This window comes from Triticum aestivum, chromosome 1D (genome assembly GCF_018294505.1).
Source record: "Triticum aestivum cultivar Chinese Spring chromosome 1D, IWGSC CS RefSeq v2.1, whole genome shotgun sequence".
In the NCBI taxonomy this organism is placed as follows: Eukaryota; Viridiplantae; Streptophyta; class Magnoliopsida; order Poales; family Poaceae; genus Triticum; species Triticum aestivum.
In genome coordinates, this window is record NC_057796.1 from 492554479 (window position 1) to 492625934 (window position 71456).

Sequence of the window (71456 nt, forward strand, 5' to 3'; positions counted from 1 at the left end):
CCCCGTGTATGTTGTGACAGACCAACTAGTTGTTTCGCGTAAACCTTTTTCTGACTACCTTACTTGCTATTCTATTTTTCTGATGTATTCTAGTTTGAACATTGCCCCCGTGCTTCTAGTTTCATCACATACTCCAGCATATGGTGCGCAAGCTTCACATTATTCTTTTCTAGTTTACCTCATTTCTTCGTTGCTGTTGTGCAATTCCCATATTATTATCTTTGCCATTGTCTAAAATTTACAAATGTCAGTGCACGAGTGATAACGGAAGAAATTCATCCATGTTTTTAGTTAGTGTTGTCCCGACGGGTGTGCTTCCATGGTCTTGCTAGCTTGGCATGTAGGGTATGTTTGGTCTGTGCTCAAGATTGCCCCATCAAAGCATTGGTTAGCCAAAATTTTGGTTGAGGCTTTGGTTGCCCATGATTTGGCCAACATTGGCAAGAAAAATGAACTAGAGTTGGCTAGAGTTCATTGGCATGCCAAAAAATTGGCAACCATCCAACCAAAGACCAATCTTTGGGCCATGACCAAAATTTTGATAAGGTGCACTTTAGCCACAATCCAAACACACCCGTACATTCTCAGCTTCGCCGAGGTGTGTTTCGATGGTTCCGCTCTTCCTTGTGCCGTGATCGCCAAGGTGGGCCATCGGTTAGGAAGATCATCAAGGTGGAAGGATGCGCGACCACTGATGGTGGGGGTTCGAAGCAAATTTGAAAATCTTTTGATGAAAATTTTATTTTCTTCGGAAGCAAGTTCTACTTTCTTATGCATTGTTTGATGTAAATAGTTTTTTTATTTTTTTTGGAGTGACGATTGTTGATACATTCAAAACAATTCTCTGGTTGCATGTAACATATTGTTTTCTGCTAAAAAAATACACTGGATACAACTTCTAACTAGCAGACTAAAAAAATCTCAAACAATTGTAACAAGACCGAAGAAATCTCCAGATTTGATGCAAACTCTAACTGTATGGAACCAATTTAATCGAGAGAACACGGAAACAATTTGATCGAAACAAAACAGTCCATTACAATAAAGGTTAAGCTTCGGAAGCAAACCAAATTGAATCTTCGGAAGGAAGGATCGTCACAATTGAAAACAACTTAGGAAGCAAACAAAAATAATCCTTACGATTGAACACTTCGTACGACCCATAATTTTTAGGAAGCAAGATCCTGCTTGGAAGCAATTTTTAGGAAGCAAGGTCCTCATAATTGGAAACAAATAAAATATCTTTAGATTACTGCCAAAAATATCTTTAAATAACTATGCCTTGATTTCAGGGAGAATAGTTAGGAAATTAATTAATTACAATTACTGCCAAATCTGCATGAAACTGACTCACAAGGGGGAGTTTGCCGGTGGATCGGATGATGTGCATGCTTCTATCGAATGGCCACAGACTAGTCTGATATGTACTAAAAATCAGTAGTCTGATGCCTAGTAGTTCCCCTCCCGCGGTAGGTTTTGAGGCGGAGTCTAAAGAGATCCTCCTATTTACCTGACTAGTGGGCTGCATCATAATGTTTGGGCCGGTTTATATAAAAAGTTGTTGCATCCGAAGATCCTTCAAACAACCTTGGGGACTGCATTAAGGTAAACTGGCCTCCGTTGCAACACGGCCAAAGGCCTGAGCTCAGACAAAACCGGCTTCCCTCTCTAGTACATGGCTTCCATCAACTCACTCATCGGATGCAAAACAAAAGGTAGGTCATGTCTGCTCGAAGTCCTTGGCTTCCTTTTCCTGTGTGCTTGGATGTCGGAGGCGAAGTGCTCATCGACCCAAGTGGTCTCATCCCTGATGTTGTCACGGGTGTTGTCATGGTGGCTAGAGCAGTGGCCACCAAAGAAGAAGGGTTAGGCGGATCTGAGGCCTTCTCCATGGGCTATCCTCTATGTTGGGCTATGGGATTCTATCATTCTCACCTATTTACAGGAGAATCCTATGCTCATCTTCTGCTCTGGAGGACACCGTGAGGCTGGACAGGGAGATGAGGGGAGTGAGAAGTTGCATACTACAAATAGGTTTGGAGCTCATCCTCGATGATGCTCGTGGTAGGGCAATGATGCCTACAACAGAGGTTGTCGACCAACATCCACCACCACATCATCGATTTCTCTAGCCAAAGAGCAACCTTGTTCATCCCTCCCTCGTTGGATGCCAAACGGAAGGCACATCGGGTTTTGGTCGGAATCCATGGCTTCCTTTACGTGTGAGCTTGGTGTTGGAGGCGAAGTGCTGGAGATCACGACAACCTGAGTGGTTTCGTCCTCGATGTTGTTGTGGTTGAATTCGATCATAATGTGTGCTAAACCCAACTATTTTTTATGTATAGGGTCATCTTTGTAGAAGTTGGTAATATTATGTAATTTCTTTTGTTGGGTTCTTGATGTGAAATGTATTGCAGGGTATATATAATCTGTTCTGAGTGCTCCAGGGCCCTTCTTTGCTCAAAAGGGAAGGGGATGAAATGAGAGATGATCATTTCATTTTGTTACCTAGCTAGTTGAGCGATCCATTCTCGGATATAAGAAACACGCAAGAGGGGCTTTTCTTTCTTTTCGAGTCAAAGTGCTTATTCAAATTTTAGATGATTTAATAAATAATAAGTTTAGAATTAGGTGTCGAATTATGGAAATATATATTTATTAAATGCTTTATCAATTTAACTTTCAAAATAAAATACTTTTCATAATTAATTTGATGTGGAAAATTATTTTGCCAAATCCAGAATTATATTTAAAATTATTGTTTTTTAGTAAGAATATTGAATTCATTTTATGTGGAGATTACTAAGAATCTCAAAGGGTTTTTGCCTGGTCCAATAATACCCATACCGCCATACGGGATCATAGTATGACCCTTGAGTGAAAAATAGTTTGGAATGTGTTAATGCATGATCGGGCAAGCCAAACTATATATCATTTACATATTCGAATGTGTCAAGTAAAAGCACTACACTTACAATAGTAAATAAACTCCACATGGGCCAAAAAATCCTTAAGTGACGTGTTTGGATGCTAACAGCAGGGTAGTTCGGTCAGTGTTGTACATAGAACTAGAAGCAAACGTGCATCTTGCCGTGCCCTTTTCTTTGTAGCGTCTTCCTTTGTTCCTTGTTATTTTGTTTGAGTTTTCATGGACCGAATGATGCCGTTGTACCACACAAGAGGTTAGCGTACTTTGTTGATGTTACAGTGACATGTTTGTCTCACATGCTAATGGTCCTGTCTGGAAGATTGAACAAGGCGGTCTGCAAAAGGCCAAATACCCGTTGACACCCGGGTCTCACAAAAGCTCGATTCAACCAGGGGGCTCCCTTTTCTAGAGTAGTTCTAGAGATGCTAGGATGTGATAGATAATCACATTTTCTCCCCATAAATATGAGCCCTAGCTTGGCCAAATATGGCCTCAGTCTAATCCGAGAGAAGTCGTCGACACAAACCCAGGAAAGTATAGTGGCCGCAACTCTAGAAGTCGTTGACAATATCGTCATGTCGACCCTTGTGCCAGTGGCCGGTGAGAGAGGAAGGAGACACACTAGGTTGGAAGATGGTTGCACTACGCGTGAAGGTGGATCCGGCAACAAGGTTAAGGAGGCGGAAGCGAGCGATGACAATGTTCCAGTAAAGATAAGGATACGAAGTGAATCTGTGAATGTAGGTTGTTGCCAAATATGATACGGGTACCAAACTCGAGAATATTTGGTCGATGCATAATATTACCGCAACTAATCTTATTGTTGCCGCAAAAGTAGATATAAATATTAAAAATGGCTAGGCATAACTGCTGCAAACTTGAAAAAAAAAACTAACAAAGTATATTTTACAATAACAAACTGATCATATGTATAGAAAACTGTAGTGCGATTGTCACAGAGTTAAAAACTTTTAGGCTTCTCTTCACCTTGCCACCTTGGCAAAAGGAAGAATAATATTTGAGTGACAGTCATAAACATTCTTTTTCACTTTCACTTCCGTTTTCATTTTCATTTCTTTCATGTCTGTTTTCTCTTTTCTTTTTCTTTTTTCTTTCATTTTTGCGAACATCTTTTAATTTCGTGAACATTTTTTTAAATCATGCCATTTTCTGAAATCATGAAGATTTTATGAAAATGTAAACACTTTTTTGAAAGCATGATTTATTTGAAACCAAAAAAACATTTTGCAAATCCGCATTTTTCGAATCAATGTTTTTTTTAAATTCGGTATCAATTTTTGAAATTTGCAACATTTTTTTTGAAAATTCATGAACACTTTATGAAATCCCGAGCATCTTTCAAATTCGTGAAATGAATTAAGAACTATGTTTTAACCTGGTAGTTTGTTTTGGGATTTTAGATTTGTGATCAGTTCTCAAAGTAAAAAGAAAAAAGAAAAGAGAAAGAAGAAAAAAGGAAAACAAAAAGGGCGGGGGTGCGCGATTGTTTGTTTGATCCCAATCTCACTGCTCCCGATCTGCTAAAAAAACTCACTGCTCCCGGTCGGAGTTGACGCCGCCGCCGCCTCCTCCCGTCTCGTGTCGTGGGCCCCTCCAAAGGCCTAGCAGCATCGCCATGGAAGGTCGCCGGCTCCGGCCACCGCAGCCGCGGACGGTACCCATCCTTCCTCCCTTCCCGCGAACCCCCGATTCCGAGTAATCGACTAATTTGTTTGCTCGTTGCCGCCGCAGCGGCGAGGTGGAGGGACGTGACCTGAGTGGCGCCGCTGCCGCAGCCCCCGTCGACAAGTTGGCGCTCCTCCCCGCCTTCCTCGAGGTACACGTGTGTCATTTGTCCCGGAATGGCAGAACCAAGCTCAGTTTCCTCCTACTCCGTTCCAGCGACCCCCTGGGCCGCCGATCGGACCGAGGGGTGCAGACTTCAGGCAGAATGTTAGATAGATCACAGGGGGCACATCAGGATTCGAGTGTGGGAGGGAGGAGCAATAGTTCTGGTCACAAGTCTGCACATACTCCAGTTAAGTTGGAGGTTCAGTCAAAACAAACCAGTGGTACAGTTGCTTCTTCAGTGGGAGGAATTGGGCGTACACAGGATGTTGCTGCAGAGGGGAATGGAGCAAAGTCTGGCACAGGATGTACTAGATGCTTAAAAGCTGGTCATATGATTAAGGATTGCACTGAGTATTTGTTCTGCATTTATTAGGGTCTCTAAAATCACGGATGATCTTGGAGCTATTTTCAAATTAAGTACTGTATGGGTACAAGTCTTTGGTGTACCTGAGTCTTTTCATCACAGGGATTGGTTTGCTGAGGTTGCTACTCTCATAGGAACTTTCATAGATGCTGACATGAAAGGTTTCTGGGAGAATGCTATTATCAGAATCAAATGTGGAGTTAAAGATCCCAGCAAAATACCCGGTATTGCAGAATTTACTGATAAAAATACTTTGCTAGTGTACCATGTGGGCTTTGAACTAGAGAAGATTGAGGAAGAAGGGGGACATTTGATTGATGGAAAACTACTTCTTATCTCTGATTTTAACAAAGAATTGCAAAGAAATGAAGAGGGCAAAAACTGCTCAACAAGAAGGATTGTTGTCACCTAGTGCGGGGTTTGAGAAAAAGAGGGCAAGTAAGCAAAAAGTAAAACTTACAGATGAAGCTGGATGTGTGATATCCAGTCAGGCTAGTTTAGACAGAAAAATGGAAGAGCTTAGGGAAAATATGTTCATTAAGAAAAAGCTAGAAGAGGAAAGAAAAGAAAATACTGGAGAGTTGGATAAGCTAGATTTTGAGCAGAAATATGACGATTTGGAACTCAAGAGATGTTATACAAAGACAGAGGAGGCTTGTTCAGAAAATCCTGAGAAGGAAAAGGCTACTGGTCCTACAACTGAAGTGGAAGTTGTGCATTGGAAAGATGAACTGATTGAACCAAAGAAAAACAGGAAAGGGGACAAAAATAAGGGTAACACTGTAGAGGAGAGGAGGCCAAGCGACAGGACAGATACTGATCATAACATGATGGACAAGACCATGGAGAGAGCGAGACTCAAGAACTTGGGAGGATTGCAAGGTGAGTTAGAAGAAAAACTTTCTATTAGTTATGCTCACAAAACTTTACTTAATATAGCTGGTAAAGTAGGAGTTAAATTAGGAAGATCCAGTAAGGAAATTAATAGCTCTGTTGATGTTGTTCAGAAATTAGAACAAGCTAGGGTTGATATGTTTGTACTACCTCCTTTCCGGTTTATTAGGCCTACGCGTATCCCTAGATCTATATTTTGACCAACATAAGATGAGTTGTATAGTCTAAAAATTACACCATTAGAAAGTATGTGATTTGAAGTTTCTAAAGATATATTTTTTGTGATATATAACTTGTATTACGTTGATCTATTTGTCAACCTGGAGATACTCACATGCCTTATAAACCGAAAAGGAGGTAGTAGCTAGTAAAGATAAGCCTGATTTACTTTCTTCTAGTGGGAATCCAGGGCTGGAGGGCTCTGGGTCTAAGGCTATGTTAGAGACAGATTCAGAAATAGAACAAACTGATACTGATAACTCTGATAGTGACATTGAGGCTCTTGTTCAGTGTATGTCTGGGTTGAGTGGTAGTAACATTCATAAATTTTGGGAAGATGAATGGATAGGACATAAGCCTTTATGTGAAAGATTTCCTAGACTTTATAATGTGAATACTAGCTTTAACATTCTAGTAGCTACTGTCTTTAATTCTGGATGGGATAGTATTAAATTAAAAAGGAGCCTTCGAGGGGTTCTGCTTGATAGTTGGAACAGATTGCAAGTTTTCTGTAAAGATGTACGATTAAGTGATGATAGAGATAGATGTAGATGGAAGCTAACTAGTTCAGGGGAGTTTTCTGTTAAATCCATGTATAACATGCTGAAAATAGTTCAAGTAGACTGCCCCTTTAGTAATTATGGTTTGTTAGAATTCTTTTGAAAATTAAAGTTTTTCTATGGTTAATGTTTAAGAACAGCATTCTTACTAAGGATAATCTTTTAAAAAGAGGTTGGTCTGGATCTGCTAAGTGTAGATTTTGTTGTGCTGAAGAAACAGTAGATCATATGTTTATCCATTGTTCTTTGGCAAGGTATGTTTGGGGAGTAGTAGAATGTGCTCTGGGAATTAGGATGAGATCTAGTTCAGTACATGATTTATGTAACTGGGTTTTTAGTTTCCCTTGTAGAGCTAGAAGTGTGGTGGCAGACTGGCAGTAGGCATAGCTGCTGTTTTCTGGGCTATTTGGAAAACGCGTAATAGAGCATGTTTTGACAATATATATCCTTATGATCCATGGAGTATAGTTACACAGTCAGCTCACTGGTTAGAGTTTTGGAAGTTGCTACAGAAACGAGAACTACGAGGGGCGCAAGTCAAAGGGGCAAGACTGTTGCTCCGAGTGGCAGCGGACATATTCAGTAGGAGAAGAGGATGGGCTCCGATGGTGTCGAGGATCACCGGATGACATAGCAAGGCTAAGAAAATGAAGTTGTTTAAGAGACAAAAAGATTTTGATCTTTTATCCTTCATGTGCCCAGATTTCTTTTGTTGTTCGATATGCTTGCTGGCTGTGATGATTAGTTTTGCGAAGCCGCTGATGGTAGTCATGTTTGGCTGTAATTTGTGTGAGTTGGTGTAGTTGGCTGATGAGAGATGTGGTCACTGAGTTGAATGTATGTCACTGTGTATTATCAATTTTCAGCAATGAAAATTGGGGGGGGGGGGGGGACCCCTTAATTAAAAAAAAAGACCCATGCATTTATCTTAGGCATGAAGCTGCTTTCCAGTTATATTATATATGCAGACACTGTTTCCTTTATGTGTTTCTAGTGTTCTCTCTTATACGCACTCTATTGTTTGCTTTGATGCAGGTACACTGGAATACGTGTCGGCGTGCCCTCGATACGTTCAGAGTTTAGCGCTGAGACTCTCACACTGCAAGTTTGCCGCTTATCGATCGCATGTAAGTTTGAGCATCTTGGCGGCATTGAGGTACTATTGTTTTAATTCCTGTCTTTTGGCTATTAGTACAAGTTCTCCATTACCTATGTTCAACCGTCGTGCTTCCCTAAGATTTTCTACATGCCTATTATGCTTAGAAGTCGTGCCTTTTTTTTGCTTGGAAAGGATGAAGATGAACTAGCAAGATATGGTTAGCCTATTTGAGTAAAACTGTCCCCAAACTGTAATGCTTGACTGAAATTTGAGTAAAACTGAAAATTTGAGTACTGTACATCTAACACTTACAAATGGAGTATTCTGCAAGTCTACATGGTGTCATGTGTGCTCACGGGCCTGGAGATTTGGTGTCTGTCTTGCTGTCCGGTGATGCAGCAGAACAGTTGCAGTTGATTGGGTGGCCTGGCTTTTTCAGTTGCAACTTGCAAAGTTCTGTATGTATCCCGTGGGTTGTTGCTTCTGAACTTTTTCTGCAACTTGTGGGTTCTTAATCATCATTAACCAATCGCATTATGCAGTCAGTCACATGATGGGCGGCTCATCCGAGTACCTAACTGAAAGCACTTTTACTTCCGAAAATGAAGAACCGAAAACACTCTACTACCTAACTGAAAACACTGTTACTTCCGATTTTTTTTTGAGTTGCTTTAACTTCGGAAACTGAAAGGCTGAAAACGCTGCATCATCATGCACGCATGTATCCCCTACTTCATCACCATTCGTTTCACCACACCACTTGCTTGCTGATCTTCACAGGCATATGACGTTCACCCTTGGCCTTCAGTTCCCATGAACTGCTAACGAAACAACGCCTGACGTCGTGAGTGTGGTCACGTTCTGCACCCAAGCAACCGCCCTCCTCCATTCTCCTCCAGCAGCAGCAAAAGGTTTTTACTCTCCCTTGTTACTGAATTTAAGTTGGAGACAACATTTAAGTTCCGAACCTTGTTACTAAATCATGTTCTGAATCATTGGAATTTCTGAATCATTAACCTTGTTAAGTTTTAAACAAGATGATTACCAGTACATCCAGGACACATAGGCAACCCAAATCCAACATTTCAGTAAGATTTGCACTGTCTCAAAATTCATTCATGAACTCTGAACTCTGAAATTAGCACTGTCTCAAAATTCAATAAGATTTGCTCATTGTTGTGCTCATTGTTGTGCAGTACTGAAGTACCCAACCAAAATTTGCTCATTGTTGTGAAATTTATTTTTCTTCCTAGGTTTTGCTAGCAGATGCCTCTTTTACTGTTTTCATACTCCTGTGTGGGTATTATGTTGTGTAACTAAAATGCTAGGATGCACAAGCTGAAATTTGGCAATTGGCCAAGCAAACTGTTAAATTTATTAGCCCACCTCTTTTTCTGATGTTGTCAACTTCTCATGAACTCTTATGTTGTCAACCAAACTTCATTTAGTTTCAGTTCAGTTAACCAGGTTACTGAATCATGGAGTACATTGTGGCTCTGCAGGTCTGGCCCATCGACGATGACGGCTCCTCCTTGTGCTCATCGGCCTCGTGCCCAAGTGCTCTGCAAGTCTGCATCGGGTAAAGTCTGAAGTTTTTGATCTTTACTACTGTCAAAATTCACTAAACTTGTGGGTACAGTAAGTTAGTGTTCTAAGTTTGTCTCTGAAATTCACTAAGTCAGTCGGTGTCAAATTTGTCTCTGAAAAGCAGTAACTACTGAAATCAAAATTCACTAAGCTTGTGGGTACAGTAAGTTAGTGTTCTAAGTATGCACTGAATAGTCCTGCTGCACTAGTGGTTAACTGAACTGCTAAGTATGCACTGTGAAGTTCAGCAAAATGACTACTCTTTTCTGTCGTTGTGAATGAATTTGCTTGATTGCATTCTTGTTTGACTGTATTTGACTGTAACTCTAGCAATTCTCAAGGACAAGTTAGTGTCATGATCATGATCATGTCCAGTCATGGCTATTTGGTTTATGCAAAGGATTGCATCTAGGTTTAATAATCTTCTTGTGCATTCATCCCCTGCTTTTGGACTGGTTTTTTACTTTTACTGCTGTGTAAGTGCACATTTCTCTCAGAGATGGAAATGAACAGGAGAGAGACAAGCAAATTGGAGAAGGGGAAGAGCAAGAACAAGAGTATATCTACACCTGAAATAAATTGGAGTAAGCAATATGTTTACTGTCAAAAATGTATCCACTGTCAAATGTATCCACTATCAGAACTGAAATAAACTGAATAACAACATTATCTGTAGATTAATGGTCCTAAATTGCAAAGTACAAGAATTTCGTGACGGAGGGAGTATGAAGTTGCACTGAAGGAGAAAGACTTTGTTGAGGGTGCTTGGTCACGGAACAACTTAGACAATGGAGCTGGTTTTTTAATACCTGTACCAGCTCCACTCGGTGGTGTCATAATTATTGGTGAGGAGACAATGGTTTACTGAATGAATCAATTGCCCTATTGTTAATCAAATAGTTACACGTCTCCCCCACTCCCCACTCATCAAAACTTTGTCTACCACTACTTGGCTTTTTATTTTACTCCGAGGTTCCACACTTCTTCCTTTTTACTGAGTGAATCAATTGCCCTATTATGTCCATGTTCAGTTCTTCAGTTCATTATACTTGCAGAAATTAAGTAGCTCGATTCATTCTAAGTGCCAGAAAGTGTTTGTCATTCTGGTAGGATTAAATAATTAAGTTGACTTCTTGCATGCTGTAAAAGTAAACAGGGAGACATGGGGCAGGCGTTCTTGATATCAGAGTATGACCTGGGAGGAGAAGGGAACCTGTTCAAGGCTCCAGAACCCATAACTGAAGAATCGCTGCTCACCCTCGATGATGTCCGGCAGTGGCAACACAATGGATGACACCATCAAGGGCTCCGACATGGGCCTGAGCGAGATGCTGTATGAGTGCGAGAAGGAGCTCATGGAGAAGTCGGCGATCGAGGAGACGATATCCGAGCTGCTGGACGTCAAGATCCCCATGCTGCAGGTCGAGGACGTCCTGGAGAGGTCAGGGCAAGGATCATCGACCAAGGGGTCGCAGCCATGGATGATAATGCTGTCAAAGGTAACCAGGTGCTGCTGCTGCTAAGTGCCATCGATGCCATTGTTGTTGACAATCAAGACAAGGGAGTGGAGCAGTGTGTCACTCGTGACTTACTTGGGAACCATGGAGAATGGTGCATGATGACCTTCTGGATGATCAGCAGGTGGTGGAGCAAGGTGTCATTGACCATGGATGATAATGCTGTCAATGGTCAACAGGTGGTGCTGCTGCCTAAGTGTCGTTGAAATATTGCACACCACGGCAGATGACATTGTTGTCGAGGATCAGGAAAAGGAAGTGGAGCAATGCGCCACTTATTACTTGGGAACCATCAAGAATGGTGATGCTGTGGGTGGGTGATCAGCAGATGCTGGAGCAAGGTGTTGTCGATTTAACCATGGATGATGGATGATTCTGTCGTGGAACACAAAGTGGCGGAGGAAGGTGTTGTCGATTTAACCATGGGTGATTAGGAACGTGGCTATGTAATGGAGCAAGTTCTCAAATGGGGTACATCCAGTGATGCTGCTGCTACTGCTTTGGAAGATCAGAAGAATGAGGCTGAGCAATGCATCAGCGATGAACAGATAGCAGGTAAGGACATGGATGGTGTTCATGTTGAGAGGAATATGCTGGAGCAAAGGACCCGTGACAAACAGGGAGCAACAGAGTCTGATTTCACTGCTGAAAAGCACAAGGATGTAGGTCTGCCATGAATTGGGTGCACCTGAGGGCTCATGTCAGATGTTATTATCAAGGAGATCCCACATAATAGTTGCTCATGTTGGCTCCAGCTTTATCATTTCCTTTGAATCTTGTCACACAAGGCCAGCCAGGTCACAGGTCACAGGGGCTGTAGTCAGGCGTGAGGGAAGAGCTGGTTTAGGTGGAGGTAATGATGTGAATTTCTGTGGTGCAACAACTACTAGACTGCGATCAGCAAGGGACTCTTCAGCATAGCAGTAGTAATGGCCTTGAGAATGACCGTCCAACCTATATTTTGCGACATGTTTGATACTGCTTCTTTTAATATTCGAGCTCAGATGAACCCAACATATTATGATTCATTTGATATGCACATGCACGGGATTTGCAAGGAGCATGAAACAACACATTGAAGAAAATTTCCTTTGAAGCATAGTAGATTAATATAAATATGTGTTTTTTTTCACTGTTTGATCCATTGATCAAGGGATGAATGGGAACTTGATAGCAGAAGTAATGGCCTTGAAATGACCGTCCAACCATCGCAAAAAGAAGAAGAGAATGACTATCCAACCTATATTTTGTGACATGTTTGATACTGCTTCTTTTAACATTCGAGCTCAGATGAACCCAACATATTATGATTCATTTGAGTGGCTATGCAGGGAGGAGCATGAATCTCCAGAAGTATGGTCCCATATTTGTGTTCAGAAGCTTGCAGAACTGGCCAAACAGAGTACAACTATGCGATGCATCCTTATTCCAATGTTTTCTTACTTTGATATGATGAAGGAACAATGGGCTCCTCAGCATGGACTAGCTTTGCTTGTCTTGTCTGATATGTCTTATCTACAGAAGAGTTCAGGTAAATTTTCGTTCCCAAGAAGATTTTGAATTCTGAATTATCAAAATAGTAAAAAGACGTTGGCCATGTTATGCTATATATGAGCTTTCTATTTATTCTTCTAATTACATGGCATGGTATGAAGATCTTTTCCTTTCTAGTAATAGAGAAAGTCTTCCAATCTTCCAATCTATTTAGTTATCTTTGAGCAAACACTATGTTTGGCGTTTTCAATTGTTGAATGCATTATAAGTCTTCTTATATTGCTGTGATTGCTCGTTTCTCGGTAGGTCGTGACCCATATTTCTAACGGAATACATTTGCAGTCCACAGTGCACTTTCTTTTCCTGTTTGCAATATATTTAAGGGGTTTCCTTGTCTGCTGAAGTGCTAATACATTTGTTTCTCATAGGCAACGAACAATTGATTTTGACTGCTGTCATCCGTCATCTGGACTACAAGAATATTTTGCACTGTCCTCAGACTAAATCTGATATTATTCAGACAGCGACATCTTTGGCACGACAGCTGCGATCATGAGGAGTTGCTCCTGAACTTGCAGTAGCAGGTGACTTGTGAATTCACTTGAGGAAGACACTAGAGGCTGTGGAGTCAGCCAGTGTTGAAGAGCTGAGCTTGAATGAGTCTTCAAAATTTCCTGGATGGCTGTCTTGTTGAAGTCGTAAGAGGAGTATGTCCTGCACTATACCAGTTACTCCCTCCGTAAAGAAATATAAGAGCGTTTAGATCACTACTTTAGTGATCTAAACACTTATATTTCTTTACAGAGGAAATACATGCTAATATTTGTTAACTGCCATGGATGTTTTTAGTGCATCTTTCTTAGAAATTTGCAACTGCGAGAGCTTTGACGCTGAAGAGTTACACCAGTATATAGTTATATACATACATTTTCTTCACTTTTGTTATTTTTTTTGGAATTTCTTATAGGTTAAAGATGTGCGGCCACTCTATGACATGATGGCAATTACATTGGAGAATTTGCCTTCTATGCCTGCTGTTGTCAGAACAACTATTGGAAGTTTCTCTCTCAAAAAAAAAACTATTGGAAGTTTGCTGATACTTTGCCACATAATCTCTTTAACATCAGTATCTACAGACGCTCCTATGGTCAGTTTTGAATTTATACTGTGCACTCATCAGATAATTTTTAATTTAATAAAGAGGGATGTGATGAAGTTCAGAAACTGTATTTCTCTTCTACACATTTAATAATTTATTGCACTGCATGCTGTTCATTGTTTGCAGAATTCTACTCTGTGATCAGTTGGCTACTTCTGCCATTTTTTGCTGAGTTTTTAATCTAACTCTTCTTCTTAGCAGGTGTTTCCAGAAGCACTCCTCCATCAGATATTGATATCCATGGTACATCCAGACGCAGACACTCGTGCGGGGGCGCACCACATATTTTCTGCTGTAATTTTCCGAGGCCCAAGCCATCAGAGGGAAGAGCAAAGGCACAGCGCCTTAGCCTACCATATCTGCCACTCATTCTACATCCGACGCACAGGATTGATGAGTGCAAAACACACCCAGACTTGGTAGTTTTCAGACTTTCAATGTCATGACCTTCTCTGATTGTTTCAGATTTTGAAAGTCAAGTGCTTCCAATAGGACTAGTTTTGCATGTTAAGTGATACAGATCGTACAAGTTTCTTTGATATGGTATAGATTCTACACTGAATGTTAAGTGCATGCAAATTTCAGTGTGATGCTATTCATTTTTTCCTCTGTTCTGAAATTTTTCCCAGTGTGTTTCATCAGGAAAGTCTTGGATTTGTTGAACCTGCTGTGCTTGTTGCGCTCCAGTTTCTTGACGATTTGCAGCATGATTGAGGTGCCTTGGGAGTTCCATCCAGATTTAGCTCTTTTCCTTGATGGCCCTGCAAGGTGGCTGATCCATGAGGAGCTGGTTGTGGCCTGTCCGCTGTACTAGGGGAGGGGCTGAGGAGTTTCTGACCGTGGAGCCGTGGTGACAGTACTTGCTTGGCCAGAGTCACTGTTCTGCACATCTTCAGTTTCAGGTATAGTTCTTGCAAAATGTTTCCTGAAATTCTCTTGTTTTTTGTCGAAATTCTTCTGAATGCAATCGAAGTTTCTAGTGGTTGATGCACAAAAGTCTTGGAACTCTCTCTTATCCTCCTCTCTTTGCTGTTGCAAGTTTCTGATGTTCAGCTGCAAAGGTTCGAGATCCAGCTCACCGGTTGCCTCCGAATCTGTGATGTTTGTCATGACTTCAACAGAAGACTGATGAACTACAGAGTATAGTTCTGCTTGCTGTTGAATTCCAAGCCGAGGGAGAAATAGGGGGGATTCTACCACCGTTGCCAGCAACCAGCCTATCGTTCCCTAAGCTCACCTGCCGCCGGATGGTGCACGAGAAGGGTAGGGTGAGTGGGATTTTATACTGAAGAAAGGCTCTTTAGAAACCACTCCCTGGCCGATTCTTGCACCCGAACATTTACCGCTACCGAAACGCCACCGGAAGAATGCCGCCGCCGGACCTTGCACATGTCAAATCGCCGCCGTTTGGCGAGGATTGCAGGCTCTTGATACCAATTGATAGGTCCTAGCTACGGATCTGTCGAATTAGAACGCAGAACAGAGAAAAGTAGTCCACTTTGGGAGGTTGAATCGCTCAAGATTCAAGCTACAGTGGCTAGGGTTCGTCGCCAGCCGGAACACGGCGGCTTGGGGAACACCCCTACCTATTACAAGATATGGATCACATCGATCCCAAATGGGGCTTTAATAGCCTGGAGAAGTTGCTAGAAGGTTGTCGGAAAAGCTAACAGTGACACTCGGGCACTCGCTAGCCATCGGATGGCTGATCAGCGGCTTGGAGTGGCGATCCGTGACGAAGCGGCATGAAGCGTCAACAGCCGGTGGATGCCGATCGAGGGGTTGGCATTGAATCCGACAAGGGCGATAGAAGCGCTACAGTAGAAGTGTTGTGTTCTTCAGTTATCTTCAGGCTGAGGTCCTGACACGCTGCACCTCACCGCAACGCTAGGAGATGGCGGCGCAGACCTGCTGCTGCCACTCGTGAGCCCGTGCTGTTGTCGCTCGCGAGCCCGTGTGCGTCCCTGCTGTTGAAATATGGGTCACTGATTGTAGTGTAAAACGAACGTCCTCAAGGGATTGTAACTGAACTTCTACCTTTTCAATGCAAAGAAATGCAAAGGTGTATTTCCTGAACGTGCAGAACAAGCAGGATTCGGCCATGGCCGCACTCCGCCGACGTTTGGTCCCGCGCGCATGCAGTACGCCAACACGAGCAACCGCTGGCCACGGCCGTCAAGTGCGAGGCCTCATGTTCTGCTTGCGTTGGTCGGCAGACGGCAGAACATGCGCCCTCTCTCAAAGCACTTCCCACGGGGACATGGAGAGCTTGTTGCCATGTCAACGTCTACATCACTACTAGAAAAAGGCCTACTAATGGCGCACCAGTTTTGCCTACTAATGGCGCACTACTGATGCGCCACTAGTACCACACCATTAGTATTTTTTACTAATGGCGCACCACAGGTGCGCCATTAGTATACCAGATACTAATGGCGCACCATGTAGTGCGTCATTAATATACCATTCGGTGCTCCACTGGTATTCCCTTCAGGTGCGCCATTAATAACTTTATAGGTGCGCCACTAGTAATAAAGGAAGATGCGCCACTAATAAGGGCTTAAATGCGCCACTAGTAATGTATTTGGAAAACAAAAAAAAATCTAAATTTACAGAAAACAACCTATAAGGAAAAATAATTTAAAAACAAAAAATGAAATAGAATCATAATTTTTATTATAGTAAGAATATTACAATGTCTTTACAAGTTTCCAATAAAAGGAAAATTGCAAGGAAATAAAAGAAAATCCTAAAACTAATCTTCTAGTAATCTTTTCTTCTTTTTCTTCACTTTATCCTTGAAAAATGTAACAAAATAAACAGAAAGACAAACAAACTATTTATAACATGTCAATACTGTCATTTTTTATGCAGAACTAGATATGAGCATATCTTTCCAGAATTACATGGTGTGAATATTGTATGAGTAAGATTATAATGGAAATGAATTTTGAGTATATTATTGTCATACATGTAGCGACCCGACCCGAATGGATCAAGTCTCTGTGCTTAAGTGTCATCCCTGGATCGGTATGCTGACACACACAGTACTCGAGGATTTATAACAGAGGTAAATCACATGTATAAAGTAACGTAAATACCATTACCTCAATCCAAATAGCGGAAGTAACAAGGTTGTGGATTCCCATCAACACCAACGGCAAAGTTGAGTGTAGAAATCGTAACCCTAACGTATCACTTACTCGTCGTAAGATATCCTGCAACATGAAACGTTGCAGCCCGAAAACGGGTCAGTACATTGAATGTACTGGCAAATTCACACCATAGAGAAATGATGAACAAAGGCAATCACTACATGCATATATGGCTGGTGGAAAAGCTCTATGGTTATAGTTTTGCGAAAAGCAAATTTTATCCTACTTCAAAGGAATAAATTTTATTTAACTATCATGGTGGTTGTGAAACATTGAGAAGGTACCTCCAACTCAATCCCAATTAAGTATCATCATTAACCCAACAAATTTAATTAAAGTAACATGATGGGATCAACGGGATAATCCAAGAACTAGATACTCAAGATGTCCATAACCGGGGACACGGCTAATCATGATTAGTTTGTACACTCTGCAGAGGTTTGCGCACTTTTCACCACAAGACTCGATCGCCTTCGCTTGATTCTCGCACTGCATGATGTTTGAGAAACGGATGACCGAGACACAGTCTTTCAGAAACAATCACTCTTTACTCTGGATGGACCGGTACACCTACTTTCCCCTACATCTGCTAGTCCACCTCTTCAAGAGATCCTGTAACCTACTCAGCTATGCTAGAGCCCATAATAGCTTGTGGCTGCACACGGAAGTTTCTAGCATGAATAATCTTATGATCCCTTTGAGCCTGGGTGGCGGACCTTATACATACAGGCAACACTGGGTTCTCCAGGTGCCTCAATCCACCCAGATGTGAGTTTTAGTTGCCACCTTAAGTTGAACCATTAATAAACATCTCACATCTGTCATGAATATCTCTCAAACCCAATCCACGTCTACGAGCATAGCATGACAATATAATAGCAACGTAGAAGTAACTCCCAAGGGTTTGATAATAAAACAGGTAATAGGTACTACCTCAACTACTTCCCAGATACCCACAATTTAATTAGATCCTAATCATGCAATGTGTTTGAGGAATAGATCTAATGCAATAAAAACTGGGTATGAACGGGGTATGATCAAAGTGTTACTTGCCTGCAATGTTGATGAAGATGATTCGCACTCAAAACTCTTGATAGATCTACTCGTCACACTCCGGTCAATCTATCGTAAGCAAGCAATGGTAACCACACATAAGCAATCACTCAATAGATCAGAAAGAACGAGGAAAACAATTCGGAAAACTTCAAAACCAAGCAAATAACTCTTGCAGCATAAAACAATTTCTAACAGTACCAAAATTATGTGAATTTGGCCTTATCAGAAAGTTTAAGTCAAGAGCTTCGATTTGCAAAAAGAATCAACTCAAACGGAGTTACGGAACTTAAGTTATGAACAAAAGAAGTTTGAATACAAATCTGTTTGAATTCAAATTTTAAAACTTTCAAAAACATGTTTAAGTTGTTTTACTGGATAGAGGAGATCATAACGAAGAAGTGGGCGTTGGTTTTGTTGGATTTGGACAAACGAGTAAAAAGTAGTGATCGTTTGAAAATCAGGGACTAATTTGTAAATAAAATAACTGCAACTAAGTCCCTGGCGTAAATAAATAGAAAACGAAAAGACTAATTAATGAACGCTCGTTTATAAGACCTAAACAGTGGACGTTCGTTGTTTAATAAAACCCTAAAAAACAGATCTAGTCTAGTTTTTTTTTTTGAAAAACCGAACAAAAGAAAAACCGAGAAAACCGGGCGGCGGTTTATACCGGTTCGCGGTGGTCCGGGTCGGCGGTGGCGGGGTTCGCCGGCGTCGGAGAAGGGCGGCGGCGGCTCGGGTGGCCCGCGGCGTGGGCGGAGTGGACGGGGAGGGGCGGCGCTGAGCGGCGGACCCGATGGCGGTGGTGGCGGCGGTCGACGGCGACGAGGGCGGCGGCGGTGAGATCCGGCGAGTGCGGGGTGCGGCGGCGGACGAGAAGAGAGGGGCGGGGCGGCGGTCTCGCCTTATAAAGGCCAGGGGAGGGGCGCGGCTTGGAGGAGGGGCAAGGGGAGACCGGAGGCGGCACGGCGCGGTGGCGGCGCTCGGGAGGCGTGCGGGCGGCGAACTCCTCCCGGAGTCGGAGGCGGCGGTGCGGGCGCGTGGGCCGGCTGGGCCGTGGCCTGGCTGGCTGGCTGGGCCGGCCCGGTCGGTCTAGAATTTTTTTTTAAACAAACGGAGAAAGAAATAATAAAGACAAAAATGAAAATATTATATAGGCATATAATATAGCAAAAATTTTAGAAAAAGATTTCCTACAACGTGAACATTTTTGTAGAGTCAGATAAAATCCACACAAATTTTAATAAATCAAACAGTGCTGCTGCCTTAATAAAATCCAATAAAAATCATTTTAAAAATACTGAAATGATTTCAAATTTACTTTTCTCCAATTTTCTGATGTAGGGAATCATGTTACCCTATTTTCTGTATATTTTATTTTTGGAGAAAAATAATTTTAATAAAACTCAAATAACTCCAATATTGAAAAATAATTTCAATGGGACTTTGAATAAATCCTTTGAAACTCCCAACTCATATTTCATATGTTTTGAAGAAGTCATTTTATCTTCGCTCGTGAAAATCATTGAGTTGCATAAAGTTTCAGAATTGGAAATATATTTTCAAATGAAATTCAAATATTTTCAACACCCCCTTTCATTTAAATAAATGGAAGAAGTCATGTCATCTTCTCTCGAGGGTTTTGTGATGAAAAGAATTTGAATTCATGGAGATCATAAAAGCAAAATGAAAGTTTGGGAAAGTCCTTTTATTCCCTCTCATTTAACTTTCAAAAGATTTCGAATTCCACTCACTTTCAGTCAATCAATCAAACAATCAACCCAATCTATCTGTTTATTATAACAATCCAAAATTTAAAATTTTGGGATGTTACAATATAGTATGTGATTTGCTTGTAAACATCCAAGTCCTCTACGTCAACTCTGACTGCGGTCAGGTATCGATCAGCACTTTATGTGATTCGCATGTCAGCATCTATTAGCTAGGCAATCTGACTACGGGTCAATCAACAAATAAACCAGGGTATCAACGGTACACTCTTCCTGTCCGATTTTTCTTTTGCTTGCATTTGGCCTTTTGTCTTACGCAGGCAAACACTAGAAATGATTTACTACTACTATATATAGTCGTATTACAGAATGCTAATAGATGGCTGGGTGGCTGCATGTACAGTATCCAACTTACGGTCGTGGCCATACTGAATTAACTAGTTAAATCAGGTTAGCCAGCAGATAATGTATGTGATTTGCACGTAAACATCTACAGTACTAGTTTTTATATTCAAACTCTAACTCGGTATTAAGCATTGGATGCCATTACTAACACTACACTGTTCCTGTCGAATATTTACTCGACTCACACAATTCATGAATTCAATTGGGGTCATAAGCAGAGATATTGTCTGTCATTTCCTTGTAAATATCTAGTTCTATGTGAACTCTTGACTCTTGTCAACAATGAATCAGGGTACCAACAATACCATTCAGGTGATTGGCCAGCACCGCAATTTGGAGCATAAATGTATGAATGAATGTTTCTCTGCACAAATATAGCAAGAAGAGAATTATGCCACTGTCTGCAAAGGCAGTAAAAATAAGCAGTTCGATCCAAACAATATCATTCTTAAATTAGTTCTGAATTCCTCACATTTTTGTAGTGGGCAAATTATATGTCAAACTGAAAGCTAGTGGGTTATTATAAGACTGAAATGAATTAGCTGCAGCGTCAGATATTCTTGCACTTTGACATAGTATCTAAGTTTATCAAAATCTAAGGAAAATTCAGCTACTAGCAAAACAACAATAGTAACATAGTAAACCATGAAATTTATGCAAGCAGTGGCCTGCACAGGCAGTGTGCTGAAAACTAGTGCCATCCAACATGTTGAAATGGAATTTAATTATTACGGGAGTTGTAAACATAGATGCATAGTATGCCATTAGATGGTAAGGTGAGCTACATTCTGAAGTTTCAATGCTAGAGGAAGGAAAACAAAGGCATCACATGGTTTAAGTTACAAAATCCATACCGGGGATCAGTGCCAGATAATGATATATGAACCCATCCTACTGGCTTCAAAAGGTCCACCGTTTTAATTTCCTGGAAGCATGGTAAATATAGTGGCCCATTATTTCAGATCAAAGACAATATTATCACTGTAAATTTGATTTTTCAAGGATCGGTTCAGTGTTCACTGGACAAGCAGGCGCAATGCAGAGGAATTGCAGAAAGAGACCAAGTTTCCCAATCAATATTTCAATAAGGTAATCCTATGATACGTCACAATATGATGTTGACAATAAGGTAGTGTAATCCATAACTATAACAATGAAAACATGCAGCAGCCCCCAGGTCTAGAAACCCGAATGCACAGACCAGGCCACCAGTTTGGTACAAGATGAAGACCAGGGGTAGAAATCAGAACTGAAAGGGCCAGACATCAAATGCCATCCTCAAGCAACAACATTTGCTAAGTCCTCTGACCATCGAGCACAGATCAGAAGCCCCTGAACATTGTTGAAACGACGATGTATCGCGGTGGAGGGAGTTACCACCTTGAGATTGTGGAAGCCGTCGCCGGCCCGGATGGAGATCTTGCTGGGCGTGTAGCTCTCGTCCAGCTTGAAATCCACGTACAGCACAACAAGCTGAAGCCCCCAATCCAGCAACAGATTAAGTTAGAAGAGAAAAAGGATCAAACGCCATTTAGACAAAAATGTAACGGAAGCAGCAACTACTCATGGTGCTCACCTGCAGCTGCACCTTCTTCTGGAACTGGATGTTGACTAGGTGCGGCTGCGCGCCGTCCGACCTGACAAAAATAAAATCCACCACCGACGGCGGCTCGGCTCAGCCCGTGATTCCGCGAGACAGAAAGAGGAGAGATTTCGACGGGGGGAGACGACGAGGACGGGTAGGGCACTGACTGCCAGTAGGTGTCGAGGCTGTCGTCGCGGAGGGAGGCGACGCCGTTGCGGGGCTTGCAGGAGCTGACGCTCCAGGCCTCTCGATGTGGTGTGAGTGGTTGGGAGTAGGAGGGTATCATCTTCTCGATGCGGATGTTGCCTTCGGAGTTGGCGAAGAGCACGGCGAGTATCATCTTCCTTCTCCCTCCTCTCCGGCCGATCTACTTACCACCTCGGCGCGCGATCCCCTCCGATCTCTCTCTCTCTCTCTGCCGCGTGCGCGTGCGCGTGGGGTGTGGTGTGAGGGAGGGGGAAGGGGGCTCGCCATGGTCTGGAGGGAGAGGAAGAGGCGGGCGGCCGGGGCTTCCCGATCTAGATCGAAGTGGAGGGAGGTGGGTGGGTGTGTCAGGAGGAAGGGGAGGGGAGAGAACGTGACTAGAGGGAGGGGATAAGGGGTGATAGCAATGGCGCACTGGTAGGGGTGCGCCATACGTATAGATAGCAATGGCGCATCTTTTACCGGTGCGCCATTACTAGTTAAAACTAGTAATGACGCACGGTGGAAAAGTGCGCCATTAGTAGTTTTGCAAAAAAGGGAATAAAAAATATAATCGAAAAAACAACATTAGTGGCGCACTTTCCAGCAGGTGCGCCATTACTAGTTACAACTAGTAATGGCGCACTGTGTCTGGATGCGCCATTAGTATGTTTGGACAGGCGCACTAGTTAAATTTTTTTTTTGATACTAATGGCGCACCCTGGGCCAGGTGCGCCATTAGTAGTTTCAACTCTAATGGCGTATCAGAAGGTGGTGCGCTATTAATATATACTAATGGCGCACCGCTTGTCTGGTGCGCCATTAGTGTCAATCCCATCTATAGCCCTTTTTCTAGTAGTGCATAACGGTCCACTCTAACGGTGTTGCCATGCCATCACTTTCTGTGGGCCCTATTTGTCAGTTTTCGTATCAAAACATGGTCGACTGTTGTTTTAGTGTTTTCGGCATCATAGGCTGTCAGGGAACCCTGTCGACATGACCATAGCAAATTACTACTGTAGTTTGTACGGATCCACACGAGTAACCAGCGCGAGTGAAAATATGCAGATGGAAACACAATCTTGGATCAATGCAATTGAATCTGTAGCTCGTACCCTCTTTCAAGATGCTTGCCCCTTCATACTGCTAGCTCTTGGTATCTGTGTGCGCATGGAGGCACAGCAATTGCATACTTATTGTTCAATTTTTTCTCTAAAAAAGAAAAAGGATTCTAGGTTGTGAAGCAAAACTAAAGGGATGTGGATAAAGGGAGGGATGATAGAAAGAAGGAAGAGGAAATAAATAAGATATAGGATTCCACTATGTATGGTCTATGAATTATATCATAAAAGGCAATGTGATAAAGCATCAATATAATAAAAATAATAGAGAATTAAAAATTATAACTTGAAACAAGAACTACAAATTTAAAGCAATAATAAAGAGCCGCCCGGGTTAATAAAACTAAGAAAATTAACTCGGAAAGAAATTTTTTGGAAGCTGAACTCGAAGGTCCCACCAAGGATAGACCCGCATATTGAAACGCTTTTGCAAGGTGGATATCATTACATCAACATTACATAATAGATGGGGATACATACAAAAGGCATACAATGCCACAAGAATACATCAACACATCATACATAAGATCAACATCCGACTACGGATGAAACACAAACAGAAGCTCAAATGACATCCACCCTGCTAGCCCAGGCTGCCGACCTGGAACCTATCCCCTGATCGAAGAAGAAGCAGAAGAAGAACTCCAAAACAAGCAACATCGCTCTCGCGTCATGATCATCGCAATACCTGTACCTGCAACTGTTGTTGTAGTAATCTGTGAGCCACGAGGACTCAGCAATCCCATTACCATGGGTATCAAGACTAGCAAAGCTTAATGGGTGAGGAAAGGATAGTGGTGAGGTTGCAGCAGCGACTAAGCAAGTATGGTGGCTAACATACGCAAACAAGAGCGAGAAGAGGAGCAACGGAACGGTCGTCAACTAGTAATGATCAAGAAGTGATCCTGAACTCCTACTTACGTCAAACATAACCCAGAAACTGTGTTCACTTCCCGGACTCCGCCGAGAAGAGACCATCACGGTTATACACGCGGTTGATGCATTTTAGTTAAGTCAAGTGTCAAGTTCTCTACAACCGGACATTAACAAATTCCCATCTGCCACATAACCGCGGGCACGGCTTTCGAAAGATAATACCCTGCAGGGGTGTCCCAACTTAGCCCATTATAAGCTCTCATGGTCAACGAAGGATATTCCTTCTCCCGGGAAGACCCGATCAGTCTCGGAATCCCGGTTTACAAGACATTTCGACAATGGTAAAACAAGACCAGCAAGACCGCCCGATGTGCCGACAATCCCGATAGGAGCTGCACATATCTCGTTCTCAGGGCAACACCGGATGAGACTAGCTACGAGTAAAACCAGCCCTCAAGTTTCCCCGAGGTGGCCCCGCAGGCAGCTCGTTTCAGACCAGCACTTAGAGAAGCACTGGTCGGGGGGGGGGGGGGGGGCTAAAATAAAGATGACCCTCGGGAGCGCGATTCCCAAGGGAAAAGAAATAGGTGGTAGGCAAATGGTAAAACCAAGGTTGGGCCTTGCTGGAAGAGTTTTGTTCAAAGCAAACTGTCAAGGGGGTCCCATAAATCACCCAACCGTGTAAGGAACGCAAAATCCGGGAACATAATACCGATATGACGGAAACTAGGTTGGCAAGAGTGGAACAAAACACCAGGCATAAGGCCGAGCCTTCCACCCTTTACCAAGTATATAGATGCATTAATTAAATAAGAGATATTGAGATATCCCAACAAAAACATGATCCAACATGGAGCAATCTTCATCTTCACCTGCAACTAGCAACGCTATAAGAGGGGCTGAGCAAAGCAGTAACATAGACAAGCAACGGTTTGCTAGGAAGGGTGAAAAGGTTAGAGGCTGACATGGCAATTTGGGAGGCTTGAAGAGCAAGTGATAGGTAGCGCAGCATAGCGATAGAACGAAGCAACTAGCATAGCAATGATAGTAGTGAGATCCAGGGTAACGGTCATCTTGCCTGAAATCCCGCAAGGAAGAAGAACGAGTCCATAAAAAAGACAAACGGACGTAGTCGAACGAATCCTCACAACTCCGGAACGAAACCGAAGCTAACGAGAGAAGCAAACCGGAAAGAAACAAACAACATGGTAAACAACCAACACATAAGCATGGCATGATGCGCAATCAAGTATGATGCATGTCCGGTTTAATGAGTCATGACATGGCAAAGTGCAACAAACAATACTACAAATTAAGTGGAGTTCAATATGCAACGAGTTGCATATTGACGAAACACCACATGCATTTATTTAGTTTGCTCTCGTTTATGTACCCAACAATATTAAATGTTATTAAACATGGCAAGGGGTGAAGCATAATAAAACTACCTATCTAGGCAAGTTAAATGAGGCCGGAAACAACAAACAACAATTCCGGAAAATCCCCATATGTCATTTAGCAATTTGATGCAAACAACAATTTTAAACATTTTAAATGTTGTTATCATGATGCGGATGACATATGCAAGTTTTATGCAGTTTTTATGAAAATGTTGACATGAGCATGTTATGAAGCATTTGGTCAGCATGGCGGGACGAAAAAAGGTGCCACGGCGGTGAAACGGAAATGGTGCCACGGCAACATTCCGGTCCGGGTAACTCGATTGAGATACCGATGCAAAAGAGAAGTGTGCGGATGTGTGGAACACGCAAGAGATGGGGAGTGATCCCGGATTCCGGGTTCCCACGGGACGGCGGCATGGCGAACGAGGAGGAATATGCAAAGACAACTCGGGCACGGAGCAAACTAGGGTGCATCTCATACAACACATGCATTTGTCCACGGGCATCGTCTCGAGGTTATACCTTCGAAGCGTGCATTCGGGGCGGAACACGTTCGACGAAGGAAGTAGTGGTACACGGGCCGTAGTAGAAGTAGTCGTTCTCGCGACGGTAGTAGAAGTAGTGGTACATCTCATAGTGGAACTTGGTGCATCCACGGTATTCGGGCGTAGTGGTACTCATTCCATAGACGAACTTGACGGGACATGGTTGTCGTGGTACTTGACGTTATCCGGGACGGTCTTGGTGTATCCGTGCATAGAGGTACTGGCAGTTTTGTGTAGTCGATCTTGTCGGCCTTGACGATCCAAAACGAAGCAACACCAGGGCCTCGGGTGGCAACAACAAGGAGGCAATGGAACAACGGGCTGAGGAAGATGCGGCGCTGGGCTGGGCCTTGGCGTGCTAAGGCTGCTGGTAGTCTGAGCGAGCGACGCAGAGGTGGGCTCGAAGCGAAGCAGGGGCGGCGGCGTGGAGCTTGACGGCGGGGACTTGAAGCGGGCGAGGAGGCAGGGGCTCGGCGACTCACGCGATGCAGGGGAGCTTGGCGCAAGGCTTCAGTCGCCTGTCTCCCTTGCAGACGAGGGCGAGGCAGAGGTCGGGCAAGGAGGAGCTCGGGCGGCTCAGCGGCGCGGCTGACTTCGAGCGCAGGGAAGGAGCACCTGGCGCGGGCTGCGGGGACCAGCGCGCACGGGCGCTCGTGCAGAGAAGGCAGGGGACTCCGGGCTCCTGGTGGAGCTCGTCGTCAGCGGCGATCGCAGGCCGGCGCGGTGGGATCGAGAGGCACGGGAGGAGGCCTCCACGCATTGGGGACGAGGCAGAGGAGGAAGGGTCACGCGCAGGGGGAAGGTCGAGGCCGGCGGCGCAACAGCAAGAGAGGAAGGCAACGCGAGGAAGAAGGAGGGGATCGAGAGGAGGGGGGATCGAGCAGGTGCCGAAGACACCTATGCAGGTGACGCAACCGAGCTCAAGCGGGAGTTCGACTAGGACCGGTTCATCTCCATAGCGTTTAGTGTCAGCACTTTCAGATGGCAAACTTGATAGTACCAAACTGCCAATCGTCTCTTTTTGATACTAGCTAGCAGGTCAATGGAAGACTTCAATTTTGCTAGAGCACAATGGAGCAGTTAGCTAGGAAGTACTATAATGAATCTGAAAAAGACAAGTTATAAAGCATGCATCTAAAGCTTTGTATATCCAGGGAAGCAACTCAGAAATGATCGAGATGCGGAGGGCATTTACATAACAAGCGACCTTTGTAAGAGGAGCTTCGTTGAGAAGGCCTGCCTTGGGTCTCCTAGTGACATTCGTATCAGCAGTGTACCCAGTGTAGCTGCCCGTGTGGCTAGTGTCTCCTCGGAGTCTCTCAAGAATGAACTAGCACTAGCTGATCGTTGGGAGATGATCGCAGGTGTATGGGTCTGTATTTCTTCTACCTTCAGTTCGCGTGTGTTATTTGCCAGCACAAAATGCTTTGCTACATCGCGCGTAGCGTAATTGTGATTATGGGTTCCACGCAAAGCAGCAGAGTGCTCCCTTCAATTCTCTGATCCAATTGATGAACATGCATGACTCACAACAGAGCAAACTGCAGGCTTCAGAGGACCTGCTACGGTTCACCTTAAGCGCAGCTACGTGGCCCGTGAAATCCAATGGATATATACTTGTGGTGATCGACAGGGGATGTGCTTAGTTGATCTCCACCGTGATTCGCCCACCTCATGGCTGAAATTGACAGCAAGTTTGTCCTCGTTCATCAAGATGAAGCTGGGTCGTCTGTAGAATGGGGCGTCAGTCATCATAAGGGTGACCATTTTTCGAGGAGATGATACAAGAAACCTGTTGATCTTCGACGAAATCGTCATGTACATGGGACCATGAGTAAATACCTACGTCCTAGTCAGGGTATGCTGTGACTTGTGACACTCCGTTTGGTGGTGCATGCATATGCATTCATTCCTGTACTTGGCGTAGCCGATATTGGAGTCTGAGGTTTGAGAATCAGAAAAGAGTTTCAGACTTAGTTGGAGTGCCCGTGAAGAGGGTCCTTTGAAAAACAACTTGCAACCGTGCATGTAAATATCATTCTTTTTCGACTTTACTGAAAAGGTAGCACTCATTTGGATTTTCGACATACTGAAAACTTGGAGATGCACGGGTACATAAACGATTTGATAGACATTGAGAGCTCTGAAGCGAGTGCATTTGGCTTCGGAGTCTGCAATGTTATTCATCAGAACTCCTTAGCGCATTTGCCTCACAGTACAGCTGGTTTGTTTTAGGCGGCAAGACATACCACATGAGAGAGTTCCTTTGAAATCCGACCATTAGCAATGTGTCGTGTTGATGTTGTGTGTGCCTAGGATGGTCATATCAGCCCTTGGGATTGCTCCACCAGTTATAAATACCCCCCTACATCAACAATAGAGGGTTGGCTGCTCCGTGAAATTTAGACAGAGATTGTATGAGCAGCCCATTTTTACCCCACAGATCTTAGAGGATGCTAGTAAAGAAAAACCCAAAGCCTAAAACTTTCAAGTGATTAAGCATCACTGAGGAGTTTGATTGAAGCTGAACTTAACCTATAACTCTTGTGGATTGTGCATTCACTAGACAGATATGTGTTTGTTCTGAGTGACCATGAGTAAATATGGACGCACCAAAAAACAAGTCTGTGAAGGCCTTGGAGATCTCTCTGAGCCCCGAAGAACAAGCCTATGAAGGCCTTCGAGATCTGTCTTCTGAGTTGAAGCTCAGTCCCTCCAACCAGACGCGGAGTTGTACCAACAACTTGAACTGTGTGAGCAAATCAGTGTGTTCACTAAGCCATCAGATTCTTTGTCCTCGCATTCAATTTACATTAGCTTGTACCATGTGTTGCAGAGAACTTGTTCCCTCTATGTTTCCTATTGCGAAGACTTTGATGTAACCCTTTCTATTTTGCTGCATGTGCTATGTTTAGTTTGCCTTCGTTGTGTTCATTCTATCATGTTTATGCTTCTGTCTTTGACATGTCCGTTCATATTTATGCTAAGTACTTTGCTGTTTGTGTACTTTATCTTCACTACGACAATCTATGTTTGTTGTCCTAGTTTATCTTTGGTTAGTTCATTTTATCCGAAATATTTTTGAAAATCTCTCATTCACCCCCTCTGGTCGATATTTGCCCTTAAAATTGCAATTTTCAAGCTCCAGCGAGCGACATACAATCGAACGAAGAAGATGATCAACATGATTTTAGATGTAATTTTATTTTTTGTTAATCATTTTGTGTTTTGTTGCCTTTTCACTGTACTATGTATTGTTTTCCATAATAATCTTCAAATATAAGATGCCATTGGTGTCTTTAAACAATTAGCTTTTGTCAAAGTAAGAAAAGTTAAAAGTACATTTTTTAAAATCTCCTTTCATTATAGAAAAATATTGACAATTTTTTCAAAGTATTCACGAATGTAAAAATATAATTTTGAGCTAAAACAAAATGTTCTAAATTTCAAAAAATATTTGTGTATTTCAAAAATGTTTCTGAATCTAAAGATAATGTTTATGCATTTGAATGAAAAGATCCTGAAATTCAAAAAAGTTCATAAATTTAATAATGGAGAAAACGATCTAAATAGTAGTCTCCTCCATCAACTTGATTGTGTTGGTTGGAAATTCCAGAATTTCAAAAAATGTTCAGGAATTTAAGGAAGAAGACAGTCATTGTGGTTTTAGATGTGATTTTATTTTTGTTGTGTCTTGTTGTCTTTTCATTGTACTGTCTATTGTTTTCCTTAATGACATTTAGTTATAAGATGCCTTTGGCCATCTTGAAAATTTTAGTTTCTGCTATTGAATAAAAAAGAAATGAAAATGGGTTAACTTAAAATAATAAAGAACTAAGCCTCCTTTTTATAGAGAGAACTGCGCTTTACTTTATTCAACAACAATGTTCAAAGGGACTGTGTGCAAGATCATGTGGCTCCACAAGCCACACATGTTAACGAAAGTCTAAAGACAAAGAGTATTTAGCTAGACTATCTCATAATTCCTTCTCCTAGTTTCATAAATAAACCAGCATGCTTCAAAATCATCCTTTCGATCGTTTAACTCCCTGATCACCGCGGCATGCATCCCTCTCGTATTTTCAACAATGTCACTGATAGCTGTCATACTATCAGATGAAAATCGGAACATTCCTCACAAAAATATCAGAGGCTAGTGCATGCGCCTCACTACACGCCAAAGCTTCAAGAGTAGGAACATCTGTTATGCAGTTAAATGTGACTAAAGACGAACCAAGATATGTTCTGTTCCGATCCCAACAAACAACAGAAACCGCACCTCGATCTCCAGTTCTTCCAACCGCCCCATTTACATTGATCTTGACCAAACCTTGTGGCGGCGGGCACCATGGCAGACACCTCAGAGCGTTCCTGGTTTCCGGAGCCATTTTCTTTTCATCCTTCGAGATAGTTTCCAAGTCACGTAGATCCAAGTCATGAGAAAAAAATGCTGAAAAAGATAGAAAAACACATAAAAATAAGAAGAAGAAACCGCGTGGAACCTTCCAAAAATGGTGCGGAGGGTTCCGCGAACCGACCCTCAGAAGCTTCCCCAAACTGCTCGCTAGCACATATTGGATCGACCACTTTCATCGATCCATGTGGGTGACCCGTGCTTGTGCTTCGCATTAAGTGAGAAATAACATTGTAGACATTAAGTTGGCATACATTTCACACATGATCCTCATAATTGGGCCAGCTATGTAAAGCCCAAGCACCGTTTTGAGCGGCACTTAGCTCGGATAGCGTCTTTGAATAGGAGGGGAACAATGAGCAAACACACACCTATTCTAGCCATTTATGTTGGCCCATTAGCACCCCGCGTGGCTCCTCTGCACGATTAAAAAGTATTCGCCTAGTAAGCTAAGAAAAACTGGATTCACAAAACACTTTGCTTGATTTTATTCTGAATGATTTTTTCATTTCTTAAAAATAGTCGTAAATTTGATAATATTCATGATTTGAAAAGACAGTCACATATATAAAAAATGCTCATGAATTTCAAACATTGTTTAGAAATTTTATAACTTCAAAAAACTTAGAAAATCCACCTAAGGTTTTTAAAAATGTGTGATTATAGAAATGTTTGTGAATCTTAAATAATATTCAAAATGTAAAAAACTATGAATTTGAAAAGAATATTTACAACTTATGAAACGTGTCTTCAAATTTCAAAAAGATCATGAATTTGGAAGAAATTTCAAATCTAAAAAGTTCACAAATTTGGAAAACATTCAGAAATTAAAAATATTCATGAATTAATTTTTTTGTGAAAATGAAAAGTATGAAAAGAAAATGGAAAAAGACGCCAAAGAAACAGATAAAACTAGTAAAGAAAACATAGAAAAAACCGATGGGGAAGAAACAAAAGAAAAACTGCAATGGGTCGGACGCTGCAGGGGTATGTGATTGCTTGCCAAAGAAGAAAGAATCGGGGCCCTTTTTCGAATGGAAAAATTAGAAAAAGCACACGGTTTGGGTTGGGTCTGCTGGGAAGAGTATAAGGTGGCACACCGGACCTTCTAGAGAGCGCAAGAAACCGATGGGAATAAAAATAAGTGTCGAGAAGCAAGAAAATCTTTAGCGTCTATCTGAAAATTTTCGACCTATATTTGTTAAAATACCAACATGCATTTAGAAAAAGTGGAAAGGATATTTAAAAATATAAATAAAACAAAAAAGAGAAAGAAAACGGATAAACCAGTAGAGAAAATCATTGAAGAAAGAAAGGAAAAAGGCAAACAAAATTTTCTAAAACTGCATGGATGGTTCCCAGAACCGCTATGGCTAGTTCACCTCTTCTGCTATTGGGATGCGGCCTGCTATGAATGCTAGACGCGAGTGCTTCTTCAAACTCGTAGAATGTGAGATATAGGATTTTTAGTTATACGATGCCTTTGGGTGTCTTTCCAAAATATAGTCCCGACAAAGAAAAAATAATTAAAAGAAGAAAGAACAAGAAAACTTACAAAATCTCCACAGGGTGCAACCCAGTTGGGTAGAAACCTACTAAATTCATGTTTTTTAAATTTTGTGAACATTTTTAAAAATCATGGCTGTTTTTGGATTTCATGATCATTTTTTCAAACTTACAAACAATTTTTCTAAATTGTATGTTTTTATAATTCATGTATATTTATCAAATTCATGTACATTTTCAAAATCATGAACCATATTCAAAATTTGAACATTTTTTAACTTTCCAACACATCTTTTAATTCATGAACGTTTCTTAAATTCGTGGACACTTTTCAAATTCATGAACATAGTTCCAAAATCCATGAAAATATTAAAATTCGTGAAATATTTTAAAATTAGTTATTTTAAAAATTGATAAATATTTTTTGAAAATCATGAACACCATTTAAAATTCAGAAAATTTTCTAAACAAAATAGAAGAACCACACTAGGTCGACCGTGATAGGGTATGCGATTGCTTGATAAAGAAGAAAGAATCGGGCTTGTTTTGTGAAAAGAAAAAAATAGAACAAGCCCGCCATTTTCTAATGATATGGCATGATAATAAAATAACTAGTTATCAAAGGAACTAAAAATAAAATTTGAAGGAAATATGCCCTAGAGGCAATAATAAAGTTGTTATTTATATTTCCTTATATCATGATAAATGTTTATTATTCATGCTAGAATTGTATTAACCAGAAACTTAGTACATGTGTGAATACATAGACAAACAGAGTGTCACTAGTATGCCTCTACTTGACTAGCTCGTTGATCAAAGATGGTTAAGTTTCCTAGCCATTGACATGAGTTGTCATTTGATGAACGAGATCACATAATTAGAGAATGATGTGATTGACATGACCCATCCGTTAGCTTAGCACTATGATCGTTTAAATTGTTGCTATTGCTTTCTTCATAACTTATACATGTTCCTATGACTATGAGATTATGCAACTCCCGAATACCGGAGGAACACTTAGTGTGCTATCAAACATCACAACGTAACTGGGTGATTATAAAGATGCTCTACAGGTGTCTCCGATGGTATTTGTTGGGTTGGCATAGATCGAGATTAGGATTTGTCACTCCGTGTTACGGAGAGGTATCTCTGGGCCCTCTCGGTAATGCACATCACTATAATCCTTGCAAGCAATGTGACTAATGAGTTAGTTGCGGGATGATGCATTACGGAATGAGTAAAGAGACTTGCCGGTAACGAGATTGAACTAGGTATTGAGATACCGACGATCGAATCTCGGGCAAGTAACGTACTGATGAAAAAGGGAACAACGTATGTTGTTATGCGGTTTGACCGATAAAGATCTTCGTAGAATATGTAGGAACCAATATGAGCATCCAGGTTCCGCTATTGGTTATTGACCAGAAGTGAGTCTCTGTCATGTCTACATAATTCTCGAACCCGTAGGGTCCGCACGCTTAACGTTCGGTGACGATCGGTATTATGAGTTTATGTGTTTTGATGTACCGAAGGTAGTTCGGAGTCCCGGATGTGATCACGGACGTGACGAGGAGTCTCAAAATGGTCGAGACACAAAGATTGATATATTTGACGACTATATTCGGACACCAGAAATGTTCCGGAGAAGTTTCGGATAAAACCGGAGTGCCGGAGGGTTACTAAAACCCCCCGGGGGAACTAATGGGCCACATGGGCCTTAGTGGAGAGAGAGAGGGACGGCTAGGGCAGGCCGCGCGCCCCCTCCCCCTTGGGTCCGAATTGGACTAGGGAAGGGGGGGGGGGGGCGGCGCCCCCCTTTCCTTCTCCCTCTCTCCCTCTCCTTCCTTCCCCTCTCTTCCCTTGTTGGAAACCTACTAGGAATAGGATTCCTAGTAGGAATCCTACTTGGGGCGCGCCCCATGAGGGCCGGCCGGCCTCCCCCTTGCTCCCTCATATACGGGGGCAGGGGGGCACCCTAGAACACACAAGTTGATAGTTGTCTTAGCCGTGTGCGGTGCCCCCCTCCATAGATTTCCACCTCGGTCATATCGTTGTAGTGCTTAGGCGAAGCCCTGCGTCGGTAACTTCATCATCACCGTCGTCACGCCGTCGTGCTGACGAAACTCTCCCTCGACCTCAGCTGGATCTAGAGTTCGTGGGACGTCACCGAGCTGAACGTGTGCAGATCGCGGAGGTGCCGTACCTTCGGTGCTCGATCGGTCGGATCGTGAAGACGTACGACTACATCAACCGCGTTGTCATAACGCTTCCACTTTCGGTCTATGAGGGTACGTAGACAACACTCTCCCCTCTCGTTATTATGCATCACCTAGATAGATCTTGCGTGATCGTAGGATTTTTTTTGAAATTATTGTGTTTCCCAACAAAATTTTCTAAAGAAAATTCGTCACAAAGAGGCTTGATCTTGGTGTGGTGAGTTCGATCTCTTCTTTCGAGTTGTTCAGCGGCATGCCCCATTTTGCCCAACCATGTGGATTGATGGTGAAGGATTGCAAGCATGCATTGCATGCAATGATGCCCCAACCAATGCTACTTGAGCGGGTTACTAGATCTAGTTTCGAGCAGCGGGTGGTTATTCCAGTCTTATAGTTGGCTCAATGCACTTTCAAGCTCCGGCGAGCGTCCTACAACTGAACGAACAAGATGATCAATATGGTTTTAGATGTAATTTTATTTCTTTGTTGGTCATTTTGTGTTTTGTTTCCTTTTCATTGTACTATGTATCGTTTTTCCACGATAACATTCAATCATAAGATGCTCTTGGTGTCTTTAAACAAGTAGTTGTTGTCAAAGTAAAAATAAATAAAAGAATATTATTTTTAAATGTTTGTTGATTATAGAAAATATCGACACATTTAAGTGTTAACGGATTGGAATATATATGTTTGAATTAAAACAACATGTTCTGAATTTTTCAAGAATGTTTCTAAATCTAAAGAAAATGCTCAGGAATTGGAGAAGAAAAATCCGGAAGTTTAATTTTTTATGAATTTAAAAATGGAGAAAATGAGCTTAATAACAACCTCCTACATCGGCTAGATTGTGTTGGTTGGAAATTCTAGAATTTCAAAGAATGTTACATGTCAGGTTTCAGACAAACTTATGAACTAGACGCTATTTTTAATAATCAATTCTCTCAGGAATCTTTGTTTTTTAGGGCGTTCCAGACACATAAAATTCCAAAAGATTCCTGACATGAGTATTTTTTTTCTTAGGAGTCTACCCCTATTTTTTTGCTAGATCAACCCTAAAAATAGGGGGCATACCTTAAGGCTTTCACCATCTAATTTAATTAAATTAGATGCTTCAAAGCTAGCATACAAACTTGTAGCATTTTCCTCCTCCGAGTTAGTATTTAAACTACCAAGGAGATCCTCACCATTTTACAGTCAGGTGTAGAAATTTTCTTGTCACAACATTTAGCATAAAAAATATCTTTACTAGAAGTCTCAAGCAATTTAATAGTACCAACAAGACTATGATGATTATCATTTTTCAAATCAACTACTCCAAGTTTCATAGTTATATGAACTAAAGTGCTTTTATAAGTATTCAGAACAGATGGGACCACATTAGTTGATCTAGTTCTAGTTCTTGTTGGTCCTAGTTGACTTATTAGATCTAGCCCTAGCCACCTCTAATCCTCATAATTAGAAGCCCCGTGTGGTTCTAATCTCTTCCCTCTAATTCTCTAGCGATGATTAGCTTTGGACGGCGAAGAGCTACCGGATCGTTGAGACCGTACGCTTGCAATCAAGTAGAGAGGCCGTGCTTTCGGTCTTCCGTTAGAGGGATCATTTGAGGGCGGTTCACGGGATCGTCATCGATGTTCGAGGGACATCAAGTACGATCTACACCGACTCGTCTACTTCCGCTGCACTCCTGGAGTCAGTAATGATCGTTGATCCAAACCCGTTATGCATCTTCATATTCTTCCTGGGTGATCGTAGGGTGATTTTTATTTTGTTTTCTACTACGTTTCCCAACATCGCATGCTCGGTTATCTCTTACTCGAGCCATTTACTTATGCGCTTACATTGTGATAGCCTTCGCGCTTGAAGTTATATATCTTGCTATCACTTTGTTGAGCTTAGTGTATTTAGGTTTTGTGCTTGAAACTTTATTTTATTTCACATTTATTCAGGCCTAAACCGTAATTGTTTTAAAATGCCTATTCACAAGCCACGTCGACGTCCACGTCCTTCCACAAAGGATTCTTAGGACCTAGGATCTTCTACTATATCTTCTGAAACCATAAAGAGCGGCACCTTCTCCTGACCACCAAGGCAATCCAGATTTTCTTCTTCCAAGTCATCTCCTCATTCTCCCCAGCACCTTGACCTGAAGTTCATCAAGTTTTTTCCTGATTTTCAAGCTCCAGCGCAGTGTAAGAATATTCATGTAATTATTAAAAAAATGCTAATATACTTAGTTTATATAAATGTTTACCTCACATTGAAAAATTTCTTTGTGGAATGTAAAATTTTGTTTGTGTGGTGTAAAAAATGCCCGTACAATTCATAAAAAAATGTTTTGACATGTATTTGAGGAGTGTTTGACAATCCTTTTCTGAAAAATGTCAACGTCCATTCCAGAAAAGAAAAGGAGAAAAAAAAGTAAAATAAGAAGAAAAAAAGTAACAACATGACAAACATAAAATAATTAGAACTATAATAAAAGGAACAAAACAAAGACCAATAAACTGGCACAGAAAAAGAAAGGGGAATAACCCGGATGGAACCTTCTGAAGCATTAGAGAAGGTTCCCAGAACAGCTAGGGGTAGCGCACATCTTTTGCTAGTGGGACACGGCCCGCTATGTATCGCTAGAGGCGAGATATAACATGCCTACCAAATATATTTTTTAGTGCGGACGAACCTATGGTTGGATGGTTAGGAGGACAGTGATATCCTCAGTCCACCAGGGTTCAAGTCCTAGACTTGAGATTGGTGCTCGCGTTATTCCTGAATTTATTTCAGGCTTTCGACGATGTTCGTTCAGTGGGAGGAGACGTTCCCGTCGACTGCGAGGCGACTCTGGTGACTTCGTAAAATCTCAAGATGCTATGCCGGCTTAGTCTTTCGGGGGTGCTCATAGAGGTAGGGTGTGTGCTCGTGCGTTCATAGGGGTGAGTGTATGCTCGTGCATGTGACTCACTTCGATTGTACTGTGTTCAGGATTTTTTTCCTGATTTTCAAGTTCCCGCGCATTGTAAGAATATTCGTGTAATTATAAAAAATTGCTAATATACTTAGTTTCAAAAATATTTATCTCTCATTGATTTTTTATGAAATCTAAAGTTTGTTTGCGTGGTATACAAAAATGTTGGTACAATTCATAAAATAAAATTACATGTATTTCAACAATATTCGATGTTTATTTTTTTAAATGACAACACCCAGAAAAAAAGAAAATAAAAAATAACTAGCCACAAAATTAAAAACAACAATAAAACCCTCTGCATGGCCAAAGTGGTTCTGTTAGTATCTTCTGAACCCACAAACTAACAGTCCTTCTTATCTCAGGGATAGGGGCAGTTGCAGCGGACCTGGCACTTCCACAATATTTCCTAGCAGCAAAGGCATTCACCACTTGAGTGCCAAATGATTCTTGGGAACAAGGATCTTCTAGTACTCCATCTTCTGAAACCGAAGAGAGTTGCACCTTCTCCTGACCACCTAGGAAATCCAGATTTTCTTCTTCCAAGTCATCTCCTCATTCTCCCCAGCACTAGCATCAACCTCCATCTCATCTTCCTTGGCCTAAAATCATGAACACCTTTTAAAATTCTGAACATTTTCTAAACAAAATAAAAGAACCACATGGGTTTGACCGTGATAGGGTATGCGATTGCTTCATAAAGAAGAAAGAATCGGGCCTGTTTTGTGAAAAGAAAAAATAGAACAAGCGCACCGTTTTCTAAAGAGATGGCATGATAATAAAATAACTAGATATCAAAGGAACTAAAAATAAAAGTTTCTAAAGAAAATTCGCCACAAAGAGAATTGAAACCTACGACGTCTTATGGAGTAGTTTTTATGCTATCACGTTTCATAGCCAGTCCTCAACCTGAGGAAGGAAGAAAAATGAAAGGCACAACGACGGTGACCTCTAATCTAACAAAAAAAGGGAAAGGAAGGAAAAAAAATTGAGAAATGGGAGTCGAATCCGCAACCTCTCTAATTGTTAAGTGTAGGTGTTGTCAGATTTGTTGGTCGTCTTCGAATCTTGGTAGTTAGTGCGTCAATCAAGGAAACCAACTGGCTTGATCTTGGTGTGGTGACTTCGATCTCTTCTTTCGAGTTGTTCAGCGGCATGCCCCATTTTTCCCAACCATGTGGATTGATGGTGAAGGATTGCAAGCCTGCATTGCGTGCAATGATGCCCCAACCGATATTACTTGAGCGAGTTACTACATCTAGTTTCGAGCAGCGGGTGGTTATTCCAGTCTTACAGTTGGCTCAATGCACTTTTAAGCTCCGGCGAGCGACCTACAGTTGAACGAAGAAGATGATCAATATGGTTTTAGATGTAATTTTATTTCTTTATTGGTCATTTTTGTGTTTTGTTGCCTTTTCATTGTACTATGTATTGTTTTTCCACGATAACGTTCAATTATAAGATGCTCTTGGTGTCTTTAAACAAGTAGTTGTTGTCAAAGTATAAATAAATAAAATAATAGTATTTTTAAATAGTTGTCGATTATAGAAAACATTGAATTTTTTTAAAAGTGTTAACAAATTGGAATTTATATTTTTGAATTAAAACAAAATGTTCTGAATTTTTCAAAAATGTTTTTGAATCTAAAGAAAATGCTCAGGAATTGGAGAAGAAAAATCATGAAGTTTAATTTTTTATGAATTTAAGAATGGAGAAAATGAGCTTAATAACAACCTCCTACATCAGCTAGATTGTGTTGTTTGGAAATTGTAGAATTTCAAAGAATGTTACATGTCAGGTTTCAGACAAACCTATGAACTGGACGGTATTTTCACTAATCAATTCTCTTAGGAATCTTTGTTTTTAGGGCGTTCTAGACCCATAAAATTCCAAAAGATTCCTAACATGACTATATCTTTGCTTAGGAGTCTAGCCCTATTTTTTTGCTAGATCAACCCAAAAAATAGGGGGGCATACCTTAAGGCTTTTACCATCTAATTTAATTAAATTAGATGTTTCAAAGCTAGCATACAAACTTGTAGCATTTTCCTCCTTCGAGTTAGTATTTAAGCTACCAAGGAGATCCTCGCCATTCTATAGTCAGGTGTAGAAATTTTCTTGTCACAACATTTTGCATAAAAAATTTCTTTACTAGAAGTCTCAAGCAATTTAATAGTATCAGCAAGACTATGATGATTATCATTTTTCGAATCAACTACTCCAAGTTTCTTAGTTATATGAACTAAAGTGTTTTTATCAGTATTCAGAACATATGGAACCACATTAGAAGCATCATCATTACCTGAAATGTTATTATTTGCAGCATCCCTCTATGTGGCCAAAGTATTGTCGTCAGTATCTTCCAAACCCACAAACTATTACTCCTTCCTGTCTGTGGGACAGGGGCAATTGTGGCCAAAGTAAAATAAGAAGAAAAAATGGTAACAAACATAGAATAATAAGAAGTGTAATAAAAGGAACAGAAAGAAAACATATAAGCTAGCATAGAAAATGCTAATATACTTGGTTTCTAAAAATGTTTACCTCGCATTGAAAATTTTCATTGTGGAATGTAAAAGTTTATTTGTGTGGTGTAAAAAAATGTTTGTGCAATTCATAAAAACGTTTTCACAATGTATTTGAGGAGTGTTAAGCAATTCTTTTTTAAAACATGTCAAACGTCCATTCTAAAAAAAAGGAAAGAAAGGTAACGAACATAAAATAAGTAGAAATGTAATAAAAGGAACAAAAAGAAAACCGGTAAACTAGCACAGAAAAATACAAAAAAAGAAGAAAGGGGAATAACCCGGATGGAACCTTCTGAAGCATCAGAGAAGGTTCGCAAAACCGCTAGGGATAGCGCACCTCTTTGCTAGTTGGACGCGGCCCGCTATGTATCTCTAGAGGCGAGTGCTTCTTCGGTCTCACAAAAGGTGAGATATAACATGGCTACCAAATATATATTTTAGTGCGAACGAACCTGTGGTTGAATAGTTATAGGAGGACAGCGGCATCCCTAGCTCATCAGGGTTCAAGTTGTAGACTTGACATTGGTGCCCGTGTTATATCTGGACTTATTTCAGGCTATCGACGAAGTTCGTTCAGTGGGAGGAGACATTCCCGTCGACTGTGAGGCGTCTGTGATGACTTTGTAAAATCTCAAGATGTTATGCTGGCTCAGTCTTTCGGAGGTGCTCATAGGGGCATGCGTTTATAGGGGTATGAGTGTATGTGAGTGACTTCAATTGTACTGTGCTAAAAAAGAAAGAAGAAGGAAAGAACAAGATAAGCATTAGGGCCGAAACCTCCAAGAAAAAGAACAAGAAGTGCACTGGGCCGGGCCTGCTCGCAAGATTATATAGTCCCGGAGAGCGCAAGAGACCACCACCCACTTCTTCCCCCACCCACTCTCCCCTTCTTTCTTCTCGGCGGAGGCGCAGGCGACAGGAAGCGGCGAACGCGGAACCCTAGCCGCCTCCCACACATCCGCAAGGTACGCTCACCAAAACCCATCGAAATCTCCACGGCTGCAACCTGATCGATGGTGTGTGTGTGTGGCGGTACGGCATTGGGGTGCCGCGGCCGGCGGTGGTGATTCGTTCCGGATTTGTCATCCTAATCCCTCCCTGACCAATTGTTGGCAGGCCGGCGACGATGGCGGCGATTCGGTGCGCGGCCAGGAGGCTCGGTGGCTCCCTGCTCCAGCGGACGCAGGCGGCTGTCGCGGAGGAGGGACGCCGGCTCGCGCCAAGCAGGCTCATGCGCTCCCGCCAGCTCTCCAGCCAGGTCTCCGGCGAGGTATATATCTTAACCAAAATTGACATCTTTTTTCGCATGATCCATCTCAAGACATCAAGGATGTAGCCAGCCATAATCGTATTCTGTGCAATCGAAACATTAGCACGCATTTGTCTCTTCTATTAGCTAGAAACAAGAGCAAATTTAGCTTTCCATCGAGGTATCTAAACAAAAATTGGCATCTTTTATCTCATGATTTATCTGCCGGCATCAAGGATGTAGCCTGCGATGATTGAATCATGTGCAATCGAAACAGCAACATGCATGTGTCTCTTCTATTTAGCTGCTAGATAGATAGACTACTAGAAACAAGAGCAAAATTGCTTACTTGCTTGGCATTGTCATGTATGCTAGTAGTACTGTGCTTGTTTAATCTGACCTCAAGCTGTACATCCTGACTTACTAGCAACAGGACAGCTTGCAAATTACTTATATCATTAAGCAGCATCATTTTTCCTGGTTGATCCGAGCATGATGACCTTTTGTTCATCCCTTTAGCAAGCAAATAGTAACGAGTTGAGATGCATGTTGCTGTGGTTTCTTTATCTTCCTAGCTAGCTAGTATGATTCTTTGACTTCATTTATCCATATACGGCAAGTATGATTCTGTGACTGGTTTGATACACATGCACCATGCATTCTGTACATATCGAATCGAACTTCACTCATCTTTCTTAATTATTTACTAGTTGCAATCAGCTTGCTTACTTAATGATTGGTGGTATGCAAAGCAAGTACAGTGACCATTAGCTATGTCGCTTCTTTTTATCAATCCAGCGTGCTGGCAAGATCCTGAAGAAGGAAGAGCTGGACTGGGAGGAGATGAAGGCGGCGTTAGATAAGTTGGCGGAGCTCCAAAAGGAAGCAGGACCCTCTGTCTTTCTACTGTACGTGAAGATACAAAGTTACTTGATCAATTTTCTTCCTTATTTTCCATTTTGTTTGTTTGACAGGAGTTTATACATATAATCTCATATAATTTGACCAGTTGCCCTACCTCTACCTGCAGGCGCATGATGTCCATCGGACGTGCGGCTAAGACTGTGGTTGTTGGAGCTGCCAAGTTGACACTTGTCTATGTCGCTGCCGCTGTTGCTTTTGGTGGCGATGGGGTAGAAGCCGAGGCTGTTACCAAGGAAAACAAGTGACTTCTGATGGGAAAAATGAGAACCAAAGATTGCCCCAGATGTTTTAAGTTAAATTATGACCTCTGCAGTTTGGCTAGCTAGCACTAGATATGCTATGGGACCTTGTGGTATCATGTTATTATATCTCTATCTAGCTATCTATCTCTCTATCTATCTATTCCAGTAGATTATGCATGAAACTGTAGCTTGATGCAAACATACTTGCATGGCTTGTATCGTACTGTCATGCATTGCTGGTGTTTTTGCAAGTGCTTCCGGCTCCAAGTGATTGCAATCAACTTAGAAGTGTTCACTCTCTGAAGCTAATTTGTGTGACGCCTTGTAACAGATCCTTTCACTTTGTGACTGCTCTGTGTTTTTCTGGTCACCAAGGGGCGGGCTCGTCTTGTTCGGATCCTTTTCACTTCATGACTGCCCTGTTTTTTTTTTCTACATCACCATTTGGCCGGCTTGCCTTGACCTATTCATTCTGCACGTTTCATCCATACGTGCGACAAGTAATTCGGAACGGAGGGAGTACAAACCTGTTCAGTTCAAAATCATGGGGTAACAGGTGCAACTTAAAAAGGAGCAACCTTTCCCTTCCAAGTGCTAAACAAGAGAACACTGGCAAGTTTGTTCTAGATTTTCGATCTTCTACTCTTCTTAATAATCTGGAGAGAGGTTACAGATTTTGCAATCTTCTACTTTTCTTAATACTCTAGAGAGAGGAAACAAAAATACTCCCTCACATCCATATTAATTGTCACTAGAGGTAGTAACAATTCTCAGCTACTCCCTCCTTTCCTAAATATTTGTCCTTTTAGAGATTTCAAATGGACTACCACATACAGATGTATATAGACATATTTTAGAGTGTAGATTCACTCATTTTGCTTCATGTGTAGTCACTTGTTGAAATCTCTAAAAAAGACAAATATTTAAGAATGGAGGAGTAGATGAGAATTACTTAAGTTTCATCTGTACGATTTCGCATTCTCCGGCCCGTTTTTGTGTCGTTTCTTCTTAAGCATCACGCGGGAGTCACTAATTAACGAGTGCTCCTTCGGGAGCCTCGCAACGATCAGCGCCATTTGACGCGCTCTCAGCCATTCGCCATGTGTCGCACTCTGGGCGCTCCCTCCGGATTTTGTTCTTCTTTTTTGCACGCGTTTTCAGCTATTTAAACGGGTTTTTTCGACGTTTTGGTTTTCCACCGATCTTCCTTAGCTTTCCGACAAAAAAAATCGAAAAACAATTTACGTGAAAAAACGCGTTTCCTTTTTTTTCCTTTCGCGAGAGTCACGGTTTTGCTTTCGCGAGAGGCACGGTTTTGTTTTCGCGGAAACGGAAAAAAACGCGTTTTCTTTTTTTTTCCTTTCGCGAAAGTCACGGTTTTGCTTCCGCGAGAGGCACGGTTGTGCTTTCGCGAGAGTCACGGCCGTGCCTCTCGAAAAGGAAAAAAACGCGTTTTCTATTTTCTTTCATTTCGCGTGAGTCATGGTTTTGCTTCCGCGAGAGGCACGGATGTGCTTTCGCGAGAGTCACGGCCGTGCCTCTCAGAAACGGAAAAAATGTGTTTTCTGTTGTTTTCCTTTTGCGAGAGTCACGGTTTTGTTTTCGCAGAGGCACGGGTGTGCTTTCGCGAGAGTCACGGGCGTGCCTCTTTTGGAAAGGGAAAAAACCCGTGCTCCCGGTTTGGTTTTTTTGTCCGGTTTCTTTTGGCCGGTTTTTTCATGAAAAAATATTCGTCAAAACCTACCAACATGGGATCTAGTTTTGAAGATCTCGACGCGAGGAATCCAACGGTGAAAGCGGTTTGAGATTTGGACGCACGGTTTGAGAGATAAAATGTTTTGAATAAACGGATCTACGAAAAAAGGGAAAACTCCCAGGTTGCGACAAGTGGCGTGTCACTTGTCGCAATCTGAGGAGTTGGAGTGATCTTTGCAATGAGTACTCCTCAACTAGTGATTTCGGTATCACGCACGGCTGGTTCCTATATAGCGCTTAAGGCGCTACGTACTACCTCTAGGTCCTAAGTGGGCTGCCGGCCCATATTACCTTCTGGGATATGTTTTCTGTTTTTGTTTTCTGTTGAATTTTTGTGTGTTTTTCTTATCTCACTTTTTTGTTATATTTTTTTGAATTCATGAACATCTTTCAAATACATGATTGTTTTTAAAAAAATATGAACTTCTATGTATTATCCTTTTTGCAATTTTTTGAATTCATGAATATTTTTCCAGATTTTCTGAATTTGAATTTGTGATTTATTTTCAAAGTTCATGAACTTTTTTCAAACTCATGGACATTTTCAATTTCACATTTTTTTTAAAATTCATGATTGTTATCAAACCCATGATTTTTTTGAAAAGGTTAACTGGTCAACAGTCAGCAATTAACAATCAATCAAGTCAAAGGTCAACTGGTCAATTGGTCAGAGGAAACAAAAATGCTCCCTCCAATCCATATTAATTGTCACTAATTCTCAGCTTGATGAGAATTACTTAAGTTTCATCCGTATGATTTCACATTCTCCGGCACGTTTTTGTGTCATTGCTTGTTAGGCATCACGCAAGGCTTGTTTCTATATAGCGCTTAAGGCGACACGTACAACCTCCTCGCTAGGTCCTAAGTGGGCTGCCGACCCATGTTACCTTCTGGGATATGTTTGTCCGTTTTTGTTTTCTGCTGAATTTCCGTGTGTTTTTCTTATCTCCCTTTTCTGTTATATTTTTGTGAATTCATGAACTTCTTCAAATACCTGATTTTTAGGAAAAATATGAGCTTTTATGAATTATCTTTTTTGCAATTTTTTGAATTCATGAATATTTTTCCCATTTTTTGAATTCGAATTTGTGATATCTTTTCAAATTTCATGAACTTTTTTAAAATTCGTGAAAATTTCAATTCCACAAACTTTTTTCAAATTCATGGTTTTTATCAAACCCATGAACTTTTCTGAAAAAGTCAACTGGTTAACAGTCAATCAATTACTCCCTCTATCCCATAATATAAGAACATTTTTTACACGAGTGTAGTGTCAAAAACTTTCTTATATTATGGGACGGAGGGAGTAACAATAAATCGATCAAAGATCAATTGGTCAATTGGTTAACCGTTCAATGTTTAACTTTTTTTAGGTGAATCAACTGTTTAATTTATCAACCGAGCGAGCAAGCGGCCGCTTTGTTGGGCCGACCCACACGAGCAGGCGTGCTAACGTGAGGGTTCCCCGCTGGGTCTGCGCTTGAAGATTTTTAGGTTTCGATTGAGCACACATAGGAAGACTTTAATCTAACTCTCACTTTGACCACCTTGATAGTATGGTTTTCCCTATTGAGTCAAATAGAAGCAAAAGAAACTAGTAAACAAAGTCTACATTTTTGCTTCATTCACTTCAAGAACACCATTTGCTTCAAATGGGTATCCCATATTCTTCAATATTATCACAACAAGTTTAGGGGTTATAACTATTTGTTAAATCAAATCCTCGGGGACTACTACATGTGTAAACTCACAAACACATTATTCCTTAACTATTTTTTCCATAGAATCATCCAAAACCATTAGGGGGACACTAGATACACTTATAATCTCCCCCCTCGACAATTTGATGACAACACAGTTAATGCTTCATAGGATTGAATAATAGTAATTGTAGCAAGGATTTTGGTTCCACGATATAGAGGGCATAACCCCCCCTAGAATGTGCATTGTTGAATAGCTTGTGTTTGAATGCAAGTGCACATGACAGGTAAACTGTGAGGAGCCCCCCCCCCTATATCCTGGAATCTGAAGGAGTGCATTATGTACAGATATAAAATTAAGAATATGACAATGCAAACTAAGTGAACCATGAGGAATATCAACTTGCATATAATTTAATGAGGTAACTGCATGAATAACAAGTGCAGCAGGTATGTCAGATCACATAAATTAAGAGTTTTACAACATATTAAGAATCAAATTTAAAAAGAGCAATGTAACTCAGTAGAAAAGCCTGCCATCGGAAGTTGGAACGACCAAAAAATGGTTTATAAGCAAATGTGCCTACGCATTTCCGCAAAATGGATGTACCAGGGAGCTTGAAAATAAGAAGATGAGATGGAGGTTGATGCTAGTGCTGGGGAGAGTAAGTAGATGACTTGGAAGAAGAAAATCTGGATTGCCTAGGTGGTCAGGAGAATGTGCAGCTCTCTACGATTTCAGAAGATGTAGTAGAAGACCCTTGGTCCCAAGAATCCTTTGGCACTCAAGTGGTGAATGCCTTTGCTGCTGGGAAATCTTGTGGAAGTGGCAGCTCCGCGGCAACTGCACCTATCCCTGAGATTAGAAGGATGATAGTTTGTAGGTTTGGAAGGTACTGACAGAACTACTTTGGTCATGCAGAGGTTTTTTTTATGTTTTTGTTTGTTATTCTTTTATTTTATTTTTAATGGATGTTGTCACTTTTACAAATAAATGTCGAATATTGTCAAAATACATGTAATTTTTTTATGAATTGTACCAACATTTTTTTACACCACACAAAAAACAAACTTTTAGATTCCATAAAAAATCAATGCAGGGTAAACATTTTATAAACTAGGTATATTAGCATTTTTTTTCTAATTACATGAATATTCTTACAAGGCGCGGGAGCTTGAAAATCAGGAAAAAAACTTGATGAAATCTAGGCCAAGGAAGATGAGATGGAGGTTGATGCTGGTGATGGGAGAATGTGGAGATGAACTTGGAAGAAGAAAATCTGGATTGCCTAGGTGGTCAGGAGAAGGCGTAGCTCTCAGTGGTTTTAGATGATGTGGCAGAAGATCCTGGGTCCCGAGAATCCCTTGGCACTCAAGTGGTGAATGCCTTTGCTGCTGGGAAATCTTGTGGAAGTGGCAGCTCCGCTGCAAGTTCCTCTATCCCTGAGAACACAGGGAGTGATAGTTTGTGGGTTTGGAAATACTGACAGAACTACTTTGGCCACGCAGAGGGTTTTATTGTTGTTTTTAATTTTTTTTGTTAGTTATTTTTTAATTGGGGTTGTCAATTTTAAAAATAAACGTCCAATATTTTTGAAATACATGTAGTTTTTTATGAATTATACCAACATTTTTTACACTACACAAACAAGATTTTCATTCCACAAAATAATCAATGAGAGGTAAATATTTTTAGAAACTAAGTATATCATCACTGTTTCTAATTTACAAGGCACAAGAAACTTGAAAATGAGGAAAACACTTGATGAATTCGGGTCGAGGAACATGAGACGGAGGTTGATGCTAGTGTTGCGGAGAATGAGGAGATGACTTGGAAGAAGAAAATCTGGATTGCCTAGGTGGCCGGGAGAAGGTGTAGCTCTCTACGTTTCCAGAAGATGGAGTAGAAGATCCTTGGTCCCAAGAATCCTTTGGAAGTCAAGTGGTGAATGTCTTTGTTGCTGGGAAATCTTATGGAAGTGGCAGCTCCGCTCCAACTGCCCATATCCCTTAGATCAGAAGGAGTGATAGTTTGTCGATTTGGAAGGTACTCACAAAACTACTTTTGCCAAGCAAAGGGTTTTATAGTCTTTTTTTACATTTTTGGTTAGTTATTTTTTATTTTCATTTTTAATGGCCGTTATCATTTTTACAAATAAACGTCGAATATTGTCAAAATACATGTATTTTTTATGAATTGTACCAACATTTTTTTATACCACACAAACAAACTTTTGCATTCCACAAAAAAAATCAATGCAAGATAATGTTTTTGTAAAGTAAGTATACTAGCATTTTTTTAATTTACATGAATATTCCTACAAGGCGCAGGAGTTTGAAAATCAAGAAAAACTTGATGAAATTCAGGCCAAGGAAGATGGGATGGAGGTTGATGCTGGTGCTGGGAGAATGAGGAGATAATTTGGAAGAAGAAAATCTGGATTACCTAGGTGGTCAGGAGAAGGCGTAGCTCTTTGCTGTTTCAGAAGATGTAGTAGAAGATCCTGGGTCTCGAGAATCCTTTAGCACTCAACTGGTGAATGCCCTGGCTGCTGCGGAATCTTGTGGAAGTGGCGGCTCCGCTGCAAATGCCCCTATCCCCTAGATCAGAAGGAGTGATAGTTTGTGGGCTTGGAAGAAAATGACATAACTACTTTGGCCATGTGGAGGGTTTTATTGTTCCTTTTCTTTTATTGTTTGTTTCTTTTTTATTTTATTTGTTAATGGATGTTGTCATTCTTACAAATACACGTCGAATATTCTTGAAATACATGTAAAACATTTTTATGATTGTGCATCTTGATGTTGACATGGACGGCGGATGCTTCACCGGTACATCCCCGTTCCGGTAAATTTACTTATTCGATGGACTGTGCTATTTGTCAACCGTGTGACAGATTGCGAAAATACCAACCGATCCTGCCAGCGAGGCCCAGCTCGCTCGATCCGTCTAAGGAGGCCCTAGTGCGTTCGATTCTAAATTTTCCTCTCGTCCCCGTTGGCCACGCACATCCCACGTTCTCTCGCCTAGTACTTTTTTCCACCTTTTTTTTCACGTTACACAATTTTCTCTCTCGTCCCGTTAGCCTCCCGCTTCCCCCACGTTTTTCTCATCAGAAGAAACAAAAGTAGGGTAAAAAATGAGGGAAAAGGCAAAAAAGCTGAGCCTGACGAGATTCGTACCCAGGTCCTCCTTGTTTGAGGCTGCAGGGCTTACACAAAGCCCAATACCCAACTAGACAACACAAAGTTTGTGTTCACATTCTAAAGAAATATACTACTTCATCGCTGGTGCATATTATTATCATAACATTTGTCCAGTATTTATTCAAGGGTTTGCTTTCAACAAGTTTTTTCCTATGTTAAAAAGTTACCACGTGTAAATTATCAGGTCTCCGGTCCATATATTATCATGTCATCTATACAAAAATAACCGATGAATATTTTCAACAATTGTTTTCCCCAGGGTCAAATGTTACCACATGTTTTGTACCTAAGTTATCATGTGTGCGATGTGTATAGTACCATACTATTTACACATAAGTTACCGGGGTTATTTCAACACATTTTTTCCCTCGGTCAATGTTACCCTGGTGTCTTATATCTAAGTCATCATGTCTGTGGTGCATAAATCACCATGGAATGTACAAAAAGAGTTACAACGTCATGTTATCAACAACTTTTCTCCCGGGTGAAAGTTATCATCGTGTTTCTACGCAATTTATCAAAACTTATCATGCTATTTACACAGAAGTTATTGGGCGTATTATCATTTCTATTTGAACAGATGTTATTGTACATAATTCATCAGGTCCATGGTGCGTATATTACCGTGCTATTCACACAAAAGTTATCGGAGGTATGTTTTCAACAACTTTATTCCCGGATCAAAAATTTATCATGGTGTATGCATTTGAGTTATTCGTGATCCGTAAATTATCATATTATTTTCATAGAAGTTACTGCACGCATGCTTTGAAACAATTTGCCCTGAGCCAAATTTACCGCAGTGTTTGTACGTTAGTTATCATGTCCACAATGCGTACATTACCATGCTATTTTCATAGAAGTTACCATGCTATCAGGTTCGCGAGCTTGACCTTACTTATAGAACACAACAACAAAACAAGGTATGGCCTAGTTATGTATTGTCTAGTGGGAAAAATGATGGGACTAGGAGATAAATCGCCAAAGCTCAAAATTGGAAAGAAAAAGAAATGCCTTTTACTGCGTCCTATTTCCATCTCAGGCTCTCAGTCCTTATTTACAAAAACTACAACAGTACCCAATCACAACATACTGCATTCCTAGAGGGTTGTCTCAGCTAGCCCACAACCTATGGGTGCGGGGTTTGACTCCCGCTCTGCTCGTTCTTTGAAATATTTATGGAGACGATAGGGCGAGCCATCGAAATTACCGACGAGGATTGCGGTATGCGCTGTCGTCATATCAGAAGTCAGCCAATGCATTCAATCATTTTGTAAAAACCATTTGGTGTGCCACATACATTAGTCATTTCATATAAGTTACTTGTGGTATATTTTTCAACATTTTTTCCGTCTTGGTCAAAGTTACAGCGGTGTTTGTCCGTAAGTTATCGGGTATGTGTTTCGTATATTACTGTGCTATTTTCGCATAAGTTTTCGAGGGTATGTTTTGTTGGGGAACGTAGTAATAATTCAAAATTCTCCTACGTGTCACCAAGATCAATCTAGGAGATACTAGCAACGAGAGAGAGAGAGAGAGGGAGTGCATCTTCATACCCTTGAAGATTGCTAAGCGGAAGCATTACAAGAATGCGGTTGATGGAGTCGTACTCGCGGCGATTCAAATCGCGGAAGATCCGATCTAGCGCCGAACGGACGGCGCCTCCGCGTTCAACATACGTACAGCCCGGGGACGTCTCCTCCTTCTTGATCCAGCAAGGGGAGAGGAGAAGTTGAGGGAGAGCTCTGGCAGCACGACTGCGTGGTGGTGGAGCTTGTAGTTCTCCGGCAGGGCTTCGCCAAGCACTACTGAGGAGGAGGTGGAGTTGGAGAGGGGGAGGGTTGCGCCAGGGGCAAGGGGTTAAGCTCCCATGCGCCTCCCCACTATATATAGGGGTGGAGGGGCTGGTTTCTTGCCCTCCAAGTCCATTGGGGCGTTGGCAAAGGTGGGAGGAAAGAAATCCCATCATTTCCTTCCCCACCGATTGTTATCCCCCCTTTTTAGGGATCTTGATCTTATCCCTTCGGGATATGATCTTATTCCTTCTAAGTGGGATCTTTGTGCGCCTTGACCAGGGGTGTGTGGCCTTGTCCCCACTACCCACGTTCATGTGGGTCCCACTCCAGAACCTTCTAGAACCTTCCCGGTACAATACCGAAAAATCCCAAACATATTCCGGTGGCCAAAATAGGACTTCCCATATATGAATCTTTACCTCCGGACCATTCCGGAACTCCTCGTGACGTCCGGGATCTCATCCGGGACTTCGAACAACATTCGGTAACTGCACACTAATTCCCATAACAACTCTAGCATCACCGAACCTTAAGTGTGTAGACCCTACGGGTTCGGGAATCATGCAGACATGACCGAGACAACTCTCTGGCCAATAACCAACAGCGGGATCTGGATACCCATGTTGGCTCCCACATGTTCCACGATGATCTCATCGGATGAACCACTATGTCGGGGATTCAATCAATCCCGTATACAATTCCCTTTGTCAATCGGTACGTTACTTGCCCGAGATTCGATCGTCGGTATCCCCATACCTCGTTCAATCTCGTTACCGGCAAGTCTCTTTACTCGTTCTGTAACGCATGATCCCGTGGCTAACTCCTTAGTCACATTGAGCTCATTATGATGATGCATTACCGAGTGGGCCCAGAGATACCTCTCCGTCACACGGAGTGACAAATCCCAGTCTCGATTCGTGCCAACCCAACAGACACTTTCGGAGATACCCGTAGTGCACCTTTATAGCCACCCAGTTACGTTGTGACGTTTGGCACACCCAAAGCATTCCTACGGTATCCGGGAGTTGCACAATCTCATGGTCTAAGGAAATGATACTTGACATTAGAAAAGCTCTTAGCAAACGAACTACACGATCTTGTGCTATGCTTAGGATTGGGTCTTGTCCATCACATCATTCTCCTAATGATGTGATCCCGTTATCAATGACATCCAATGTCCATGGTTAGGAAACCATAACCATCTATTGATCAATGAGCTAGTCAACTAGAGGCTCACTAGGGACATGTTGTGGTCTATGTATTCACACATGTATTACGTTTCTAGTTAATACAATTATAGCATGAACAATAGACAATTATCATGAACAAGGAAATACAATAGGGCATATTTCCAACAGTCTCCCACTTGCACTAGAGTCAATAATCTAGTTCACATCACTATGTGATTGTAATGAATACATCACCCATGGTGTTTGATCATATCTCGCTTGTGAGAGAGGTTATTAGTCAACGGGTCTGAACCTTTCAGATCCGTGTGTGCTTTACAAATCTCTATGTCATCTTGCAAATGCAGCTACCGCGCGCTACTTGAAGTTATTCCAAATAACTGCTCTACTATATGAATCCGGTTTACTACTGAGAGTCATCCAAATTAGTGTCAAAGTTTGCATCGACGTAACCCTTTACGACAAACTCTTTTACCACCTCCATAATCGAAAAATTCCTCAGTCCACTAGTTACTAAGGATAAATTTGATCGCTGTCCTGTGATCCATTCCTGGATCACTCTTGTACCCCTTGACTGACTCATGGCAAGGCACACTTCAGGTGCGGTACACATCGTAGCATACTGTAGAGCCTACGTCTAAAGCATAGGGGACGACCTTTGTCCTTTCTCTCTCTTCTGCCGTGGTCAGGTCTTGAGTCTTACTCAATACTCACACCTTATAACACAGCCAAGAACTCCTTCTTTGCCGATCTATTTTGAATTCCTTCAAAATCTTGTCACGGTATGTGTTCATTTGAAAGTACTATTAAGCGTTTTTGACCTATCCTTATAGATCTTGATGCTCAATGTTCAAGTAGCTTAATCCAGGTTTTCCATTGAAAAACACTTTTCAAATAACCCTTTATGCTTTCCAGAAATTCTACATCATTTCTGATCAACAATATGTTAACAACATATACTCATCAGAAATTCTATAGTGCTCCCACTCACTTCTTTGGAAATACAAGTTTCTCATAAACTTTGTATAAACCCAAAATCTTTGATCATCTCATCAAAGTGTATATTCCAACTCCGAGATGCTTACTCCAGTCCTTAGAAAGATTGCTGGAGCTTTGCATACTTGTTAGCATCTTTCAGGATTGACAAAACCTTCTGGTTGTATCACATACAACCTTTCCTCAAGAAAATCGTCGAGGAAACAATGTTTTGACATCCTATCCGCAAGATTTCATAAAATGCAGTAACTGCTAATATAATTCCAACAGACTCTTAGCATCGCTACGAGTGAGAAAGTCTCATTGTAGTCAACTCCTTGAACTTGCCGAAAACATCTTAACGACAAGTCGAGCTTTCTTAATGGTGATACTTACCATCATTACCCAACAGCCTTACGACCATCAAGTAGTTCTTCCAAAGTCTATACTTTGTTTTCATACATGGATCCTCTCGGATTTTATGGCCTCGAGCCATTCGTCAGAATCCGGGCCCACCATCGCTTCTCCATAGCTCGTAGGTTCATTGTTGTCTAGCAACATGACTTTCAAGACAGGATTACGTACCACTCTGAAGTGGTACGCATCCTTGTCGACCTACAGGGTTTGGTAGTGACTTGATCTGAAGTTTCATGATCACTATCATCAGCTTCCACTTCAATTGGTGTAGGCGACATAGGAATAACTTCATGTGCCCTGCTACACACTAGTTGAAGTGATGGTTCAATAACCTCATCAAGTCTCCACCATCCTCCCACTCAATTCTTTCAAGAGAAACTTTTCCTCGAGAAAGGACCTGATTCTAGAAACAATCCCTTTTGCTTCCGGATCTGAGATAGGAGGTATACCCAACTGTTTTGGGTGTCCTATGAAGATGCATTTATCCGCTTTGGGTTCGAGCTTATCAGCCTGAAACTTTTTCACATAAGCGTCGCAGCCCCAAACTTTTAACAAACGACAACTTAGATTTCTCCAAACCATAGTTCATACGGTGTCGTCTCAACGGAATTGCGTGGTACCCTATTTAAAGTGAATGCGGTTGTCTCTAATGCCTAACCTATAAACGATAGTGGTAATTCGATAAGAGACATCATGGTATGCACCATATGCAATAGGGTGCAGTTATGATGTTCGGACACACCATCACACTATGGTGTTCCAGGCGGTATTAATTGTGAAACAATTTCCACGATGTCTTAATTGTGTGCCAAACTTGTAACTCAGATATTCATCTCTATGATCATATCATAGACATTTTATCCTCTTGTTACGACGATCTTCAACTTCACTCTGAAATTACTTGAACCTTTCAATAATTCAGATTTGTGTTTCATCAAGTCAATATACTCAGAATCTACTCAAATCATCTGTGAAGTAAGAACATAACGATATCCACTGCGTGCCTCAGCACTCATTAGACTGCACACATCAAAATGTATTACTTCCAACAAGTTACTTTCTTGTTCCATCTTACTGAAACCGAGGCTTTTCAGTCATCTTGCCCATGTGGTATGATTTGCATGTCTCAAGTGATTCAAAATCAAGTGAGTCCAAATGATCTATCTGCATGGAGTTTCTTCATGCGTATACACCAATAGACATGGTTCGCATGTCTCAATCTTTTCAAAACGAGTGAGTCCAAAGATCCATCAACATGGAGCTTCTTCATGCATTTTATACCAATATGACTCAAATGGCAGTGCCACAAGTATGTGGTACTATCATCACTATCTTATATCTTTTGGCATGAACATGTGTATCACTACGATCGAGATTCAATAAACCGTTCATTTTAGGTGCAAGACCATTGAAGGTATTATTCAAATAACCAGAGTAACTATTATTCTCCTTAAATGAATGACCGTATTGCGATAGACATAATCCAATCATGTCTATGCTCAACGCAAACACCAAATAACAATTATTTAGGTTTAACACCAATCTCGATGGTAGAGGGAGTATGCGATGCTTGATCACATCAAGCTTGGAAACACTTCCAACACATATCGTCATCTCACCTTTAGCTAGTCTCCGTTTATTCCGCAGCTTTTATTTCGAGTTACCAACACTTAGCAACCGAACCGGTATCTAATACCCTGGTGCTACTAGGAGTACTAGTAAAGTACACATTAATATAATGTATATCCAATATACTTTTATCGACCTTGCCAGCCTTCTCATCTACCAAGTATCTAGGGTAGTCCTGCTTCAGTGACCGTTCCCCTCATTACAGAAGCACTTAGTCTCGGGTTTGGTTTCAACCTTGGGTTTCTTCACTAGAGCAGCAACTGATTTGCCATTTCATGAAGTATCCCTTCTTGCCCTTGCCCTTCTTGAAACTAGTGGTTTCACTAACCATCAACAATTGATGCTCCTTCTTGATTTCCACTTTCGCGGCGTCAAACATCACGAATATTTCAAGGATCATCATATCTATCCCTGATATGTTATAGTTCATCACGAAGCTCTAGCAGCTTGGTGGCAATGACTTTGCAGAAACATCACTATCTCATCTGGAAGATTAACTCCCACTCGATTCAAGTGATTGTTGTACTCAGACAATCTGAGCACAAGCTCAACGATTGAGCTTTTCTCCCTTAGTTTGCAGGCTAAGAAACTCGTCGGAGGTCTTATACCTCTTGACGTGGACACGAGCCTGAAATGCCAATTTCAGCCCTCGAAACATCTCATATGTTCCGCGACGTTTCGAAATCGTCTTCGGTGCCTCAATTCTAAACCGTTTAACATTACTGAGCTATCACGTAGTTATCAAAACGTGTATGTCAGATGTTCGCAACATCCATAGACGACGTTCGAGGTTCAGCACACCGAGCGGTGCATTAAGGACATAAGCCTTCTACGCAGCAATGAGGACAATCCTCAGTTTACGGACCCAGTCCGCATAATTGCTACTATTAACTTTCAACTAAATTTTCTCTAGGAACATATCTAAAACAGTAGAACTAAAGCGCGAGCTACGACATAATTTGCAAAAACCTTTTGACTATGTTCAGGATAATTAAGTTCATCTTATGAACTCCCACTCAGATAGACATCCCTCTAGTCATCTAAGTGATACATGATCCGAGTCAACTAGGCCGTGTCCGATCATCACGTGAGGCGGACTAGTCATCATCGGTGAACATCTTCATATTGATCGTATCCACTATATGACTCATGTTCGACCTTTCGGTCTCTTGTGTTCCGAGGCCATGTCTGTACATGCTAAGCTTGTCAAGTCAACCTAAGTGTTTCGCGTGTGTAAATCTGGCTTACACCCGTTATATGTGAACGTTAGAATCTATCACACCCGATCATCACGTGGTGCTTCGAAACAACGAACTTTCGCAACGGTGCACAGTTAGGGGGGACATTTTCTTGAAATTATTATGAGGGATCATCTTATTTACTACCGTCGTTCTAAGCAAAAAAGATGCATAAACATGATAAACATCACATGCAATCAAATAATGACATGATATGGCCAATATCATTTTGCTCCTTTTGATCTCCATCTTCGGGGCTCCATGATCATCATCGTCGCCGGCATGACACCATGATCTCCATCATCATGATCTCCATCATCGTGTCTCCATGAAGTTGTCTCGCCAACTATTACTTCTACTACTATGGCTAACGGTTTAGCAATGAAGTAAAGTAATTACATGGCGTTATTCAGTGACACGCAGGTCATACAATAAATAAAGACAACTCCTATGGCTCCTGCCGGTTGTCATACTCATCGACATGCAAGTCGTGTACAAGAATATGATCAATTTCATACATCACATATATTTCATTCATCACATCCTTCTTGGCCATATCACATCACACGGCATACCCTGCAAAAACAAGTTAGACGTCCTCTAATTGTTGTTGCATGTTTTACATGACTGCTACAGGTTTCTAGCAAGAACGTTTCTTACCTACGCAAAGCCACAACGGTGATATGCCAATTGCTATTTACCCTTCATAAAGACCCTTTTTATCGAATCCAATCCGACTAAAGTGGGAGAGACTGGCACCCGCTAGTCACCTTATGCAACAAGTGCATGTCAGTCGGTGGAACCTGTCTCACGTAAGCGTACGTGTAAGGTCGGTCCGGGCCGCTTCATCCCACAATACCGTCGAAACAAGATAGGACTAGTAACGGTAAGCATATTGAACAAACCAACGCCCACAACTACTTATGTTCTACTCGTGCATAGAATCTATGCAATAGACCTAGCTCATGATGCCACTGTTGGGGAACGTAGTAATAATTCAAAATTCTCCTACGTGTCACCAAGATCAATCTAGGAGATACTAGCAACGAGAGAGAGACAGAGAGAGAGAGAGAGAGAGGGAGTGCATCTTCATACCCTTGAAGATTGCTAAGCGGAAGCGTTACAAGAACGCGGTTGATGGAGTCGTACTCGCGGCGATTCAAATCGCGGAAGATCCGATCTAGCGCCGAACGGACGGCGCCTCCGCGTTCAACACACGTACAGCCCGGGGACGTCTCCTCCTTCTTGATCCAGCAAGGGGAGAGGAGAAGTTGAGGGAGAGCTCTGGCAGCACGACGGCGTGGTGGTGGAGCTTGCAGTTCTCCGGCAGGGCTTCGCCAAGCACTACTGAGGAGGAGGTGGAGTTGGAGAGGGGGAGGGTTGCGCCAGGGGCAAGGGGTTAAGCTCCCATGCGCCTCCCCACTATATATAGGGGTGGAGGGGCTGGTTTCTTGCCCTCCAAGTCCATTGGGGCGTTGGCAAAGGTGGGAGGAAAGAAATCCCATCATTTCCTTCCCCACCGATTGTTATCCCCCCTTTTTAGGGATCTTGATCTTATCCCTTCGGGATATGATCTTATTCCTTCTAAGTGGGATCTTTGTGCGCCTTGACCAGGGGTGTGTGGCCTTGTCCCCACTACCCACGTTCATGTGGGTCCCACTCCGGAACCTTCTAGAACCTTCCCGGTACAATACCGAAAAATCCCAAACATATTCCGGTGGCCAAAATAGGACTTCCCATATATGAATCTTTACCTCCGGACCATTCCGGAACTCCTCGTGACGTCCGGGATCTCATCCGGGACTCCGAACAACATTCGGTAACTGCACACTAATTCCCATAACAACTCTAGCATCACCGAACCTTAAGTGTGTAGACCCTACGGGTTCGGGAATCATGCAGACATGACCGAGACAACTCTCTGGCCAATAACCAACAGCGGGATCTGGATACCCATGTTGGCTCCCACATGTTCCACGATGATCTCATCGGATGAACCACTATGCCGGGGATTCAATCAATCCCGTATACAATTCCCTTTGTCAATCGATACGTTACTTGCCCGAGATTCGATCGTTGGTATCCCCATACCTCGTTCAATCTCGTTACCGGCAAGTCGCTTTACTCGTTCTGTAACGCATGATCCCGTGGCTAACTCCTTAGTCACATTGAGCTCATTATGATGATGCATTACCGAGTGGGCCCAGAGATACCTCTCCGCCACACGGAGTGACAAATCCCAGTCTCGATTCGTGCCAACCCAACAGACACTTTCGGAGATACTCGTAGTGCACCTTTATAGCCACCCAGTTACGTTGTGACGTTTGGCACACCCAAAGCATTCCTACGGTATCCGGGAGTTGCACAATCTCATGGTCTAAGGAAATGATACTTGACATTAGAAAAGCTCTTAGCAAACGAACTACACGATCTTGTGCTATGCTTAGGATTGGGTCTTGTCCATCACATCATTCTCCTAATGAATGATGTGATCTCATTATCAATGACATCCAATGTCCATGGTCAGGAAACCATAACCATCTATTGATCAATGAGCTAGTCAACTAGAGGCTCACTAGGGACATGTTGTGGTCTATGTATTCACACATGTATTACGTTTCCAGTTAATACAATTATAGCATGAACAATAGACAATTATCATGAACAAGGAAATACAACAATAACCATTTTATTATTGCCTCTAGGGCATATTTCCAACATGTTTTTCTATAACTTTGTCCTCTCTTTGGTGAAAGTTATCGCGGCGTTTGTACGTAAATTATCGGGTATGTGGTTCACATATTACCGTGCTATTTTCACATAAGTTAGCGGGTTATATTCTTCAACAACTTTCCCCGCTTAGTCAAAAGTTACCGCGTTATTTGTACCTAAATTATCAGGTATGTGATTCATATATTACCATGTTATTTTCACATAAATTACCGACGGGGTATGTTTTTCAACAAATTTTCCCCTTTGGTTAAAGTTACCACGGTGTTTGTAGAGAAGTTATCGGGCATGTGGTTCATATATTATCGTGCTATTTTCACATAATATATCGATGATATTTTTTTAATAACTTTTCTTTCCGGTGCAAAAGTTACAATGGTGTTTGTATTGTGCTTATTACCATGTTATTTAAACAGAATTGTCGGAGGGTATGTTTGAACAACCCCCTCCCCTGGTAAATCTTACCGCAATGTTTCTATGTAAATTATCAGATATGTGTTTTGTATATTACCATGCTATTTGCACATAAATTTACCGGGGTACTCCCTCCATTCCTCTTTGTAGTGTGCCGTTGTGCGTAGCGTTTATACCAAGACGTGACCTGGCACTCTTATTTGGACGAAAATTACCCCTCCGTCTGCTCACTCTGCCACAGCACATGGCTGCCTGCTGCTGCACTCCCTGAACCAGGCGAGGGCTATTGTGGTCCAAAGCAGCTTAGGCGCACTACATTTCGGAATCTAGCCCAAAAAACTATACGCATTAGAATATGGAATGGAGGGAGTATCTTTTTTCAGAAACTTAATATGTGTGTTTGTAGGTAAGTTATCAGGTCCACAGTGCTTAAAATACAATGTTGTTTACACAAAATTTACCGGAGTATGTTTCAAAAACTTTTCTCCGGGTCAAAATTACTAACATGATGGTATCGAAGTTGTCAGGATCAAAGTAGAAAACATCGTCGAAAGACTGTTTACTGCAAGGGAGATATGTACCTGACAAAAACGTCATTCTTTTTGTAACTTTTTCCTTTTAATTTACCCAAAAAAATGGAAGAAAAAATGCATAGAACCTGGTAGACCGCATGGCTACAAGCATGAAATAGCAGCAACACTCGATGCCTAATTAGCAGACACCAGCTAGCCTAGCCTAGCCTAGCCTAGCAAGTAAACAGCAGCAACACGCGTATGGAACAGTGGCAGGAATAAGAAATAGCGGCAGGCGCATGAAGCCCACGCGCGTTTTGCATGGGAGGAGCTGCACATGGAGCCCACGCGCGTTTTGCATGGGAGGAGCTGCCCATGGAGCAGCAGCAGCAGAAAGTCCACGCGCATCTTGCGCGGAAGGAGCAGCACGCAGCACCAGCCCACGCGCGGGCGTTTGCGGAAAAGAAGCGTTGACCGCTTGATGCAAATCGTACGACGCGGGATGCGGTAGGTAGTTTCGCAGAAAAACTTCCGTGTGCCAGATGCATATTTCGTTATTCGATATATAACCCCACGTTCTCATAACCATGACCTAAACAACCACAACCGTCATCCCGAAGCTTCACGCCCGTCACTGCTGCCGCAGGCGACGATGGTGAGTATGTCAATGGGGAGCGGGGCGAGGAGCATCCAGTTGGCGAGTACGTCGACATGGAGTGGATCGCCATCAACGAGGGGCGCCGGCTAACTCTCCACGACCCTCGTGGCCGTGATCTACCGAGACGCTCGACGCCACATCGCCACACCGTGATCCGCCAAGGCCAATGAGAGCAACAGTGACCAGTGAGACATTTGATGGCCGATCCCTTGGCACGGTGACCAGCGATATGTGAGATCGATCATCTCAGCATACCGATCTCCTACACAAGTCGCTCCCTCCATAGCGCCTGCAACTTCGGGTGAGGACTGTTGGCGGGCGCCCTTCAGGACGGTGGTTATCATGACCGTTGATATGTGCATTGTGATATGGATTGGGTCACACCGATTGGCAGGCTAGAAAGTTGGCGCAGGCCTGCTATCAGCCTATATACGTTTGGCACATGTACTGCGCATGGGCTGGCTCGACCACATCTGTTCCGATGGCCCATACCTGTTTATTTCAAAATAGCACATGACCTGTGACCCGTGACTCGTCTTCCACCCACCCTTTTCCCCCTCCGGCCGGCCTAACCACAGGGGCCGCACAATTTCTCTTGTCCCGGCCTCTCTTCCTCTGTACTGAATCACGGAGGCGCTGCCGTCCTCTCCGGGCGAGATGGGCTCCTCTGGTGGCCAGTGCGATGGGTCCGCTATCAGATCCTGCTCTAAAATAAAATCATGGGCCCCTAACCGTAGCTTATCCCTTTGGATCAGGTTTCTGATTGATGCGGAGGCGGCCGCCCTGTCGAATCTCAGGCATCCATGAGCGGCGCCAATGGCCAGATTGGTTCTATAGGAGATGGGGCTGACGAAATCCAGATGGCAGATGTCTTTGGCAATGCGGGCTTCGATGTCTGCTCCGAGGCAACGAGCGGGTGGAGGAGGAGGTAACAATTGATCCCATGTCTTCCCCAGCGAGTATAGTTGCGTGTGTTGTTTTCTGGCTAAATATTTACTTTGCAAATAGATGCAACTAGAAAAGTGATTTCCCACTGTGGAACATATGAATACAGTTAGGATTTTCAAACTGGAATTATGTCCTACATACTATGGGTCTATGTGGTTACTGCTATATTTTTGGAATTCAATGAAATGCCTTGGTGTCTACTTGTGTGATTTAGTTTATATTGCACAAGTATGTTGGCTGTGGGTAGTTAAATCTCTTGCCGCACGTATTTACTCATCTTGTATACTTTAGCTTGTTTTCTGGATTTAGTGGTACAGATGTGATGTGTAATAAAGTAGACCATCCAATTGGGGTAAATTCTAGTGGTAATATGTGCTGTTTAGCGATGGCGGTGCATACTGTATCTGATAACTTTTCATGTTGGCATAGCATTTTGGTCAGGGAGCTTTTAAAAATCAAGTGCTTATACCTCCTAAAAACATGCAGGGTTCGGATAGGCAAGGGGCCTGCAGTGAGGGATCTGAATCCAAACAGGAAAACTGCACTAGAATTGTCTGTTAGGGCATATGCAGAGAAGCGCAATGGAACGGTTGTGAAGCCAACAATTGGCACCTCGTTTGACTCGATTGATGAGGCATATGAGTTCTACAATCTTTATTCTTGGGAGTGCGGTTTTGGTGTCCGTCTTTCAAGCAGCAGACTCAATGTTGACAGGAACAAAGCCATGCAAGAAATTGTATGTGCATGTGCGGTACGTGTCAATCTTTGGTTGCGAAGTGTGTTTTTTTCTTCTTCTGAATTTCTCATGTTTTTTAAATTCTTGCTAATGCCGGCCTGGAATTATGAATTGTCTTCTGACTGGCACAATTTTTCCGTGTGTGGAAAAACAGGGCAAACCACTAAAGGAGAACACCCGTTCAACGAGATGTGGTTGCACAGCTATGATTAGGCTGCTTAGGTCCAGTGATAATGGTTGGTACATATCAGAACATAAAGAAGCTCATAACCATCCATTGTCTTTGACTTGCGGGGAGAAAATGCATTGGAAGTCACATAGGCATATTGATCGGTACGCGAAGGATCTGGTGAAGCAACTGCGGGACAACAATGTAGGGCTTGGCAAGGTGTTCAGCATCGTTGGTAGTTTCTTTGGATCGGTGGAGAATGTCCCGTTCACAAAACGCTCTTTGAAGACTCTGTGCCGGAAGCTTAACAAGGAGCAATCTGATTTTGATGCGATGAAGACAATGGACATTTTGTCAGAGATGAAAGCAAATGACCCTGATTTCAATTATACAGTGCAGGTGGATGAGGAGAGTCGGATTAAAACTTTGATGTGGGTGACTAGCAGGGGCTGTGATCAGTACAGGTGTTTTGGAGATGTTATCACGTTTGACACGGCATACCGAACGAACCTGTATGACATGCCGTTTGGGCTGTTTGTCGGGGTAAATAACCACTTCCAGAGTATAATATTCGGAGGTGTCATGGTTAGAGATGAAAAAGAGGAAACATTTAAATGGGTTTTCAGGGAATTCATTCGCATGGTGGGAGGGAAGCACCCCAAAACGATTCTGACAGGTTTGTGTGCAGCTCGGTCATATTTCTATCATCACATATATTCAATAGCTGTTCGATTTATTTTGCCTATGCTATAGTCGTTGATAAGCATTTGCCTGCTGATTATTTTTTCAGATCAGGCAAGATCAATGGAAATTGCTGTCGAAGCTGAGCTACCGAACACAGTGCACCGGTGGTGTAAATGGCATGTCTTGCGGAAGGCTAAAGAGTCGATGGGGACACTTTGGAGCAAGAAAAGCGATTTCAAATTAGAGTTCCATAAGCTTGTGCACCACATGTTAACAGAGGAGGAGTTTGAGGCCGGATGGGATGAAATGTTGGAGAAGTATTCTCTCCGCAAACATCCTTTCCTGACGCAGATATACGAGGTTCGCCATAAGTGGGCGAAGCCGTACTTTAGAGGTGTGTTTTGTGTAAAAATGACCAGCACTCAGCGTAGCGAGAGCGCAAACCACCTCCTCAAGGGCTACGTCCCTCCTGGGTGTCCCATGCATTTGTTTTTGAGGCAGTTTGAGAAGCTCCAATTCGACAGGGAGTCCGAGGAGAGCTTCCAAGAGAAAAGAACATCCCTGGTTAGTACAGTGTGCATTTATTGTTGATTTGAACTGCTGATTATACTTCTGGAAATGTTTACTCATTTATGTGCTTACAAATTTCAGAGTGGTGTTTCTCTAAAAGTAAATCTGCCTATCGAGAGGCATGCAAGCAAGGTTTACACAAGGGCCATGTTTGAACAGTTTGGTGAAGCATTGTATAAGTCCTTTTCATACGTGCGGCTAGGTTGCCTTTTCCATAGGCTGTCACTAGGTTGCCTTTTCGCCAGAATACGCGCGGCTACGGTGTCAGCTCGGACCGGAATACGCGCCAGATGTGGATCACGAGGAAGCTGGACGGCCAGGATAACAACCGTCAACCACCATTCGCATTTTTCGCTGCAACTTCCCCCATCTGCGGGAAGCCTTCCAAATTCATGTCGCCGTTCCAACATAGTTCCAAAAATCACAAACGTTTCTTAAATTCATGGACACTTTTCAAATTCATGTACATAGTTCCAAAATCCATGAACTTTTTAAAATTAATGAAATATTTAAAATTATTTATTTTCGAAATCCATAAATAATTTTTCAAAATCATTAACACTTTTTAAAATTCTGAACATCTTCTAAACAAAAGAGAAGAACTATACGGGGTCAGCCGCGACAGGATATGCGATTGCTTGACAAAGAAGAAAGAATCGGGCCTGTTTTGTGAAAAGAAAAATTAGAACAAGCGCACCATTTTTTTAAGGTGATGGCATGGCAATAAAATAACTAGATATCAAAGGAACTAAAAATAAAATTTTCTAAAAAAAGGCCGACACAAAGTGGATTGAAACCTACAACTTAGTGCTTGCTACATAAAATGCTTATGAAACTTATGGACTAGTTTTTATTCTATCACATACCACGTCTTATGGAGTAGTTTTTATTCTGTCAAGTTTCAACCTGAGGAAGGAAGAAAAATGAGAGGCTTCGTCGACCTTTAATCTAAAAGAAAAAGGGGAAGGCATGGGAAAAAATGTGAGAAACGGGAGTCGAATCCACAACCTCTCTAATTGTTAAGTGTAGGTCTTGTTGGATTTGTTGGCTCTCTTCAAATCTTGGCAGTCAGTGCGTCAATCAAGGAAAGCAACTAGCTTGGTCTTGGTATGGTGACTTCGACCTCTTCTTCTGAGTTGTTCAGCGACATGACCCAGTTTGGCCGACCCTATGGATTGATGGTGAAGGATTGCAAGCCTGCGATGTGTGCGGTGATGCCCCAACTGATATTCCTCGAGCGGGTTACTAGATCTAGTTTCGAGCAGCGAGTGCTTATCTTTAAAGCCTGGTATGGCGAGGGGCATTTGCAAGTGTTCCTTTTCCTTCAGTTGGCTCAGTGCATTTTCAAGCTCCGATGAGCGACGTACAGTCGAAAGAAGAAGATGATTAAATATGGTTTTAGATGTAATCTAATTTCTTTGTTGGTCATTTTGTGTTTTCTTGCCTTTTCATTGTACTATGTACCGTTGTTCTACGATAACATTCAATTATAAGATGCCCTTGGTGTCTTTAAACAAGTAGTTTTTGTCAAATTTAAAATAAATAAAAGAATATTATTTTTATATGTTTTTCAATTATAGAAAATATCGAAAAATCTTAAAAATCTTTAACAAATTAAAATATAAATCTTCAAATGAAAAAAAGTGTTCTAAATTTTACAAAAATGTTTGTGAATTTCAAAAAAGTTTCCGAATCTAAAGAAAATGCACAGGAATTTGAAGAAAAATCCTGAAGTTTATTTTTAATGAATTTAATAATGGATAAAATGAGCATAATAATAACCACCTACATCGGCTAGATTGTGTTGGTTGGAAATTCTAGAATTTCAAAGAATGTTCACGAATTTATTGAAGAAGACGGTCATCGTTTAGGTTGGTCGGGATAATTACAGTTGGTGAATTTTCTAAATCAAAGAAGCCCCTCGATGAACTTGGATTGGGAAAGATCTTAGGTGACCCCGAGATCATTATAATGTGTTTACCTCGCATTGAAAAAAGTTTTTGTCGAATGTAAAAAAAATTTGCGTGATGTACACTTTTTTTTTGTGCAAGTCACAATTTTTTTTGTACATGTATTTGAATAACGGGCGACATTTATTTTGAAAATTATCAACGTCCATTCAACAAAAGAGATAAAATTAATAAAGCAAAATATGGGAAAGAAAATGAACCGCTAGGGCTTAGCACACCTCTTTTGCTAGTAGGCCGTGACCCTCTATGAATCGCTAGAGGCGAGTGCTTCGTCGGCCTCGCAGAAGGCAAGATATAGCATTTTCGGTTAGAGGATGCCTATGTGTGTCTTTCCCAAATATAGTTTTTCTTTTTACTCGGAAAAAATAGTTTTTCTTTTAGTGGATCCCAAAATATAGTTCTGCCAAAAATAGAAGGAAAGGACAAAAATATAGCCTACCGAAATCTACACGGAGTGCAACCCAGTTGGGCCGAAACCTCCAAGAACCAAATATGCCAAGAACAAGAACTCGGCAAGGACTGCATTGGGCCGGGCTTGCTCCAAGACTTATAACTTGGCGCACCGCACTCCCGACCACACCCCACATCCACTTTCCCCGTCTGGCTTTCTTCTCGGCGGAGGCGGAGGCGACAGGAAGGCGAACGACGAACCCTAGCCGCGCAAGGAACGCCCAGATCCCCAAGGTACGCTCACCTAAACCTACCGCATTCTCCTCGGCTGCAATCCGATCGATGGTGTGTGTGTGTGTTGTGTATCTATGGGGGCGGGGGTTGGGGGAGCCGCAGCCGGCCGGCCGGCGGTGGTGATTCGTGACGGACTTGTCATCCTAATCCCTAACCGATATATTGTTGGCAGGCCGGCCACGATGGCGGCGGTTCGGTGCGCGGCGAGGAGGCTCGGTGGCTCCCTGCTCCAGCAAACGCAGGCGGTGGTCGCGGAGGAGGGACGCCTGCTCGCGCCAGGCAGGCTCATGCGCTCCCGCCAGCTCTCCAGCCAGGTCTCCGGCGAGGTATCTCAACCGAAATTGACATATTTTAAATTTTTCTCATGATTTATATGTATCTCACGACATCAAGGGTTGATGTAGCCACCCATAATCGAATTCTGTGCAACCGAAACTGCAACATCTACTAGAAACAAAACAAGATTACTTAACCTGACCTGAACCTGTACATCCTGACGTACTGGTGCTTATATATATCATTTAAGCAACCTATTTTGCTGGTTGATCTGAGAATGACTTTTTACTCGTCCCTGCTGGCCTACTCCAGCGATCACAGGTGGCGGAGCGACGACTCCTCGAGCCAGGCTGGCTCATGCGTTCCCGCCAGCTCTACAGCAAGGTATCTAAACCAAAACTGACATCTTTTTATCTCATGATTTATCTGCCGACATGATGGATGTAGCCTCCGATAATTGAATTGTGTGCAATCGGAACAGCAACATGCATGTGTCTCTTCTATAGATACTAGACTAGAAAAAAGAGCAAAAATTACTTACTTAGCATCGTCTTGTTTAATCTGACCTGAAGCTGTACATCCTGACTTAATAACAGGACTGCATCCAAATCATATCATTAAGCAACATTATTTTTCCTGGATGATCCGAGCATTATGACTTTTTGCTCATACCTTTAGCAAATAATTAGTTCCAACTCATCTTCTGCTTGATGCATGCTAATACAGTATGATGATTATGTGACTTCATTTATCCATATACGGCAAGTATGATCCTGTGCCTAGTTGATACACATGCACCATGCATTCTGTACATTTCGAACTGACAGACAAGACAATATCCTTCTTAATTATTTACCAGTTGCAGTCAGTGCTTACTTCATGATTGATGATGCAAAGTAAGTACAGTGACCATTTTCTATGTGTATTAATCCAGACCCCCAAGAAGAAGAAGCTGTCTGCCTTGGAATCTGAGTTCCTGTGGACACAGGAGACGCTTAATGCCTCGTGTGATAGGTTGGAGGAGCTTCAAAAGAAAGCAGCACCAGATGCCTTTAAGTTGTATGTACAATATACAAGATGCATGCAGATACTATACTTGATTGATTTCTTCCTTATTTTCATGTTTGTTTGTTTGTTTGACAGGAGTTGATACATATAATCTTATTTGACCTACCTCTCTCTACCTGCAGGGGCGTGAAGACCTATGGACGTGTGGCTAAGGGTGTGGTCAGTGGAGCTGCCAAGCTGACATTTTGCTTCTGTATGGTTACTTCTGTTATTTTTGGTGACAAGGGGGTACAAAGCCAGGCTGTTACCAATGAAAACCATTGAAGACGAGATGGAAAAATGAGAACCAAAGATGGCGCGTGTTTTAAGTTATAAATTATGACCTCTGCAGTTTGGCTAGCTAGCAGTCTAGCACTATGCTATGATATTGTGTGACATTAGCATGTTATTATATCTCTTCGAGTAGATTATGCATGAAATTGTAGCTTGATGCGAACATACTTGCAAAGCTTGTATCGTCATTGGCATGCATTGTAGTGATTGCAATCAACTTAGAAGTTACTCATGACTGATTTTAATTGTCTTACGTCTTGTACAGATCCTTTCACTTCATGACTGCCCTGTTTTTTTTTTCCACATATCCGTTCAACTAGCAGGCGGAAGTGCGCATGTCCTGAATTTTTTCTGTCTTCGTACGGTGTTTTTTGTTTAGTTAATAGGAGAAATGGAGTTAGTGGGTTTAACGATGGGTTGGTAGCGCTAGTGTCTTTGTCTCCTTTTTGCGATTCATGCAAGTACTTTTATATTTACTAGTAAACATGCCCGTGCGTTGCAACGGGAAAAAATCACACTCGTAATGTCCTCTATATCAAACTGGTGCCCCACCCGTGTAATTGCTTATCCTCCTTCCACCTTCGTCAGTGGCTGCGGTGTCAGCATCTGATCACAATGCGCCCAAACGTGGTTAGTGCCGAGGCGACAAGTTCAGACACCGCACGACACACATGTCATTGAACCACACCAACGCAATGGAATATTTAAATCTTTAAAACTATAATCTCATTGAGCTAGACATGAGGGCCAACCTCCGTGAGCTACACCCTGCACCTGGTCCATATATACACCGCCCCTCATTCCGTCCTCTCACTTTTGACTTAATGTTGCAGACTTGTTTCATTGGACCACCCTCATGCATCCCTTAAGGAAAATGTCTTGTGCTTCACAATTGAGTAAACACCACATTCCGAGTCCTCCTTCTTGTACCTCGGACCACTATGGACGATTACATCTCGCCACCAAGCAGCAGGAGAGGTCGACGCTGAGGGAACCCTTCCGAGCCGCCACCCTCGATCCACATCTAGCTACCCGTTCCCATCCGGTTCGTCACCAACCCAATCAGCAGCAATGATAATAGCAAAATGGTTAAAATGTTGAAAGCAATAACTCTGAGGGCTGTAGAGGTGGACGGTGAGGGCTAGCCATTTCCACGCTTTTGATTCCGACTTTATGTGGGTAATATTGTATGTTCACACTGACAACGTAAATATGATCAATTCATGTACATGACAAAAACTCAAGGACTTGCATTACAGTTTTAGGAACTTGGAAATAGAAGCAAATAAAAATAAGATAAATAAATTGGTCGGGAATAGAGAGAGAACCAACTTTTCTTCGGTCATTCATTCTGTGTACGTGTGGATCTACATGTGTGCCGCATCTCTCGTTTATGGCGGCAATAATTGCTTCGGGTGCTTGCCTGAAGATTAGAGAAAGTGGCTCAATGATAAAAGGATAGTGCCACATTGCAGTCTTGTATGCTGATGTGCGTGGCCCATGAATACATTCTTGTGGAAGTCATTATTGGGTTCCATTATGGTCCTGGGGAATTTCACAGCAAACAAGTATGAATGACAGGCAGTGTAAAGCAGATGATTTCTTTAAGAAAAAGGATACAGTCGTATGGAATAATATCGATGCAGAGAACAAAAAAAATACTCCTTGGAATAATCAACAATATAGTGAATGTAGGAGTATTTAGGAGAACTAATGCAAACTGCACAATATGTGATAAGTGTGTACATCAGAGCAGGATAATCAGCAGATGGAAAGTATAGCATAGACAATAACGTGAGAAAGGGCTAGACAAATATTTGACAATAGCATAGACATTTTTTTGCTGTCTCACTCTTTGTTTCAGTCACTGCTGCTACTTGGTCCAAATAGTTTACATGATTGCTGACAGTTTTCAAATTATATAAACAAAAGAAGAAAAGGTCTAGAATGTACATAAGGCAGACTGCATAATATGTATGAAAAGATACATAAAGAAAATTTATTCAAGAGAATATAAATAGGTATCTCTGGTCAACAACAGAAATATTTGACAGGACTCTAAAATGGGCTGAAAGCACTCATAGGATATGTATGAGAAAATTTGTCGAAGTATATCTATAGTGCTTTTTAGGCCTATATGTTTATTAGTACAGTACAGTTTAGTTTAGTCAAGTTAGGATCATGACATGGATGATATTGTCACAAAAAAGAAAGGAACAGAGAAAGAAAAGGCCAAGAACTTTCTATTACCTTGTAATTATGTGTGATGCCTTTGTTATTTGATCCAAAGACTGTATATGAATGCTCACAATTTCAGAACTGCGTGGAAAATAAAGAAAATGAAAGATGTTCAGCATCCGTATCAGTCAACTATTTGCAGGCTTGGAAAAAGAAGAGGTGTATGAAGAAAGATGCAAGAAAATGCAAAAGGAAAGGAGATCCGTGGCTATCAGTTTGTAAGCTCATATAACAAAATAAAGTAAACAGATAAACTGGATCCATGGTTAGCCAATATATGTAGCCAAAGATCTGAAAAACCAGTACCTTTGATCTATTGTAGCATCAGTGGCGCTTGCTCGGAGCACAGAACAGTGTGCTCTGGTTCATAGAAGGTATCCATGAAAGAGTTAGAAATACCTGGAACAACTTGGCTAATACAGATAGTAAGACGGTAACTGTGGTAGTAGATGGATAGGTGTAGCCAGCCACATATATGTCTATAGATTGACCGGTGCAAATGGGCTCAACCTGAAAGTCGTGTAAAGAGACCATCCAAACAAATTAAGCAAACAGCCACGAGAATAAGAAAGAGAGTCACCAAAATCCATAACCTGAATTTTTTACGCAGCGCTGAGAGACGATGAACTATTTGACAATTCTAACCAAAAGTTACTTAAGCAAACTTTGCAACCGAAATGAAGCTGCTGTACTGAAACTTTGAACATCTGCACTTCGTCCGCAACAGGTTCTCTTGCAACAAATAATAATTCCAATTATTTAATAGAATGTGATACAAAATAGAAGAGGTAAAAAGACCTATGTTGCAAAATGAGGAAGATTACCACTGTAAGAATCCCAACTAATTAAAATTATATTAGGGAAGATATGTGTTGTAAAATGAGGAAGATATATATTCTGCCTTGCTGGGCCAATACCTTGTAATTTCATAGTGCAACAAAATTGTCATAAAGAGATGCCGTAACTGAAAAGGAGTAACCCATACAATAGCTACTTCGAAAATCTTGAACCATTCATTATCATCCCTGACTAAGCCTCGGGCTTGTGCCATAAAGGACACCATTATAACATCTCACATCCTCAAAGCAAGGTTACCTGTGACTACCGTGAGTAACATCCGATGGGAAAAAAGCTCACCAGACGTACATGGTAGATACAACCAATTCGACCGCCTAATTTTTGTTTCCTCTGCTTCTAGTCCATACTCTGTTAGAACTATCCCAGGTCCACTCCGAAGGGAAATTCAAATATCTTAAACACCTAGCATCCTCATATTCTTGTAATTAGTGTTCTTATAGCGAGTATGTTCAGAGGACCGTTGAGAAAAACAGGTTCATATTAATTGACTGGTTGATTGACTCTCTACAGCCCCTCACAAATTATACACAAACAAGATCGACAAAATCCGGAGCCGACCCTCAAGTAAGCTAGCTAGGTTCTGGGCTTAGTGCTGAAGTGCATAGTACTGTGCTACATCACATTACAGGGAGACGATGATACCAGCAGGAGGAAATTGAGTATCTTGAACTGTAACAGAACAGCCCAAGACCACAAACCGTCGATACATCAAGATCTTTATTTTATCATCTCTAAATAAATCTCTGAACACACAAAAAGCTTGAGATATTTATGTTAGCCTGTCTAAATTACAGATTTATTTGAGTAATAAAAAGAAGCGCACAAAAAGGAAAGAAGACAAGGATAAATATCAGCACATTGACAAGAAGCTAGCAGTAGTATGGATTCACATATAGGTAGGTCTAGGACAAGGCAACATGATTTAAAAGACAGCAGTGCATATCACACACATACATATATATATAAGCTATGAGGGCAGCAATACATG

At 41.8% G+C, this 71456-nt stretch overlaps 3 protein-coding genes and 2 long non-coding RNA genes across 19 annotated transcripts in view; 3 read left to right on the plus strand and 2 right to left on the minus strand.

The window, feature by feature from the left end:
• The first annotated feature begins 4437 nt into the window (after window positions 1-4437).
• Window positions 4438-15749, plus strand: LOC123183385 (uncharacterized). Of its 13 annotated transcripts, none has more exons than XR_006492507.1 (13): window positions 4438-4604; window positions 4682-6026; window positions 7853-7944; window positions 8697-8827; window positions 9419-9495; window positions 10001-10087; window positions 10180-11873; window positions 12352-12551; window positions 12943-13221; window positions 13482-13661; window positions 13875-14216; window positions 14303-14575; window positions 14713-15749. It is a non-coding gene; the product is annotated as an uncharacterized lncRNA (long non-coding RNA). The 13 variants fall into 13 exon arrangements; XR_006492512.1 differs by having other exon boundaries at window positions 10180-10348; window positions 10653-12551; XR_006492511.1 differs by having other exon boundaries at window positions 10180-10348; window positions 10660-12551.
• A 4546-nt stretch (window positions 15750-20295) lies between these two features.
• Window positions 20296-21944, minus strand: LOC123161596 (anaphase-promoting complex subunit 10-like). The gene is made up of 5 exons (XM_044579413.1): window positions 21772-21944; window positions 21596-21656; window positions 21400-21492; window positions 20874-20944; window positions 20296-20383 (listed from the first exon to the last, which is right to left on the minus strand). The coding sequence occupies exons 1-5, from the start codon at window positions 21942-21944 to the stop codon at window positions 20296-20298; spliced, it is 486 nt and encodes a 161-aa protein (XP_044435348.1).
• An 18288-nt stretch (window positions 21945-40232) lies between these two features.
• LOC123183387 (uncharacterized) lies at window positions 40233-42116 on the plus strand. Its single transcript, XM_044596183.1, has 4 exons — window positions 40233-40326; window positions 40478-40631; window positions 41409-41518; window positions 41641-42116. The coding sequence occupies exons 2-4, from the start codon at window positions 40488-40490 to the stop codon at window positions 41777-41779; spliced, it is 393 nt and encodes a 130-aa protein (XP_044452118.1). The 5' UTR covers window positions 40233-40326; window positions 40478-40487; the 3' UTR covers window positions 41780-42116.
• A 23489-nt stretch (window positions 42117-65605) lies between these two features.
• Window positions 65606-67604, plus strand: LOC123183388 (uncharacterized). Its single transcript, XM_044596184.1, has 5 exons — window positions 65606-65755; window positions 65928-66081; window positions 66344-66415; window positions 66966-67090; window positions 67222-67604. Exons 2-5 carry the CDS (start codon window positions 65938-65940, stop codon window positions 67361-67363), a joined length of 483 nt encoding a protein of 160 aa, XP_044452119.1. The 5' UTR covers window positions 65606-65755; window positions 65928-65937; the 3' UTR covers window positions 67364-67604.
• Window positions 67605-68535: 931 nt separating this feature from the next.
• The window catches only part of LOC123183389 (uncharacterized), a 4311-nt gene continuing 1390 nt past the window's right edge, over window positions 68536-71456 (minus strand). Inside the window, exons 2-5 of one of the 3 annotated variants that reach the window (XR_006492519.1) lie at window positions 70204-71456; window positions 69917-70120; window positions 69623-69691; window positions 68536-68917 (exon numbers count right to left, since the gene is read on the minus strand). The exon at window positions 70204-71456 is cut by the window's right edge and continues 322 nt beyond it. This is a non-coding gene — a long non-coding RNA (uncharacterized lncRNA). Of the gene's footprint in view, window positions 68918-69622; window positions 69692-69916 lie in introns of all 3 variants that reach the window. The other 2 variants (XR_006492518.1, XR_006492520.1) reach the window with 2 other exon arrangements.

What these genes read in the sequence shown, in the direction of transcription:
- LOC123183388 (XM_044596184.1), top strand. Translation starts at nt 65,938, where the DNA reads ATGGCGGCGGTTCGGTGCGCGGCGAGGAGGCTCGGTGGCTCCCTGCTC. An exon ending in CCAGCCAGGTCTCCGGCGAG is followed by an intron (nt 66,082 to 66,343) that starts GTATCTCAACCG and finishes GGCCTACTCCAG; the next exon opens with CGATCACAGGTGGCGGAGCG. An exon ending in GCACCAGATGCCTTTAAGTT is followed by an intron (nt 67,091 to 67,221) that starts GTATGTACAATA and finishes CTCTACCTGCAG; the next exon opens with GGGCGTGAAGACCTATGGAC.
- LOC123161596 (XM_044579413.1), bottom strand. Translation starts at nt 21,944, where the DNA reads ATGATACTCGCCGTGCTCTTCGCCAACTCCGAAGGCAACATCCGCATC. An exon ending in AGAAGAAGGTGCAGCTGCAG is followed by an intron (nt 21,493 to 21,595) that starts GTGAGCACCATG and finishes TGGGGGCTTCAG; the next exon opens with CTTGTTGTGCTGTACGTGGA. An exon ending in ACGGCTTCCACAATCTCAAG is followed by an intron (nt 20,945 to 21,399) that starts GTGGTAACTCCC and finishes CCATGCTTCCAG; the next exon opens with GAAATTAAAACGGTGGACCT.
- LOC123183387 (XM_044596183.1), top strand. Translation starts at nt 40,488, where the DNA reads ATGGCGGCGATTCGGTGCGCGGCCAGGAGGCTCGGTGGCTCCCTGCTC. An exon ending in CCAGCCAGGTCTCCGGCGAG is followed by an intron (nt 40,632 to 41,408) that starts GTATATATCTTA and finishes TTATCAATCCAG; the next exon opens with CGTGCTGGCAAGATCCTGAA. An exon ending in GGACCCTCTGTCTTTCTACT is followed by an intron (nt 41,519 to 41,640) that starts GTACGTGAAGAT and finishes CTCTACCTGCAG; the next exon opens with GCGCATGATGTCCATCGGAC.